The 72,089-nt window shown below is 37.9% G+C and overlaps 4 protein-coding genes and 1 non-coding gene across 10 annotated transcripts; 2 read left to right on the forward strand and 3 right to left on the reverse strand.

Moving 5' to 3' along the window:
- The first annotated feature begins 54 nt into the window (after nucleotides 1–54).
- Nucleotides 55–127, forward strand: TRNAR-UCU (transfer RNA arginine (anticodon UCU)). Its single transcript has one exon. It is a non-coding gene; the product is annotated as a tRNA-Arg (tRNA).
- Nucleotides 128–2,481: 2,354 nt separating this feature from the next.
- Nucleotides 2,482–5,890, reverse strand: LOC149838102 (putative methyltransferase PMT20). 3 transcript variants are annotated; one of them, XM_090006374.1, is made up of 8 exons: nucleotides 5,592–5,890; nucleotides 4,910–5,205; nucleotides 4,641–4,789; nucleotides 4,364–4,559; nucleotides 4,061–4,271; nucleotides 3,653–3,950; nucleotides 3,149–3,520; nucleotides 2,482–3,041 (listed from the first exon to the last, which is right to left on the reverse strand). In XM_090006374.1, exons 2-8 carry the CDS (start codon nucleotides 5,171–5,173, stop codon nucleotides 2,741–2,743), a joined length of 1,791 nt encoding a protein of 596 aa, XP_089862500.1. In that variant the 5' UTR covers nucleotides 5,174–5,205; nucleotides 5,592–5,890; the 3' UTR covers nucleotides 2,482–2,740. The 3 variants fall into 3 exon arrangements, with proteins under 3 accessions (XP_089862500.1, XP_089862501.1, XP_089862499.1); XM_090006375.1 differs by having other exon boundaries at nucleotides 4,910–5,298; nucleotides 5,592–5,725; XM_090006373.1 differs by lacking the exon at nucleotides 5,592–5,890 and having other exon boundaries at nucleotides 4,910–5,319.
- Nucleotides 5,891–14,233: 8,343 nt separating this feature from the next.
- LOC149838103 (3-oxoacyl-acyl-carrier synthase-like protein (Protein of unknown function DUF455)) lies at nucleotides 14,234–19,193 on the forward strand. The gene is made up of 4 exons (XM_090006370.1): nucleotides 14,234–15,245; nucleotides 15,319–15,438; nucleotides 15,526–15,756; nucleotides 18,578–19,193. The coding sequence occupies exons 1-4, from the start codon at nucleotides 14,892–14,894 to the stop codon at nucleotides 19,079–19,081; spliced, it is 1,209 nt and encodes a 402-aa protein (XP_089862496.1). The 5' UTR covers nucleotides 14,234–14,891; the 3' UTR covers nucleotides 19,082–19,193.
- Nucleotides 19,194–19,228: 35 nt separating this feature from the next.
- Nucleotides 19,229–56,450, reverse strand: LOC149838104 (dihydrolipoyllysine-residue acetyltransferase component 1 of pyruvate dehydrogenase complex, mitochondrial-like). Of its 4 annotated transcripts, none has more exons than XM_090006367.1 (18): nucleotides 55,816–56,450; nucleotides 55,515–55,569; nucleotides 55,398–55,431; nucleotides 53,704–53,753; nucleotides 53,486–53,530; nucleotides 53,259–53,332; nucleotides 51,742–51,811; nucleotides 51,112–51,525; nucleotides 46,835–46,895; nucleotides 46,712–46,756; nucleotides 46,513–46,596; nucleotides 24,047–24,123; nucleotides 23,904–23,966; nucleotides 21,082–21,152; nucleotides 20,950–21,010; nucleotides 19,880–19,940; nucleotides 19,716–19,796; nucleotides 19,229–19,643 (listed from the first exon to the last, which is right to left on the reverse strand). In XM_090006367.1, exons 1-18 carry the CDS (start codon nucleotides 55,920–55,922, stop codon nucleotides 19,585–19,587), a joined length of 1,512 nt encoding a protein of 503 aa, XP_089862493.1. In that variant the 5' UTR covers nucleotides 55,923–56,450; the 3' UTR covers nucleotides 19,229–19,584. The 4 variants fall into 4 exon arrangements, 3 of the variants coding, with proteins under 3 accessions (XP_089862493.1, XP_089862495.1, XP_089862494.1); XM_090006369.1 differs by having other exon boundaries at nucleotides 19,230–19,643; nucleotides 53,704–53,800; nucleotides 55,816–55,833; XM_090006368.1 differs by lacking the exon at nucleotides 46,712–46,756 and having other exon boundaries at nucleotides 19,270–19,643.
- Nucleotides 56,451–62,406: 5,956 nt separating this feature from the next.
- Nucleotides 62,407–68,085, reverse strand: LOC149838105 (UDP-D-apiose/UDP-D-xylose synthase 2-like). Its single transcript, XM_090006376.1, has 9 exons — nucleotides 67,659–68,085; nucleotides 67,373–67,465; nucleotides 67,076–67,183; nucleotides 63,724–63,838; nucleotides 63,497–63,630; nucleotides 63,311–63,412; nucleotides 63,140–63,232; nucleotides 62,887–63,022; nucleotides 62,407–62,800 (listed from the first exon to the last, which is right to left on the reverse strand). Exons 1-9 carry the CDS (start codon nucleotides 67,932–67,934, stop codon nucleotides 62,685–62,687), a joined length of 1,173 nt encoding a protein of 390 aa, XP_089862502.1. The 5' UTR covers nucleotides 67,935–68,085; the 3' UTR covers nucleotides 62,407–62,684.
- Between the last annotated feature and the right edge of the window lie 4,004 nt (nucleotides 68,086–72,089).

Raw genomic sequence — 72,089 nt, forward strand, 5'->3', positions numbered from 1 at the left:
TCCAAATGAATCATATCTACAAAAAAAATAATTGAACCCCAAATGCTAACCAAAGCGCCCGTGGCCTAATGGACAAGGCGTCTGACTTCTAATCAGGCGATTGTGGGTTCGAATCCCACCGGGCGTGTATTTTTTCTTCTTCGTCTTTTTTGTGGTTTTGAACGTGCTGATGTGACTTGGCAAGCACATAAATGGCAGTCGTGGAACCATTACAGGCAGGTTTGCTTGAAACTGCAAAAAAATGAGCACATAATTAAAAATGTTCTGCAGCTAATAAAATATTATAAACTCAATATGTGCCTAAGAAAATTAAGATATAAAAAATTCATTAAATAATGTATAGTGTTTGGTTGTCAAACATTGCCAATCACATACATCCCGTTTTCGCCTCATTCTTGAGAAAGGAAGCCGCCTTATGCCACTGTCAACGGGTCTGTTGTCAGATCCGAATCCACCGACTAGCCGGTTAGACAAATTCAGATAATCAGATCTGGATCCGTTACTGAGTTTTTCATCCTAATCCGATTATGTATAAATATAGGATCTTAAGCTAGTCGGATCCAGATTTGGTTTTGTCTGATCCCATCTGACTCTGACTCTGACTTTGAATCCAAATCCGATTAAGAATGACTCAGTAAGGGCTAAATCCCTAACTGTCCACCAAATCAAGTCATATTTTGTTTCTCTCATTGTTTTGGTCATTCCTTTTATCTGAGTCTCTGGATGGTTTATTAGCGACTAAAACGGTTCCTGCATGCCCACTTCTCTTCCTCAAATTGAGGGTTGGTATCTCCATTCGTTTCATGCTACAGTACAACACCAACAAATCATCAAAATCTGATAACTGAGAAGAAATTGCATACAAGATGCCTGTTGGGGAGGGAGTATGACGAAGTTCCATAGCCTCTTTACATCAAAAGGCTTGTGGTATTTGTTGAATGAAATACCAACTGAAATATACAAGTAAATTGCATGATCTCTCAAAACAAATCTCCTGTCTTGACCCAAACCCACTTCTCTACTAAAATAAAGGTCCTACATTCAGTCTCAAGGAGAAAGTATATTGGGCATCAACTTCAAAACCTTCTCCTGAGGAAGAGTAGACTTTATTTAAAGTATATTCCATGCCAATCATGGTTGAATTAATTACATGACACAGTATTAGGTAATTCAAAATCCATATCCACTAATAGCAAGTCCTATAGCTCTATTTCAGCCGCCCAGGTCAGTAGAAGGGCTATCACACCTGCCCCGGACACCCAAGTGGTAGTGGTTCTGGGAAGGAAGTGCTGATCCCTTGGTTCCAGGTTGGGGAGGAAGTGCTGATCCCTTTGTCCCAGGTTCTAGTCCCACTGGGTGCGCGGATGCCTTTGACTGGTGGGCTGCGTAAGAGCTTAAGTGTCGGTGATCCACCCATGTTTTACCTCGCAGGAGAGCAGGCTCATTAAGTGACCCGGTTCTCGATCATAAACAAATGGAGAAGGGCTCTCAGCCGTCCATCACAGGAACTCCAGTAAGACTTAATCAAAGGATAATTCGTAAGCACATGGCCTACACCAAAAGATAATGTACTGGCAAAGTAATAGACCAAACTCAGCTATGACAAGGAGATATCGGACTCGATCTTTTTCTTTTTTGATAGGCAAGCTGGGGTTAGGCAGACCCTACCAGTTATACAACTATACCATTGGGTTTTGAACCTGCAACGCCCCAATACAAGGTGACGTGCACTAGCTGCTCCTACCAGACAAGCCAAGAATCTTGGTGAGAGACTAAGAGCATGTCTTATTTCCTTCTACCAACACAATGAAATTGTAAGACCATTCCACAATGGAAGGGAGAAGAAAATGAATCGGAGGCACTGCCACACAGTTTTCTTTTATTAATGCTCTTTGAATTGTTGATACATCATAATAATAGTCCATCTCTCTCCAGATGAGAAAACACGCAACCCTGGCAATTATTCAATTATTTGTTTTTTCGAAGGACAACAAAAGCAACCTCCGGTTCCATCATTCGACTGTTTTCCTGCATTTCCTCCAATAACAGGAAAACGCACCTCGCTGAGATAGCTCGTGCCCTGTCGTGCAATATTAGACCACTATGCAAATCATGGCAATGCATGTACCACCACATCACTATCACTACCAAAATATTCCCTCAAAAAAAAAAAAAAACTATCACCACCAAAGTAGAAATGAAGAAGAGAATCATTTAAAGGGAAGTTTGAAACAAGAGAGAGAGAGAGAGAGCCGAATCAAAGATATCAACATTACGACAGGTTCAACAGCCGTTGAAACCGACAAACAAGACAAAGAACACATAAGCCAAAAATAGACACAAAATACAGATAAAATCCGAGGCGATCAGTCCGGATCCGGGGGAGGCCTTAGCGGCAAGTGGCGTTGAAGATCCGGAAGGCATATGCGTAACGATGCGTATACATCCGCCAAAATATAATTTACTAACTTGTTCCATATAGCGAAGTCCAAACTTATCCGTTGCCCAATCTTGGTCTGGTTGAACTCACGAATTAGGACAAGGAAAACAACCCGTAAGCCAGCACCAACACCCAGATCTGTATCGTTAACAAATCATAAGGTCAATTTCCTCATGTTCCACTTCCCTGTATTTCCGAAACATTCTGCTTTTGATTTAGAATAAAAAAACAAATGGATCATAGCATGACTTTGGAGATTAACGGAGAGAGAACCCCTATCTTCTTCATTGTTCTATAAATTCACTCTGCGGTAGGTGGAAGCACCCAAAAAGACTTCTGGCATATTAGGATCCTCTCATCTGCAGCCTTGCCTTTCTCTGTCATATGCATCTTACAGTTCCATCTCATCCCCACTGCAATCCTCATGGCTTTCTCAAGGAAGAATTGTGTGTCACGAATGACAGCGTAGCCTAATGACCTCAATATTCGATCCATTTCCAACAGCACAAACTTCATCTCGCACCTGTGACCCTCTGCTGTAAAGAGCCCATCAAGATGGAGAAGGTCATAAGTTCTCGGATATGTTGAGAATGCTTCGCACCTGCAGTGATAATGATAGCAGCAATATAAGCAAATCCTTGGATCACCAAAACTTTACATTTTAGATTGGGAACACACCAAGTATGAAGAGGTAGTTTGATAAGTTACCAGTCGGAGATGGTACCAATGAGGCCCCTGTCGAAGACTATAGGTAGCGAATTCGGCGCATAAGATGATACAACATTCATAACCCAGACAGGGTCTCCGATCATAGCAGCAGCAAGACCACCATAAGCCGTATTCATATCCATAACATTGTGGATTTTTGGAGTTCCAAGAGCAGGCAGCAAAGACTTGTAATGGAGCAGCCGCTTGTCCCACATCCGAGTGTCCTGTGAGAAAGAAATCCCATCTTTTCTTGCAGAAGCTCTGAATCGGTGAGGAGTCGTAGTCAACCGTTTTGGCCATTTCGGAATATGGCCCACAGCTATTTCTTTCACAGTGCTTTCTGCTACAAAACATGGGCGCATTGGAACATACCTACATAATTCAGAAAAAAAATGCACTTATAATAATTAAGAGCCGTGGATGCCATGAGAAACTGGGATGCGAGAAGTCAGACCATCTTCTCCTGCTTTAACATCTAAAACAGAAATGGAAAGAGTATTTTACCAGGCTGCATCTGGTTCTAGACTGTCGTCGCATTTGGGAGGATAAACAGAGCCATTGCGTGAATTGTAGCAGGTATTGTCGATCGGCTTCTGCCAGACAGCCAAGTCACCTTCCATGTTGTAGAGTTTGTAGCACATTCCTGAGAGAAGCCTTTGTATGGCATCTAAGTTGGCCTTCTCTGCTTCCAATGTCGTATTCCACCCACGCCAATGGGTTTGGTAGTTTACAGGAGGACCAGACAGCACCCAGAACCCTCCTGGTCTCAAAATCCTGTCTATCTCCATGAGAAGCACCCCCCCTGAAATGCTAACAAGAGATCATTGGTGAAATTGATCTTACATGAAGGAGATCACAAGAAAAGATGATCAATGTCTATGTGGTTTAACGCTCTCAAGGATGGGCAATTACCAAACTCAGCCCAAGGAATCAAGCATCTGGAGCAGTGAGCCATGTCAAATGCTGCAGAGGGATAAGGAAGCCTCTGAGTTGCAATAATTCCCAGCATGGCTGGAATGCCTCTTTCAAGAGCGAATTGCACTTGAGCTTCATGGTTATCTCTGGGTGCCAGAGAAACTGTCAAGATCCCCCTATCCAATAGGTAACCCCCCCAGCTTGCAACCTGAAAGATGAACCAGATGTATACATGAAGCACCAAGTTCAAGTAAGATGATACCACCACAGAATAAATGATTAGTAATGTTGAACACTTACACCACACCCTGTGTCGATCGCCGTCCTGATACTTCCATCCTTCATTCCAGGGATCAGTTCCTCCATGGCATCGAGGTACTCGCCTACTCCATTTGGAAACATTGTGCCACCACCAGGGAATATAAACTTGTCTCCTTCCTTCTGCAACCAATGCTGATTTGCCTTTATTTTGTTGATCCATTCATAGGGGACGTTCCTGAACATGGACTCCAATATTCATTCACCAAACACTTTCAACAAACCCATCAAAACAGACTAAAGGGAAACATCATCTTACCTGTACCAACATTGATCCCTGCTCTGGGGCCATTCTAGTGGAATCTTGTAACCCTCTGGTGGAGGGATCAAGCACTCTTGTCTCTCCGCGGCTGGAGGGCAATGGCGCTCTCTGAAAGCAAGACGCTTCCGATCGTAACGTCTCCATCTCTACAGCCACCATGAAATAAGTAAACCAGAAAATTAACATGTCATCGATAAAGGAAGAAGAAATGGTTGTTTTCGTTTTTCGTTCTCGGAATTGTGCATAACAATTTTCCTTTTTTGTACCTTAGGGTCGGTACATGGGGTATAGTCTTGAAAGGAGGGATTGCAGGGTCTGAAGGTAAAATTCTCACTGGGAGCGCCTGCTCCGGAGCCAGAGGACTGGGTGCAGCCGATCCCCATTGATAAGTTGGGGCTGTCGAAGAGTCTGAGCAGGCTCTCTCTCTCGGTGGAATAGATGATCCCCATGTAGAAAGACAGGATGCAGAAGACAATAACCAAGAAGGGGATGCAGATCGACCTCCATGGACTGTCAGAGGACGATGGCATCCTTGTATTATCTCTTTCCTTCGTTCTTTCACCTGAGCAACAACACGGGCACGGACAGCCACAGCCACAGCTCGAATCACAAACAGATACAGCTCAAATCCATCCGAGCCCACCAAGAGAGAGGACTGTCCGAATAAAAAGACCAACTAGAATGGGCATGGAAAGTAAAAGAACTGCAATTCGTTCATATGAGATCGAATCGACGTATAAATCTAGCTAACACCATGTTCACAAACTGATACAGCTTACCTCAAAACCTCTCCAATCCGTCCAACATTCAAAGGAAAAAGGAATTGGATAAAGAACGAGAATACGCAAAAACTCCACGAGGAAAAACGGAAAGAAGGAAATTCCCATTCATTTTCCTAACAGAAACTTGTGCATCTAATCGGGAACAAAGAAACAAGAGAGAACGTACCTCTGATCCAATCCACAACGTGCGCCTTGGGATGTTTTCAGAGAGAAAGAGTGGTGAAGAGATTGGCGAATGAAAGAAGTCCTTCCTCCAAATTTCGACGCACAAACCTTCCCTTACTACTACAACAAAATTACATAACAGGAACACGTCAAAACACTCCTGCTGCTTCTCCCATTCTCTTTCTCTCTCTATCTTCCTCTTTTTAAGAATAAAAAAAATCTTGAAATCCTTCCCTGTAGACCACCGGGGAGAGGAAGCAGATCAGGTCATGCTGAACATGAGCGTTTTTGCTCGTGCCGACATCGTGGCCGTCCGATTTGGCCATTTCAATCGGTTGCTAACATTAATATAAAAAGTTTAAAGTTAAATTCACACACACACATATATATATATATATATATATATATATATATATATATATATATATATATTCTATGTCAAATTGTGATACTGAAGTATCACATTTTATAATTATACACCTTAATTTACACAGATCTAATCCCCAAAAGAAGAATACTGACCTTTGGATGATGCTTAACATTATTTAGGCTCTTTGTGGGAGACTTGAATTCCTGGTGTATGGTGGTTTCTACTTTCTACAGTGTTCTACAGTGGCCTCATAAACTCTGACTATTTGGGAGGAGCGGCGCTGCTAAAACATTGCATTGGCCATTCACAAATGGATGTTTTTCGAAACTCCATCCTCGACACCATATTTTGGCAAAACCATATTTTGACAATACATGAAAATTGTGTTTCTATCTCAATTCAGGGTTCCCAAAGAAAGCCTTATTTTCTATTTTTATGTTTTACAGTTGACTTCAAAAGATGCTTTGGGCCATTTTTAATGCATTCTTACCTACATGAATTGCCAACAATTGGTTCTTCCCCACTTTGAAAATTGAATCTAATGATGTATTAAAACATACTAACGTGATAGACACATCATGCTAAAGATATTTGTATAGATCAAACATTTTAAGAAAAAAAATTGTACCACCATTAAGAATTATAACAATTTTTTTTTCTCTTTGTCTCTCTCTCTCTATATATATAATCTCTCTCTCTCTCTCTCTCTCTCTATATATATATATATATATATATATATATATATATATATATATTTGCTACCCTAAAGGGTAAAATTGAAATTGAAATGCATAGGGAGAGGTTGTTTTGATCAACTTTGACATCATAGATGTGTTCAGCATGATTTGTTTGCTAAAGGATTAAACATTGGATCCTATTATTTGAATCATAAAAACATGACATTTGAAGTCATGAAAATTTAGGGCATTGTAGGCCATTGAATTTGAAAGACTTAAAAAACCTAAATGACATGATTCAAAACTCATTTTCTATTAAACAAACATTGTAGATCACATCCGGTCCAATCATCCTATATATATATATATATATATATATATATATAGAGAGAGAGAGAGAGAGAGAAAATCAATATCCAGAGTGTATGTCCTTTGACACAAAGCCAAATGAGAAACTATCCCCGGTGGGCAAGGGGAGAGTAATTGTCTAGTTTTTTTTTTTTGTTTTTTTTGAAAGGCAAAGTGGGGTTAGGCAGACCCTACTAGATATCTCTTAAGCCCCATGTGACAGAGGGATTCGAACCTGGTCCTTCAGCTTGGCACAGGACCCGGCTTACCACATGAGATACCACCTCGATGGTAGTACTTGTCTTGTTTTAAGACTATAGATATCGACTTTCTTTTTTACGGAGAAAGCTCGGGTTAGGCAGACCCCTACCAATTATACAACCATACCATTGGGATTCGAGCTTGCAATGCCTCATAAGGTGACGTGCACTAACTGCTCCTGCCAGACCAGCGGAGCCCCTCTTGGTACTACTAGCGATATCAACTTAGGACTTTAGAAATGTCAACAGGACATCCATACTATAGCGATGGTTTCTTCATGTTTAATTAAAAGGAAAGAAAATTGTGACATGTTAACTGAGTATTTCTGATACTTTTTTGCACAAATCTCACACAGCAGACTGCATTAAGTGACTTTGAATCAACTGTTTGGATCATCTTTTTTCAACCCAAAAAGTGACTTTGAATGCTTAAATATTTATGAAAATTATAAGCCACTGATTTTAAGCCCTAAAAAATCATACTCGCGTCATAATCGGATGATTTCAAGAGCCAGCTCCTATAAAAACAAGCATGCAGATTACAATCGGATTAGGAAAAAAAAATAAAAAAGCTCATGAAAACACTTAGTTGATTATGATTAGGTATTGATTAACTTTAACTTAAAAGCTGTACTCCATATAACTTACATAGTAAATACCTCTTTTACTTGAGGTTTGCTACAAATATCGCGAAAGGTTTAGAACAGAAATTTAGTAGATCTCAGAACTTCTCCACGGTAGAAGAGATTAAATGGTTGTTTGCATCTAAATTTAGTAACGAATGGCTCTCATTTTCTTGGAAGATTTGGTTGATGTTGTGGTCTGGAAATTATGGGTTATAATTAGGAACATTAGTTCATGATGTTGTGGTTGGTAGGAGCTGCCAGTGCACGTCTCCTTGTGCTGGGATGTTGCAGGTTCAAACCCCAATGGTAAGTTGAATAATAACTGGTGGGGTCTGCCTAACTCCAGCGTGCCCAAAAAAAAAAACTGTATTGGTATCAGAGAACTTCAAAATGTATAGGCTAAGTGTCATGTATGCGAATGTTTTGAAACTTCAGTGGCCTACTGGACAGGCGATCTCCTGTTACCTTCCAGCTCAAGAGTGGTCTGGTAACTCTCGTTATTGAAACAATAGGTTCCTCATGATTCTCACAATTAGGGATGTCAACGAGTCAGATGTAACCCGATATCTGACCCGAATCCGTCTCGGATTTGGTAGCCAAATTAGGATGATTAAAAATCGGATCTGGATTCGGTATTAATTTTTCAATAAAATCTGAATCTGATTAAAACCAGAATCCAACTAAGATCCGAACCGATCAAGCATAAATATCGGGTTTTGGACTAGTCAGATCTGGATTTGGTTCTATATTTTTTCATCCGACTCCGGATCCAAATCTAAATCCGAATAGGTCAGATCTGGTTAAGTCGGATCAAGTAATGCCTAGATCCGATCCGACATCCCTACTCATGATATTATAATTAATTCTGCTTTATTGTACAAGGAGAGCACAATTAGGGTTGTCTGCTCGATCTAGGGGCAGACACCTTGCTATTGATATGACTTCCTCAACTTCCTTGTCTTGAAACCGTGTTTCATGCATTGGTTGAGCTTTTCACTAATAATAGATGATTGGCTGTTGTCGCCAAAGCAACTTTTTATTTTATTTTATTTTATTTTTAACTTGAAGAAACCACACCCAACATGAGGACTTAGTCGTGATGGCTCAGCCTGCCATACCTACATTCGTCGCTCCAACGACATAAAACTCTGAGGCTAAGACCCTCACCCACAAGTAGGGGTGTCAATGGGCCTGGTTTACCCAGATCCAACCCGAACCAAACTCTATAGGGTCAACACCGCCTTGGGGATTTTCAACCATTTTCAATTTGATTAGGGTCAAGATTTATATATATATATATATATATATATATATATATATATATATATATATATATATATATATATATATATATTATTTTTTTTCTTTTCTCAATTCACCCTTCCTTCTTTTTACATTTTTCAGTCTTCCCATCCTATAAAGGTCTGGGATGGGATGCCCCCCTCTTGGGAGGCTCTCCATAGCAATAAGGCAAGTTTTGACTTTGGTATAAAATTTTGGTTTTTGGTAACTTTTAAAATCTTTGAATTTAAAGCTTTAACTTCACTTTTTTTTTTGTTTAAGTTAATAAGTAGGTGTTACATAGTATGGGATGGCCCACGTATGGACCTCTACCATCTTATTCAATTTAGTTGAATTATATTTTTCATTCAATTTAATTATTTTCTTAGTTAACTTAATTTAGTATTTTGGATTTCAATTCTTTCAAAACTATAATTTAAGTTTTAAATTGAATGACTCTAAAGGCAACCCAAATTATTTTCAAATGTGTGTAAATTTCTTCTAAACCAAATTTCGTCTAGCTTAATTATATATTTTTTTCTAAAAATTTCATCTTCTTAGAAATGTATCTCAAAATTAATTTTCACTAGGGTCGACATGACCCATTGGCGCTCTGAATGTATTTTATTATATTCTTTTTCTAAGTCTTATTTCAAGACCTAATTTATGTATATTATCTAATACATATTATCACTATCAAATTATTATATACAAAGTTTATGAAAATTTCTCAAAAAATCATGGGCATTACACTACCCGCAAGCATTGTAAAGCAAGATTAGTAGGAAGACGTAGCAAGAGTTTCATCGTTGATAATCTACCACTAGTTTTTCATTTCTTGTGGAGGGACTTATTTTGAAATATGTTAAATTATGTGGCCCTTGCATAATATGAGGGATGAACTGAACTGCTGCACGGAGAACATAAGCTACTTGAATGGATCTCATACAGCACGTTTGGAAGAGAGAAAAACACTCGCTTACTAGAGTTTTTTTTATATGAGAAGTTTTTCAAAAAAAGGTTTTTCGCTTGTTTGTGTAGCAGGAGAAAAATAGAATGAAAAAATGTGAAAAAATAAGAGGGGAGGAGGGTGGTGATGGTGATGGTGAGTGGTGGGGGAGTGTAAAAATAAAATTTTTTTGGTAGAAAATATTCCACTCCCCCCCTCTCCCCCTATTGGATGAATGTTTCCTATCAAAAAATGTACTTTTTACAAAAAAAAACTGTCAGCTGATTTAAAATTCGTATGGATTTTTCATCACTTTTCCTACATCTTTCTCGCTTCCAAACGTGCCCGTAGTGTCTCCAAATTTTTTTTATTACATAGTAAAACCCTCACCAATTATAGGGTCACTTAATGGGTTCGCCTTCTTGCGAGGTAAAACGCTAGGTTGAAGACACGACCACTCAGCCTTACGTGATAAAGCAAGCAACTATGATTTCCATGTGCCAACAGAATCTGATCTTGGGCCTTCAACTTGACAAAACCCCGCTCTTGCACCGAGGGTGTAAATTGGTCAATGAAATGAAGTGGTCCATACCTCAACATACTTTTTGTGGAAAAAACACATGCTTGAACTTTACCTGATAATGGATATCTCACACGCCCCATAACGTGGATCTAACCTGACCCACTCGCCGGCCCTAATCCACTACACATGATAGCAGTGAAACGGGAAAATGGGTCCCCCGCCTTGCCCCGTTTGTACCGGGGATGGAGGACATGAAACAGGGATGGAGGCGAGGATGAAGGTTAAAATCAAAACCTGGTCAGGAATAGAGGCTGAGATGAAGGTTAAAATCAAAACCCGTGCGGGAATGGAGGCGCGATGGACTTACGTTTTCTCCCATCCCGCCCCCTCTCGCCTCGTTCTCGATCCCCATTAGTAAAATAACTAAAATACCTTTAGAGATCCTTTAAGGATGCCATTGGACTGGGAAAAAATGGAGCTCTGCCCCGCCTCACCTTGTTTGGACAGGAGATGGACATGAAACGGGGATGGAGGAATGAATGAAGGTTAAAATAAAAAACCCTTAAAGTAACAAAGATGAGGATGGAGGGCAAAATTTTGAGTCAGAGCGGGGGTGGAGACCTTGTCAGCCGCAACCCGGTCAAAACCTGTACAGTAACAAAGACGATGGAGGGCAAAATTTTGAGACAGAACGAGCATGAAGACCTTGTCGGCCGCAACCGGGTCCACTCCCATCCCTACCACTGCAGCACTGATTACTGCTTCTTAAGAACGCGTCGTGGATATTGCATGACAAAAATTAAGCACAGTTATAATATTCTTAAAATGGCGTTTAGTTTGTTTATGGTGTATTTGTTCTTTATTAATTTGTTGAGTTTTTGTGAACATTTGCACGTCACACACAATATGCGGCTGGTGGTGCTTTGGAGGGTAGCAAGGCTTTTGAAAAATTACTTGGACTTTTTAATGGGGTGGATTTTTTTTGTAAATATAAATAATGTTGCAGTGAAATTGAGAAATTACTTGGCCATATGACTGAATCTTTTGAATTTGATGAGTATTTAAGTAAATATAATTAAGGTAATGATAATGTTTTGTTATTTTATATATTGTTTTTGAGTGAAATAATTGCAGTTGTGCCTGCTACAGCTGGGTAACGTGTCATACCTTTTATTCAAAGTCATATCTTACCTATCATTCTCTCTCTCTTGACATGATGATATGCCCTCCCCTGTTTTCATCTCTCTAACACCTTCACAGGGCTGGGCTTAAGAGATCACTCTCTTCTTGGCCGCATCTTTGTGCTTCTCAACTCTTGATGATTCATGCATGTTGCATGTTATTTTGTTATTAATGTTTATTGGTGTTAAGTAGACATCATAAGTATTGTTTTACAAGTTGAACCAATCATTGAATGCAAAAGAAAAAAATGAAAGTAGGATACTTAAAACACGAGGTTTTACTTTGATGGATGATCAATAAGATACAAAATTCATAGCTACTTTGATATATATATATATATATATATATATATATATATATATATATATATATATATATATATATATATATATATATATATATATATATATATATATATATATATATATATATATATATATATATATATATATATATATATGTTCTTCTCACATACAGATGCAAAGTTTTTAGAGTTGTATTGTGGAATGAACTATGTTTTATGCACCCTTTTCAGAGCACAGACTTTTGCATGAGACCTTGTTTTATTAACAACAATAAGGTCACAAATTATTTAGGTGAATATTAGCTTTATTTAGCTTTACTATTTGTACTTCCTATATCGCAGGATCATGACAATATTTTTTTATTTTATAGGCTTATCAACATCTTCAGATCTTACAATCCCTTTTATTGACCCACAAATAGATGAAATTAAAAGTCTCTATAACTGGTAATCACACCTTCTACATTGAACTCTTACCATATTTATTAATATTCTTAGCATTTGTACAGTCTAATAGCATTTTCTCATGTTTTTCTCACTTTATATGATTTTGTTACTTATCTTCATTTCAAGGCTCAAACTTCAAAATGTCATATATGAAATTAGTGAGATTGAATCATCTTCTCTTTAAAAGTTGGGACAAAATTATGTGTTAGCACCACCTGAAAAGGTTCTTGGTTGTAGATTGACGGCTCGTTAGGGATGGCAGTGGGGCGGGGCGGGGGACAAGGTTTCCACCCCCGCCCGCCTCAAAATTTTATCCTCCACCCCCGCCCCGCCTCCGCGGCGGGGATGGATTTTATCCTCCACCCCCGCCTTCATCCCCGTTTCATGTCCTCCACCCCCGTCCCGTCCCCGTCCCCGTCCCCGCCCCGTCCCTGTCCCCGTTTTTGCCTTCATCCCCGTTTCATGTCCTCCACCACGATCGACGCAGTCTGCGCCCGGTATGCCTCCTCGAAGGCGGAGTTGAACCGCCTGAAAGCCCGCCTCGCGCTTTCGGCATCGATCACCACCGGCATCTCCGCCATGGCCGCCACGACCTCGCTCCACGTCATGCGCTCGTAGTTAGCGACGTACTGCCGAAGCTTCTTGGTGTGCATTCGCACCCAAGCGTCGTCGAGGACGAGTCGGAGATCGGCGACGGCCCTGCGACGGCCAACGGTAGAGGCCTCCCCCTGCGACGGCCAACGGTGGTCGGCGACGGCCCGACTACAATGATAATGCGGATGGGGAAGGGGAAGAGGCGACGGCCCGGCTCGGCGGCTCCGGGGTTAGGAAATTAGGGAAGGGAGTTAGGGTTAGTAAACAGTAAAAATATAAAGGGTTGGGGGCGGGGATGGGGCGGGGCCGGGACGGGGATGGGCCGGGGCCGGGGCCGGGGCCGGGATGGGAAGAGGCGGGGATGGGGAACGTGCCAGTCCATCCCCGCCTCCACCCCCGAACGGGGATGGATTTTAACCTTCGTCCCCGCCTCCATACCCTTCATCCCCGGTCCAAACGGGGCAAGGCGGGGCGGGGCCCCGCTCTCCCCCGGTGCACTGCCATCCCTACGGCTCGTGCTGAAGCCATATCTATCCGTGCCTTGTTAGAACGATAGTATCTAAATGCTTAAGATCTATTTGGTTAATTACCATTTTTTTACAGGTTTTGATTGTGATATTTAAAGTAACGTCTTTTCAAGATAAAATCTACAAAATACAAGGAGAGATTTTATATATAGACTTCAGTAGCACGTCATGGTATAGTGCATGTACAACTTGCAGTAAGAAAGTTCAGGTGGACTACAACACAATGAAAGAAACTTGCAATTATTGTTGAGTTGTTTCAATAGAGATATAGTAAATTTAAATTCTCTATTTGAAATTTGAGCTAATTTAATATTATAATTTATGCATTTTCACAGTCTTTATTTGTTTGTTTTTTGCTAAACCACAATTACAGATTGAGGATGATTATTGTAGATAACCACAAAAGTGAATTGGTCATTAGAGTTTTCAATGACCAAGTAAAATTATTGGTTGCTCAATTGATAATTTGTTTAAGAAAACAATGACAGTGATACTGTATTTCAAGAGAAAACATTTTGATTACCGTAATAATCTTCTTATTCTATAGCTATTATACGTTTAAATTAGAAAGGGAACTAAGCTTGAAAATTGAAGGCCTTTTTGAGTTTTTGTTTGCTTGGAACACCCGAAGAAGGAATTTCGACAATACAAGATGTTGAAATTCAACCTTCTTACAGTCAATAGTTGGAGAAACAAAGAAATGTTTGTTGCAAGTTATCTTTGGAGTATTCTGACCGTCTTTTGCCATAAACCAGTGATGCCAAGACATCTTACCTTCCTGCAGAAGAGAATGGCACTTGATCTTACTATTGAAAAACTACTACTATGAACTTTTATAATATGAATATTCTTGATGTAGTTGTGATTTATTTAAATCACAACTTATGTTTGTTCTTTTTGTGACGATCTAGTTTATATTTAACTTTTACTACCTTCGTATGGTTGTGGTCTATTTAGATAACACAAATAACACTTCATCTTATTATTAAAAAACTATTTTTATGAATTTTTATAATCTTAACATTCTTGATGCAGTTGTGGTTTATTTAAATCACAATAACTGGTGTTTGTTTTTTTGTGATGATTTACTTTTACTTTTCTTCATATTTAACTTTTACTATCACCAAAATTGTTATTGATTTTTTTTATTGAATTGCTTAGCAAACTTTGCTAATTTAGTTTTTACTCTAAATTTGTTTGGCCGTTGTTCAATATGAATGATCAGCAATTTCTTCTTTTTATTAATTTGTGCTCCGGTATATACGTTAAACCTATTTTGCTGACTCATTTGCGTAAGAAAATCTATAGCGGTTTTACTAATCGTTCTGATACAGGTAACGCGAAGGGGTTAGAGGGAGGAGGAGGGATGGAGAGCGCTGAGATTGGCGAGGGTGGGAGTGGGACTCTGGTCGAAGCTGCGCTCAAGGTACTGAATGCGGAGGATCCGTGGTCCAAAGCTCATTTGGGAGAGGCCGTCGCAAAGCAATGGTTCGAGGGAGCCATCTCCCGACCCTACGACGTTTCCGCCGACCTTCCCGTTCCCGATCGACCGGCGAGGCTCCAAAACGTACGTCTCTCTCTCTCTCTCTGCTGTTTCTTCTTCTGATGAAATGACGATGATGGTGGTGGTGGTGGAACAGGTGAAGTTGGTAGCTCCCGGTATGATGCCAAAGCTGGGCAAAGCTGGAAATCTGCAGAGCAGGCAAGCAATCCTTCACAGTTTGGTCCACACGGAAAGCTGGGCTATTGATTTGTCTTGGGTATGTAGTTCTTACGCTTTTCGTGTCTTCGTTTCGAGCTTTGGTGGGGTTTCTTGAGACACGGGGCTTGTGGGGTTTGGGTTGCAGGACATAATTGCTCGCTTTGGTAAAAAAGAAGCGATGCCCAAATCCTTCTTTGACGATTTCGTGAGGGTGGCCCAAGACGAAGGCCGGCATTTTATGCTTCTCGCCAATCGCCTGCAGGAGTTGGGTTCTTTATATGGGGCGCTCCCTGCACACGATGGTCTCTGGGATTCGGCCATCCAGACTTCAAACAGTCTCTTGGCTCGCCTTGCTGTTGAGCACTGCGTGCATGAGGTTACCATCATAAACCCCCCCTCTCTCTCTCTCTCCATACATTTTTCTTTTTTGTTATTTCTTTTGGTTTTTGTCCATTCTTGGATTTTGATTTTGAAATCTTTGCTATCGATATGACTTGTTGTGGTTGCTGCCTTCTTCAATTCTTCTATTGGGAGGGGATCTCTAACAATGAAGATTGTGCCTCAGGTCTAACAAATGTTAAACCATCATAGAGCAAGGAGGCTTTGCGCTAGGTCCCAATTTTTCTTTTAAAATATCCAGGAACTTGATCTGTGACGACATCCCTTTCTTCTTTGCCAGTCTTCATATTAACAGAATGAGTCTTGCTGGTTCTCCATTGCTTAGACGTCATTTGTAAAATGGTGTTTTGATTTCCATTCTTTATGCAGAAACTATTTTAACTATTGCTTCCATTTGGTTTTCTGCCATCCATTCTCTGATATCGTCTGACTGTTACCTTCCTCAGCAACAATAGTTGTAGGGGCATGAAGTCTATGTTCCAGTTTTTGGATTTCTACTGATCTATCCTTGTCTGTTCCAGTAACCCGCTCCTTTAACCTTTTCTTATAATAGCTACATGATCCGTTGGACTCCTCTCTCCCACGAGTTGCGCAGCCATTCAAGAAAAGAAATGGTGTCATAGTCATAAATTATAGGGTGAATTCTGATAGATGGATTGGACTGATAGGCTCGAAGAGGGTTGCTGCTGCCAAGCCATCTCCGACTCCTTGAACTAGGAGATGAAAGAGAATGAACTAATTTCTAAACTGATGAAGTTATGAACTTACCTGAGAAATGAAATTTGTTAGCTGCTCCCTCCCAATATCAGTTCATTGACCTCCATAGAAGGCCTACAAATGTTGGAACCATCGCCTTACGGCCATTTGTTCCTAAAAAGTATTGATTTCTCAATATGCTCATCATCCGAAGCTACTCACTTACCCTCCTGCCTTTTTCCGCCATCTCTTTATTAAATCCTTCAGGCCCTAAACTCACATTCACAATTTTCAAACTAACTGTACTATTCCTGACTACTGGTCTGCACTCCAGACAAATATTTCCACAACGATATAGTGTTCTTTGCCCTCTCCAGCCTGACAGTTCTTGACAAGTTTGCACAAAACTCTGATGAGAGGAAGTTTGAAACGACGGTGTTTCCTACTGCAAGGCTACAACAAACAATCTCTATCTGTGTCTATGAGATATCCAAAGATCTTCATACATGAGATTTTTCTAATCATTTTGTTCACATCCTCCACATATGGCATGGAATTGAAATCCCTCCAACGTACTGGGAGTTTCTGCAGCCCATCTAATTGAAATTCCTCCGAGAATTTCCTTGTGCATACTCATGACTGTCAGTAAACGGCTGCCATGATGCCATCGAAACCAGTAATAAATTTAGTAGTCTAAGAAAATTCAGCTATGATGATACAAGTGCCTCGACCTTCCTCCACATCATGGAGTGCCCCTGAGTCTACCTTTTGAAGGCTTATAAGCCAGATCGAATCCTCCCACATGCTATTGATCTTGCATCAGTCAACTAACTCAAGTTTTAGTTTCAGATATACAGAAAATGTTATATTCTAGGATTCCATAATATTGACTAGTTGTAGTTGCCTGTCCCTCACATTCAAATCTCTGATATTCTATGCCTTGTATTCATGGGATCTGAGACATCAAGTGTCTGTTTGCTCTTCCTTTTGACATCTTAGAGCCCTCTTCTGAGATTGTTGCACAATGCTGCAGAACCCTCATGCCTGTGATCGATGCCCACTCCCAGAAATATTTAGCACCATCATCCTTATCGACTCATCCATATTACAGGATAGGTACTGCCGAATGGGAGCTACTCTGTCAGTGTCATGACTGCTAGTCTCCTTTCTCAGCATCCTCTGCTTGTCAAAACAACTAGAGTGGTACTTTCTGGGACACCAACCTTCCCATCTCATCATCACAAGGTAGAAACTGCGTTGCTGTCACCATTCGCACTGGCAGCACCTCCCTCCACCCCGCCCGCCTTCCCAGGAAGCGATTAGGGCCACAAAATAATCTGTCTTATCCTAATCTCGTGATATAAGACTAGGGCTATTACCCTGAGCTTCCCATCTGTTTCTAGGTCGACAGTTAAATTTTTCTTTTTTAGTTGGTTGTCTACAAACACTGTTGTCAGTAGAATTTCATGAGGTATGACAAACATGAATTTGCAAGGTGTGAGCTGAATAATTCTTCAGTAGATACTGGGCTGGTCCCTCATCGATTATCAGGTGGGGCTGCATTAGGTAATATATGGAGAAATAGCATCACCAGGATATAGCAAGACTGATATATGTGATTATAGGTGATGTAGGCAGTCCAAGCACTTTTTGTAGATTTCTCAGGAATTGGGAGGCTAATATGTTCACTCATGTAGCATTAGAAGACTGAATCGCATCTTCTCTATGGGGGTGTGATCTTTTCAAATGTCTTTCATTAGTGCGGACAGACTCATCATGGCATTTACAAAGATGTGTAAACTTGGAACACAAACGTATTTGCAGCTTTGACACTATAACAGCACTGGCTGCAGCCAAACATTTGTCATCATTGTCCTCCACAATAATATCATTTTGTTTGAAAACGTGTGCATATTTTGAGTAAAACAGAGAGGCATGCGTCCAAGTTAAGCATAGTATCACCTGCTTGTTTCTCAAGATGCCCACTGTATGACGTGGGTGGTGCTTTCATGCTGACTTTTTGCATATTACCGCTATTCTGTTTCTAGATCTGATACTCATCAATTTTCAAAATATATCTTGTTTGTCCATCATACAAACAGGCACGAGGACTTGATGTGCTGCCAACCACTATATCCCGCTTCCGCAACGGAGGTGATGATGCAACAGCAGATTTGTTAGAAACAGTTGTTTATCCAGAAGAAATTACACATTGCGCTGCAGGTGTAAGATGGTTCAAGTACCTTTGCCAAAGAGCACGATCGGGTGCAAGGAATGGAGCATTAACAATTGTTTCCTGCTTGAGATCACAAAATACGCATGCAGAAGACGTTATGAAGCTGCAGGCTGATTGTCATCCACAACTTTTGACCGCCACTGATAGAAACAGTGAAGGCATTCTCAAGGTCTCGTGCGAACAGGATGATAAAGGTGCAACAGAGGATGATGAGCAACTTGATTTTGCAATTGACACCTTCCACACCATCGTTAGAACACACTTTAGGGGGGCACTGAAGCCTCCTTTCAACAAACAAGCACGACAAGCTGCTGGCTTTGGGTCCGAGTGGTATGAGCCTCTTGCCGTTAAGGAGTTTGGACTGGAGTGATAATGTTTTGTTCCACACCAGTCAGTGGCAAGAGGCAAGGCCAATCACCCACTATTTATTTTCTCCAAAACAAAAGCTTGCAATGGGCCAACGATTATGGCACTTTCTCTTTTCACCTCGTATGTGCAAATTGGCTTGCATTTTAAGGTTCCAAGTTAAATATAATTTTTTTTTATTGCTATAATTATTCATTTTATCATAAGCTTCAAAAGCAACATAAATCAGCCCATTGAGTCGATCCTTTTTTCCTCTCACAGAAGAGCACAACGAAGCAATTATTTGCACTCTTCAAAATAAAGCTGCATAGAAAATTTCATTTTGGCTTTCTGCCAAAATAACATGAAAAAAATTGGAAAAGCCAACACTCATAGTGCTTGCGCAAGAAACAACATGCTGGATGCTGCAAACTTCGCCACTTAGTTGCCATGGGCCTGCCAGAATGCGGTCAATTGACAAAGGTTCTACATGAACGATGCAGCACAAGAGAGGTGATTGCCATCCTGTCATAGGATAAGCCTATTTATCTCACTCAAGTTGGATGACAGTGTGGTAAGGAATGTTCCTGCAAAACAAAATCCATGTCTTAAAAATCGTGTCCAGAAATTATTGAAAATCAAATGCTGTATTGATGTACCTCCAATGCGACCATCGATGACACAATGATCTGCAGATAATGTAAACTTTATTTTGGTGACAGCTGCAAGCTTATATGACCCTGGGGAAGGATAGTTGCATAACATGTCACTGATAATTATCGTGAGATGCACACCACAGGCTCAAGTATAAAAATCAACTTACCATCATCGCCAGTCACGCAGTCCACAACTTTGCTAGCCCGTCCTACAGCCAAAATGCAGCCCTACATAGCAGAAAATCATACTCGTTCTGATCTCTCAGAATAGGAGAAATTTTTGCATGGCGCTCTAGAGGTGTAGGGTTTTAGTCTGAATGGAAGATATATTATGACCTCTCAACAAGTGGTACAACCCTCATGATGCATCATTAACTGAAACTAATTGCCGGTTTTAGAGTGGCTGTCACTTCTACCATCTCATCAACAAAGTAGAAACCTTAGAAACAACCATAAGTAAAAAGGATTCATAAAATTTTGTGGCAAAAATTAGTTGATGAAACCAAGTATATTGTTGGTAGAAGCAACAGATGAGCAGGCCTTGAATTTGCATTTATGAAGTGTTTTCTGGCAAAGTATGAAACCTTCACACATATCAATCACACACACACACACACACACACACAGCATGGAGGACCCAAAAGGTCAATGACTGAAGCCCTATGGCAGACCCTTTTCCTCGGCAGATGCAGCCTATAATTGACACCTACAGACCATTTGAAGCTGGCCAAAAGACTTTAAGAACAAATGGATTCAATAGAAGTATTGAATATTTCAATTGAAGGCACTGCTAAATCAGAAGACCGAGAAATGAATTGCCTAATCTCAATATAGAGGAAACATATTTTCATGTATGAGCACATTGCCCATGTAAAATCATGTTAAATAAAATTAACAATAGAATTTACGTGGTTTGGTTAATATTCTTGAGGCTATCACAAGTTATCTATGTTGACAACTCGTTTAATCTTTGGAGAAGTTAGAATGGTGTTAATATTGATTTTTTTTCATTTTAACCCAGAGTGAAAAAATCCAAATGGATGAATGCCAAATCAATCCATTTTGTTAAAGCAAAACAGAGTTGAAAGTCTGCTTCTCTTTCCTTTTGAATCATACAAGATAGTTCCACTTCCATTAAATCAGCGATTAAACAAAAGTGTCCCCCAGTGGTAAAGCTCCCATTTATTGGTAGTGAATTTTAATTTATGCTAATACTTGAAGTAGAGTTATTAGATACCTGTGGGGGGTTAATAATAGCACAGAAATGATCCACAGGAAACATTCCCAGGTTTGAAATGCTGCATCAAATAGAGAAGATTGATAAGGAAAAAACAAAATTTTGAAATTCTTCTGATCATTCAAGGCCTACCTGAATGTTCCACCTTGAAACTGGGCAGGTGCAAGCTTCCCAGTCCGTGCTTTTTCAGCAAGTTCCTTTATCTTTCACAACCAAAACAAAAACAAAAGTTCAGAAGCATAAGAACTCATCATATACTCAATAACAAATGGCAACAACGGTTTTGACTTTAATTTTATATATTCTGATTAGAAAAAAGCCACTTAATCAGTAACATGGACACAGAGTTTCAGGGTCATGTAGGTGAAAAAGATCATTCAAGATCGTAGAGTTAGCACCAGATCAGGACAATTGACAACCTAGAAAAGTTTCCATCTGAATCCTAAATCAAGTTTTTTCCTTCTATTCTTTTAATAGGATCAATTATTTGTACGTCCTGATTAATCTGGTCTTATCAGGTCAAAGAGGACTGCCACATATTTTAAAACCTAAGCTAAATATGACCCAGGTACTAAAAGAACACGTTGTTGGCAGTTTTGCAATACCATATAACCTTTTTCTTTTTAATGTGCTCAACGGGGAAAAAAATTGTCATACGATTTGTTTGATATTATAGCTAATACTTACACAAGGCTATATTAGTAAATCAACATATGCAATAGATCAGGTAGAAGTGACATTCCATATTTTTGGATGATTTCACAGGATGCCCATTCTCTTTAATGTATTTTTGACATGGTACTAGAGCACAATAGAAGTCCATTGAAGTTCCTCATCCAGTTTTTTTCTTTTTTCCCTCTTTTTATTTTTTGGTTCTTTCTTTCTTTTCTTCTGCTGCTAGTTCCTTTCCCATCAACTCCCCAACCCCAACCATATTATTCATGTATTTGAATTTTAATCACAAAATCTCTTTTGACTAACTTCGTTATGAGAAGGATGAGAAGATGCTGAAAAATCCAATCTTTTAACCACCAAAGATATCAATCATTGAAAATGGATTCATTCATTTTCTTTTATTATCTTGTTATTCCTTCACACCTCCAAAACAAGGAAGATCTATCATAATCTAAAAGAAGAAAACAAGAGGTCTTCTTGTTCAAAATGACAGCCTCTATGCATCTGATTGACATGCCATGATGTCAATGAAAGGGTAATTTCCAAATTTATTAACATTAAAAGGTAACATAGTATGGCTTTCAAGTCGACAACCATAGGACACAAAATTGTACAAAGGACATTAGAATGTGGAATAGTCACTTCTTTACATAAAATCTTTCATAGTATCCCTACTGTAATGACCTAGTCTATGATGCCATAAACTTGCATCGGCGCTATCAAGAGGGGTAACATAAACTTGGAGCTTGTTTGAGCTTCCATCAACTACATAAAATTGTCCATGCCACAAGCTTCTAGCGTACATAGCTCCCATTGAAAGGTCCTTCAAGAAAACAAAGTCCAGTATATCTCTAGGCATTTGAGAAACTGAAATGAACTTTCTACGAAAATTAAGAACGAGAAATACATTTTTTATGGTTATTGACCCTTTCAAGAAATTCAGATTTCATATCTCCAACATGCATAGTTCCATCCTCAGTTATGATAATACCACTACCTCGATGAGAAGAAAGTATACCTGAGTTTCTAGTGACATGGTTGGCAGCAACACTAATATTTGTTGTTTTCCTAATGCTTTGCCCCTGGACTGAACATTATAAGTGTCAAAGGGAACATGTGGTTAATATTCTTGCCCTTCACATGCCAATCCACAACAATTGTATACACAAACTCTTCCTCTTTAGTTGTAAATTTGTAATCGACAACCGATATTAGGTAGAACCCTATGCTCAGCATTGTTCTCATAATTATTCCCTCCATAGTTCCTTCCATAGTCATGGGCTGAATTATTGTCAAAGCGGACAGCTTAATTGCGATTATTGTAGGCATGCCTTTGATTTACTTCTTATGTAGTTTTTGTTACTAGGCACTGGCTTGGACCTGGTTTTCCCAAAAGGGGTAAGCACAAAGATGTTCAACTTGATCAGCAACCGTAGGTAGCAGCATCACTAATATAAATAAAAATAAAGCTTCCGCTATATCATTTACTGGAGGCCAGATTCAGTAGTAAGGTTGATAAAAAAACTTTTAATCATAGGAGTTTACAGGGTCTCCTATTTGAAACTTGCAATTAGAAATAAAAGAAAACTAAAAAATCTTTCTTTTCTGAAGAACAAAGTTATCATGTTTAGCTCATTTAAGTTTTTAGTTATTTTAAATAAATGTGATCCTCAGTTACTAACTTACTATTATGGATTATATTGCAGGCTATCCTGAAGGATGATCAAAGTATTTCTATAGAATGAACTCTACAACACCTAAAAAGTGTTGCATTTTCAACTTCATCAAATGCCAATGATATCAACTTCAAGCAGTTAAAGCGTAAACAGAACATCTTAATCATTTCGAAAAGAGATTGAGGTCCATATTTTTCCAAGTCTCTGTTTACCAGCATATATGGATTCAACTTGGATATAAAAGTGAGCATGTGTGTAAAGAGGGTATATGTTCATGCTATGTAATAACATGATGCATAAGCAATGAGAAAGAAAGAAGGGCTTATTGTGTCCTAGTGTAGCCCACGTCTTCTCTTCTTATCCACCTTGCCCAGTCTCTTTTCTTCGCGCCTACTTTCTGCCTACTACCTTTTTCTATTAAAACTCAAGTTATCATTATTATGTACTTTGAAGCTGCATGTTCTAGAGCACTTCCTACAGTTTGCTATTAAACATCCCAGCTAACCATTTTCTATGTTAATGATTTCAATCCTCAATAAGCAAGGTGTCATAATATTATCAAAACCAAAACATATGAATATTTCCCACATATTCGAAAGATACCTCTAGGGAGATTGCTGACAATGTCTTTTGATCTGCATTCCTAATGATTGGAGTCATCAAACCCTACACCAGAGATATTTAGGATAAAACAAGTTTTACAGATATGACCAGTTATCTCATATAGGAAAGCAGCCAGAGAGTACCTTTTCAGTAGCCACTGCAATTGATATGTCAATGGAATCACATATAGAAACCTCTCCTTTCTCATGGTTCCAATATGCTGTCAAGGAAATGGCAAAGTCAATGCACATACATCTTCAAAAAGAATTCACATCAAAGACCAAAATTTTATCAACTTCCTTCTCCCAGAAAAGTAGATATGTCATGTTCAAACATTTCAAATTACTGTTCGCATAAAAACAAGAAACAGATCAATGTCAATGGCTAATTCAAGATATGTTTGAAGTCATCAATATGAAAAGCTAAAAGTAACAAAATTCAGCAGTCTCCTTTCAATGCAACTATCCTGATTGTTAAAGGAACAACTAAATATTGACTGAATGCACCTTACCATGTCCTGGAGCCAAAGAAACTTTGCATTCAGGAAAATAGAAACATCATTCATATAACAAGTTTGTTCTTGTCACACTCAAGGAACAACAATTCTTTTTTTTCTTTTTCTTTTCCTTTTCCAACCATGCAAATCTGAATTTTTACTGATAATAGAGATGTTACAAACCAATAGGAGAAGAATCCACTCACAGATGCCTATTGTTCTAAATAAATTACCTACCCAAACGATTAAATTATTTACATTTAAATAAAAAAGAACTTTCAGAAACCTCCACCGTCAAGCATTAATATCAAAATTCCATCTAACTAATTGCCAAAACCATTGGACCTAAACCTTTGCCTATACAGGTTTCGACGTCCAAGTGGTTTTTCTAGGACCATACACAGTGAAGATCATTTGGCCTGTGACAGGCAAGAAGAATTACAGGATAAGACAAATTGCTGATGCTGGTTGGACCATACCATGCATAAAACTTGCAGCCACCACCACTCTCCTTAATCTTGGCTAGTGTGTTTTTTCATACTTGTAAAACATGCACCATATTGTTAGAAAGTATGCGGAAAAGTATAACAAGAATGCTTAATGTCCAATGAATAGACAAACACAAACCCACAATGGGGAATATAAAAATAGTCCACTAAGGGACAACACAAGAAGCCTTCAAAGAGGCAACACATAAAAAATATGAACTTTATTGAATGAGGGCTTGAAAAGCCATGTGTTACAAGAGGGAGAGCCCTCTATTTATTGAGGATGAAAAACAAAAAGGAGAGGGACCACATGGGGCTCCCTTCTAGTCGTTGGGAGCCCCAACGGTCATATTAATGACCGTTGGGGCCCCAACGACTAGATGGGTGGGGCCCCATGCAGTCCTTTTACATGATGTAATAAAAGGAAAAAATAAAAAAGTAAAAAGAATAAAAAAGAAATAAAAGAAAATCCTAAAAATAAAAAAAAGGTACAGAAAAATTACCAAAATACCCCTATACGATTTTTGGATGTACAATAAAGAAAAGAGAGTTCTTGATAAAGTATATAAGTATATATATACATATATGTATATATATACTTTATATATATATATATATAAGTATATGTATATATATATACATATTTTAACCTAAGTCACACGAACTCGGCTAAGGAGGCGCCGCACCCGAGTCGACACGGGTGCGGCTTCGGACTCGGCCCGAACTTGGTCAACGCAGAGTCGGACTCGGTCAACGAGTTGAGGCCGAGTCCGTCCACATTTTGGACTCGGTCAACTTTGACCGAGTCCAAAAATGTCCGTTTTGGTTTTTAAAATACATTTTGGATCCAGGTCGGATCGGGTCCAGACCCGACCTAGATCCAAATTTCATCTACAGCCGAACCCTAAAAGGGGTTTATCGACAGGGGGAAGGGCTTACCCTCTCGATTTTTCCTCTACCTCTCAGCCCCTGCAGCTTTCTCCTACACCCACGCCAGCGATCCAGACTTCGACGACGGTACACATAGGTGCCAACCACCGTCTCCCCCTCCGTCAGCACTCAACAGGTATGTCGACCCGCCTGCACCCTCTGCTCGCAGAAGAGGGGCTTGGCCCCTCCTCGTTTCCCTTATGCCAGGCAGGCCCCTCCTCCCCCCCCCCCCCCTGCACCCTCTGCTCGCAGAAGAGGGGCTCGGTCCCTCCCTGTGCCTCTGATTCACAGAGGAGGGGCTCAGCCCCTCCTCGTTTCCCTTTTATCGCAGGGGTAAGAAGTAGGAGTGGGGGGAAGGAGGGGGCTCGGTTGACAGGTCGAGCCCCCTCCTTCCCCTACTCCTTCTTACCCTTGCCGAACAAAAGGGAAGCAAGGAGGGGCTCGGCCCCTCCTCGTTTCCCCTGCTGCCTTTGGCTTTTTGGCAAGGGCGAAGCCCCTGCCACTCCTTTTTGCGTCAGATAGGGGGTAGGCCCCCTATCTCGAACTTGGTTTGCAGAGGAGGGCCTGGTTTGAACAGGGGGAACGAACCTGGAGCTCCTATTACTATTATTTTGAAGTGTTTATTAACTTTATTTTATTTACTTATTTTCTTTTCAGTTTTCACTTTTCAGATATAATGGCGAGTTCTAGTGGTAGTGTCAATACATTTGGTTCAAGTTCTAACGCTGAATTAGAAGTTTCTCAACCACTTTGGAGGCTTGTGACAAAATGGGTAAAAGCTAGTAGAGATGGTGGTGGGAATGTACAGTTTCATTGTAATCTATGTAAGACTGTTTTCACAGGTTCTTATACGCGTGTGAAAGCACATCTTTTGCATATTCGTGGTCAAGGAATTAAGGCATGTTCTGAGGTTGACAAAGACATGTTAAAACAATTAAAAAAAGAACAAGAGGAAGCTGAAAAGAAGAAAATTGCAGAGATGAGAAGCGATTCGATTAATTTGTCTTTTCCTATTGCTAGTGATATACAAGAAAAGCTTTTAAAGAAAAGAAAGATGAAAAGCAATAAAACAATACAAGCGTCATTCAAAAACATGGCAAGAGCAGAAATTGATAAAAAGATTGGTCGATTCTTTTACTCAAGCTCAATTCCTTTTAATGTAGCTAGAAGTCCATACTGAAAAGATATGCTTAAATCTTTGGCTAATTGTAATTTGAGTGGTTATGTGCCTCCTAGTTCAGAAAAACTAAGAACAGTCATTCTTGCAGAGGAAAAAAATAAAATTGAAGACTTGTTAGAGACCAAAAAATTTGCATGGAAACGACATGGAGTGTCGATTGTTTCTGATGAGTGGACTGATATACAAAGGCGACCACTGATAAACTCCATTGCTTGTGTTGAAGAATCAATGAGATGAACCAAACCTTAGGTATAGAGAGAGAGAGAGAGAGACGACTGCACAATAAGAGAACTCTTCTTTGATTAGGGCTAATCTCTATGTTAAATAGAGAGAGGCCAAAAAGAGAAATTACACATAAGTCCCTCATTAAAATAAAAATTCAAATAGCCTCTAGTTTAGGAAAACTTAACCATAACACCTCTTAATCTCAACACTCCCCCTCAAGCTGGAGCATAGATATCGATCATGCTCAGCTTGTCACAACAATGGGAGAAACTAGGCCTCGCAAGGGCCTTGGTAAAGACATCAACAACTTGATCTTCGGAAGATACATGATCTGTGCAAATATAACCAACCTGAATCAAGTCACGTACATAGTGACAGTCAACTTCAATATGTTTAGTCCTTTCATGAAACACTGGGTTGTTGGCAATATATGTAGCAGCCCTATTGTCACACACCATCACCATAGGTAGGGATACCTTCACCTGAAGTTCGGTCAAAACTGATTTTACCCACATGATCTCAGCTGCGGTCTGAGCCATAGCTCGGTATTCTGATTCGACACTCGACCTGGCTACAACAGTTTGTTTCTTACTTCTCCAGGTAACAAGATTTCCTCCCACAAAAACACAGAATCCAGTTGTTGACTTTCTATCTTCGATAGACCCCGCATAATCTGCGTCAGTGTAAGCAACAACGTCCAAGGAAGGATTTTGTTTAAACAACAGTCCTTTTCCAGGAGATGACTTATAGCTGCATCCCAGTGAGCTTTGGTAGGTTTATCCATGAATTAACTAATTTTACTCACGGCTAATGAAATGTCAGGTCTAGTAACGGTCACACATAACAACTTACCCACCAAGGATCTAAAACTGGTACTATCCACATATTCAGATTTCTCATCGAACATGAGTTTTGGGATCCATAGGAATGTTAGCTGGCTTTGCTCCTAGCATTCCAGTCTCTTTTAATAAGTCCATCACATACTTTCTTTGTGACAAAACTAAGCCCTCTTTGTTTCTTGCAACCTCAATACTCAAAAAATATCGAAGGGAACCAAGATCTTTAGTAACAAAATGTTTCTGAAGATGATCCTTTGTTGCGGAAATATCTTGGGCACTGCTTCCTGTTAATATGATGTCATCGACATATACCACCATAATCACAATTCCAGAACTAGTTTTCTTGATAAACAAGGAGTGGTTTGAGGCTGACCTGACAAATCCAAAATCCGACATTACCTCAAATAATTTTTGAAACCATGTCCGAGGACTCTGCTTCAGGCCATAAATACCCTTCTTCAACTTGCACACTTTATGACACTCCCCCTAAACCTCAAAGCCTGGGGGTTGTTGCATATAGACTGTTTCATGTAGATCTCCATACAAAAAGGCATTCTTGACATCCAACTGAGACAAGGGCCATCCATAGTGCACTGCAACAGAGAGAACAAGACGAATAGTGCCAAGACGAGCGACTGGGGAAAAAGTTTCAAAAAAGTCAACACCATAAGTCTGAGTATAGCCTTTTGCAACCAATCGGGCTTTGTACCGTTCAATTGACCCATCTGAGTTATATTTAATGGTATATACCCATTTACAGCCAACAATATCTGCATCAGTTGGAGGATCAACCAAGTCCCAAGTGCCCCTAGAGCATAGGGCATTCATCTCATCTTGCATAGCCTACATCCATTTGGGGTCAAATAGAGCCTGACTGTGATGAAGCGGAACAAAGGAGGCAAACAAAGCCGAGATAAAATTCTTCATAGATGCCCCAAGATTAACTTTAGAAACAAACTGAGAAATGGGATGAAGGGTGCACTGTCTTTTCCCTTTTCGCAGAGCAATAGGAAGATCCTCATCAAGAACAGAAACTTCAGTATGCTCAGATATACTTACCTCAGGAGAAGGAGATAATGGGGCCATGGAGGTAGGTGGTAACCTGTGAGTATATACTATAGGAGGGTTTCTGTATCGAGACTCCCCAGAGGATGGAGCCTCAGGCTGTGGAGTGAACGACTCTAAAGGAAAAGGAGAAATTGGCAGAGGAAAGACATCACCCTGACTCTCATGTAACCTTGGAGTAGTACTTGAGAAATATGGAGTAGACTCAAAGAAGGTAACATCTGCACTGACATACTCTTTATGAGATATAGGGTCATAGCAACGATATCCTTTTTTATTCTTAGAATACCCAAGGAAAACACATTTAATAGACTGTGAAGCAAGTTTATCTCGTTTAGGACCCAGCTTATGCACAAAGCACACACATCCAAAAACTTTAGGGGGGATAGGAAAAAGAGGAACCTCAGGATGAAGAATTTGGATTGGGATTTGTTCTTCTACAGAACTTGAAGGCATGCGGTTTATAAGAAAACCAACAGTCAAAATTGCATCTCCCCAGTATGACGCAGGCATATTGGATTGAATCATTAGGCACCGAGCAACATTGAGAATTTGTCTATGTTTCCTCTCAGCCACACCATTTTGTTGGGATGTATGAGGACATGTAAATTGAAGTTGAATCCCTTTATCAGAATAAAATTGAAGCAAGTCTTTGGATTTGAACTCAAGAGCATTATCAGTGCGAACAATTCTAACACACACGTCAAATTGAGTTTTTATTTCAATAATCAAAGATTTAAGAATGACAGGACCTTGAGACCGATCTTTTAACAAGAACACCCACGATAACCTTGAGAAGTCATCAACAATGACCAAATAATAACGGCACTGAGACCTACTAGGAATCCTACTTGGACTCCATACATCGACATGAAGGAGGTCAAACAATCTTTGACTCGATGGACTTTGACTAGAGAGAAAAGAGCTTCGGCAATGTTTTCCCAATTGACATGTTTCGCATTGAAAAGAAACTGCGGGAGGTATATGAGGAATGACTTGACAAAGTTTAGGCACTGGAAGATGACCCAGGCGATGATGCCACAATAAAGGACTCAAAGAAGACGTAACAGCAGAGTAGACAGAACCCACTGGTTGATGTAAATAATACACACCACTTTCCTCATAGCCACCACCGATACTCTTCCCCGTAAGCAAGTCCTGAAAAGTGCAACCCATAGGATAAAAAATTACCCTACAATTCAGCTCTTTTGTCATTCGACTTACAGATAATAGATTCTGTGGAACTACCATCAACAAGGACTACCCTTTTTTATCTGAGACAGGTTTTAAATTTAAAAAGCTACACAAATTCCCACACAAGTGACTGGATGCTCCTGAATCAATGATCCACCTACCACCTTGGCCAAGAAGACCATCTCTTGCCGAACCTGCAACCTCTGCACCAGGAGGCTTTGAAGTGGATGAACATAAGGCAAGGAGCTCATCATATTCGGCCCTGCTAAGAGTTACAGAGTCATTGAAATAATTTTCACCTGGTTTAGCCCCTTGAGCCATAAGATAAAATGATGGGCTTAAAAAAAACAGGTACAACCACCGACTGTAATACGACGACTATTCAGACCCAATATATCACATCCACCTTAACAAGGAACTGCTATAGGCAGCATATCACAACCACGACAGACAACATACCCCGACACCACCAGAGATGGCACTAAAGATCTGCTCCACACTCCGCAGATCAACGACAGCTAATGGCCTTCACCGAAATACCTTGAAACTACTGCACAACTTTCTTCCAGACTTGACATCAAACCTAATTCCAGATCAACGTCAAAAAGAAACTTTCAGCAATCCAGATCTCCACCTGATCTGGTTTCACTATCATTGGATTTTTCTCTCCACCTTCACGCGACTTCAACCTTCACGCTATCTCCTTGTTGGGTCTTCAAACAGTTTCCAGATCTGGCAGCAGACAACTTCAACTACAACAGAAGGAGAATCAGATCTGAATACGATCTGATTTTGAGAAATCTGACTTCGATAGAGATAGAGAATATCATATCTGAAGGAATATGCAGGTCCACGACTTATATAAGAATCCCTATAAATTTTTTTTTCTCGACAACCAGATCATTAAAGGAATAGCGATATAAGCAGATCTAAATCAGTCAAGACCTAAAATAAAGACCTTAAGCAGACCAACAAAAAAATTATGATATAATCTTCATAGCAACCCACGACAAATCTGGTTGTTACCCACTTCATGACAGCATTACTGCAGCAACCTGAACTTCATATTTGATCAACTGAAAACCCATATTTCACCTCGACTTTTAGATCTGATTACAGATCTGAGTCATGACTTTTGTCAGACTCCAAATCTGTTATCATATCTACGCCACTTGGATCTAAAACAAATACTAAACACACCTTAGGTTGAGTCCCTTTCACGCGATCTGGTACCCTTCACACACGCTTTGACACAAACCCAAAGTCACGCTCCCAAGGCCGATGGCTCTGATACAATGTTGAAGAATCAATGAGATGCACCGAACCTTAGGTAGAGAGAGAGAGAGAGAGAGAGACGGCTGCACAATAAGAGAACTCTTCTTTGATTAGGGCTAATCTCTATGTTAAATAGAGAGAGGCCAAAAAGAGAAATTACACATAAGTCCCTCATTAAAATAAAAATTCAAATAGCCTCTAGTTTAGGAAAACTTAACCATAACACTTCTTAATCTCAACAACTTACTCACTTAATGGGCCAATTTTTTTTAAGACTGTTGATGCATCTGGAGAGTATAAAGATGCTGAATATTTAAAGAGATTATTTGTCGAAGTGATAAAATAAGTGGGTGAAGAAAGTATGGTGCAAATCATTACTAACAATGCTCCAGTTTGCAGTGGTGCATGAATGAATTTGGCAAGTGAAAATACATATTCACATATTTTTTGGACTCCTTGTACAACACACAATTTAAATTTGACACTTAAGAGTATATGCAATCCATCAAAAGATGATGCACATGCACATGAAATGTGCTTATGGATTGAGGAAATAGAACATGATGTTCGAAATATTAGAAATTTTGTTGTAAACCATCATCATGCCCTTTCTATATTTAATAGACATTCTGATCTTAAGTTACTGAAAGTTGTTGAAACTCGTTTTGCTTCTCTCATTGTTATGATAAAAAGAATTAAGCAACTCAAAAATGCATTGATGATGATGGTGACTGATCAAGATTGAGATTTTTATCGTATTGAAGATGATGTCAAGGCTCAAGCTATCAAAAAATGCATCTGTGATGATTTTTTGTGGGATAAAATTACATATTTTGTTGAATTTACAGAGCTTATTTGGGAAATGTTGAGAGAAGTTGACAGAGATGTACCCATGCTTCATAGAATTTATGAAATGTGGGACGATATAATTGAAAAAGTTCAAAGTATCATTTTTAAACATGAGAAGAAAGATATTGCACTTGATGATTCAGAATTTTACAATCATGTACATTCAGTTTTAGTGAGAATATGGGATAAAAGCAATACATATTTGCATTGCATGACACACTCTCTCAATCCAAAATACTATGCAAAAAAATGATTGACAGCAGGTGTTGGTCGTGTTTCTCCAAATGAAGATCCTGAGATATCAAGAAATAGAATGATATGTTTGGGAAGACTTTTTAATAATCCTCACATGTTTAAGATTATAAATAGTGAGTTTGACAAGTTTTCTACTGGGAGATTTGATTCTCTAGCAGCACTTGTGGCAAGGGACGAGAAAGATCCCCTTAATTGGTGGGCAACATATGGATCAGAGACACCAAATCTGCAACATCTTGCAATGAAGTTGTTATCCCAACCTGCTACATCATCTTGTTGTGAAAGAAATTGGAATACATATGCTCAAATTCACAACATTAAAAGAAACAAACTCACTAGTAAAAGAGCAGAGAATTTGGTTTATGTTCACTCAAATCTACGATTAATTTCTCGCCACACCAAAGAAGAGTATATGTATTTTTTTTTCTTTGTATTCAAAGTTTTAAATTAGATACTAATATAGTCATTTTTTGATGCAGTTGTGGACCATCCAAGAATTGGGATGTAAATCCAGAAGATTTTGACTTGGAGGGAGAACATAATTTGCATACTCTCAACATGGACTACCTCGATCCTGTTCTTCCCTCTAATTCAGACGATGAGGCAGATTTATGATAAGTTTTGTTGTTTATCACACTCACAAGCTTCTTTATGTGTTATATTTTGGTAAGTTTGTGTTGTTAAGAATTGTTTTTTTATTTTTGCTTTAAAATTTACAATCTTTATGTGTTAATTTATTGTTATATATATAAATATATATATATATATTTAAAATATATATATAGCCGAGTCCCCGTGTCCAAATTTTTTGGAATTGCGCCGCACCCGCACCCATGTGACATAGATTTTAACACATATTACTACACACACGGGGGGATACCATGTCACATGGATATGGCTGTGGATACAGGGGTGCAGTCATTTTTATGAAATCTCCAATATGACTACTTTATAAGGGGACATGGTACGTGCACCAAAATGAAGTGTCCATGTGATATAGGAGAAAGAGATGTGGTAGGTCAGGTTCCCTTGAAATACAAGTTGGTTGTACTCAATGGGTGGGTTGAGTTTTGGGGGGTCGAACAAGTTAGCTGGATGGTTTGGTCACTCTATCATAACCAAGGGGCCCTAGGTTCAAATCTTACAAGGGCTGTCCCCCAGCTTTCCTATAAGAAAAAAAAAGGTGCATTGAATTTAATTCATACACAGGCTATCTAATAGGTTGAGTCTAATTTCTAGGCTTCACATAAGTGTAAGTAGACCCAATCATACACAAGGGTTTAATAAACATTACAAACAGAAACCAAAATAAAACCTTTTCCCGGCAGGTTTCAATAAGATTGATATATCTACAACTTATTGTAATAATAGAAGTGCATTGACATTAAAGTCTTTCATGAGTAGTCCAAGCACTTTCAGATATATTATCATTTGGTAAGGGAAAGAATTGAAGAGTTTGAAGTGAAGTTTATTGAGTCACAGTCGCAGATAGATTTTTATAAAAAGATTATCAAAGATCAGACATCACTATATTAAAAGGACAAGTTGTAAATGTTTAAACACGATGTACAACTCAAGAGGGAATGTTAGGAAAGAGATACACAAGACTGCAGGGTCATTTCAAATTTTCAAGTTACAAGAATGGTAGTTCTGTAATATACAATCTTTGGTATTAGTAAAATTGACACCCCTCATAGGGCATCATTTGTATTTTCAGGGAAAACGATGCACTAATATCTAAAATCCTTATTAGGATTACAAGGAATTGATTATAAATAAGAGCATACAGCTGCCACCCCCTCATTGTGGCCACTCTTACCAACTCTTAGTTATTTCTTCTTTTTATGCTCCTTTGTTGCTTCTCTATGTTACGAGTTGCTGAAGGTAATACCTACAGATATCCACCTTGTCCTACAAATTCCATTTTACAAGTTCATTACCAGTTACTGCACAAGGAACAATCCTAACTTGCATCATTGCACCCAAAAATTCCAGCCACTCTTACTTTTAGTGATTCTTCTATGTTGAACATCATGAATCTCTCTTTGCATCACTGATGTGCAGTTCTGAAGCAAAAGAGAGAGATTTTACTAACAGCCAGATCCTCCAAATTTGTCATTGATTTGCTTCTCCAAATACCAAGAAGTCATTGGGAAAGAGTATGAGAGTTAGGGGTGGTAGACCTATAATCTGCACAAACAAGGACTCCAACTCCACTTTGGGATGGGAATTGCGCTTTTTGTTGGAGTTGTCATTTCACAGTAAAGTTGTCACTCCTAGAGCCATTAATGGATACCGAGATGGTGGCAGCTATAAGATATTGTTAATCTAACGTATCCACTTTTACCTAAGCTCTATGATTCTATATAGAAGTTGAGGAACTTTCAATTGACTGGCTCGAATGCCTTTTAGAGATCAACTTTTAGCATGAAGACTTTGATGCTCTTGCTGCTGATGAGGTGGATGGACTCATTTGTGAGGATCCCACATTCATGAATGAGTCTTCTTGATTATTACATTTAGCTGCCTAACCTTTTGATTATTAAGTTTAACTGCTTTGGTTAATAATAACTCTCAGATGGCCACTCCATTGATGGTCAACAACGGAAATCGTTAAAAGGTGATGCAGTTACTTTTTCAACCTTGAGTACTAAAAATCGATTCATGTTTACCAAATTCATTTGAACCACGAGTCTGTCGCTCTCTCTCGCTAGGGCTCACAAACAGCTGGACTCTCTCTCTCTCTCTCTCTCTCTCTCTCTCTCTCTCTCTCTCTCTCTCTCTGCACAGAAGAGGAAGTAGCTGGCTTCATGGCTTAGCTCAAATTTAAAGCTACTGGTTCATACTTGCTTTCATTCCAAAGTATCTCTAACTACAGTTAACCAAGCCTAATTATTTATCGTGACATAATCCAGGAAATGTTTTATAGAAATTAAAAAATTCTAATTTATGTTTAAGCTCTAAAAGAAATGCGTGCAATAACTGTCTAAAAAGTATATTGGTATGTTCATAATAGTTTTATACCAGGAGCTCCTAAAGATCCAAACAGCAACAAATATTTCCTAAATATATTTGAGATGGACAAGTTAGCCATAATGTGCTCATTGTGAAAATGAAATATAAGTTATAACTTATAACACAAGATAATTTTGCTATGGGGAAGAAAATTATTAATTTCACAGGAAGAGTGGCCAAATCAAGCCAAGAACCATGGATTAGTATTTTAAGGAAGTATAATTACATGTACTTCTAAGGGTCTTAAGACTATTTTTGCCAATGTTGGCATTCCCATGATTCATCCCCCTAAAGAGCACAACGAAAACCTAGAGGACCATCCATATAAAATGATAATTGGGTAATGGACAAGAAGAGGCTGATAGGGATGTTAGTTGTAGATATTAGAACATCAAATTTCAATTAAAGTTGTTATATCATCATACAAGGTTCCGCTTATCAAAGAATAGTACATACTATCCTGTTAATGGATGAAATATTGCACTATCTACCACCCCTTGTAAGTTACCATACACATATGAACAAGTTTACATGAATCATATAACCACACATGAACGGCCATGTAATAACCATAATTTTAAGCATTTATTTTAAATATATTATGATATATGGGTGATTTGGGCCTGGGATCCAGTTTTGGATCCAAGACCCATAAAGGGGTATTTATGCTTAAATAATTGCGTTATATTAAAATAATTTTAATATTAGTATTAAAATAGAAATATACATATATATATGTATATATATATTAAGCGAATTCGAGGATCCACAGTTGGATCCACTTGGATCCAACTTGCGGATCCATATTGATGGGGGTTAAACTATATGGATAATGTTAATTTTAACTTTAAAAGATAATTAATAGTAATTATAAAAAAAAAGAGGAGAAAATTTTGGAACAAGGGGGGGTCGGATCCACAGTTGGATCCACCCGGATCCACTAAGGATCCGTTATATTTGGCAAACCGGGTCCATTGTAATAATGGACCCAGCGTCGCGGGTCACGGGATCGGACCCGGAACCGATTTCACTTTTTAAGGGGGGGGGGGGGGGGGGGCGTGAATCAGAATCGTGCTTAGGGCACGATTCTTGGTTTCAAGATTGGAAACAGAAGGGGGAGGGGGGGTTATGCAGGGCGTAACCAACCCCCGTATCTCGCAAAGAGGGGATCTTGGCCGATAAAAGGGAGTGGAGAGGGGCCCCTCTTCACTCGTTTCTCTCTTCCCCCATCTATCTCGTCTCTCCCTCTCGTTTTCGTGCGCTCCGGAAAAGAGGTGGTCGTCGGCGAACTTCGGCCACCAACAGCCACCACAGGCCACGACAAGCGCCCTCTGTCACGGCAGCAGCGTGGAGCGACACCAGCAGCTTGGCCTTCGTGTCTCCAGCCTTCGATCGTCGGGAAATCATCAAACAGGTACGGTGCTCCTCTCGATTCTAGGTGAGGGATCGAACATGGGTTCGATCCCGTGTAGTCTTTTGAGGTGAGGGTCCCTGGGGACCTTTTGCATGGTTGTTTGTTGTTTCTTTTGTTGTTTCGTGGATTAAATTTTGTTTTGGGGGTTCTCATCGACCCTAATCCGAAAAACCCTAACCTATGATTTGGAGGTTTGGGGTTTCCATTGTGAAAGGGGGGTCGGCTGAGGTAGGGGATGGCCCCAACCGTGTAGATCCCGAGCATTCCTTTTTGGGATTACCTCAGATTTGGGGATTTCCCTGCCTAACCCTACTTTGCAAAATCTCTAGCCCAAACGATTTGGGGTTCGACTGTGGTATCGGATTAGCCCCAGTCGTGGGGTTTCCGATTTCTTGAATAGATAACTCGAAGTTTGAGGGATTTCTATTTTGGAAACGATAACTCGAATCTAGGTTGTTTTTTAATTCTGTTTAGGTATACAACTTAGGGCATGAGGTTTCTTTATCATGATTATGCATTGTTCGATTATGGCATGGGGTTTCTTTTTCAATTCGTATGAGGAGTATTATGGATAAACTAATTTAAGCATGAATATAGGTGGGAAGAAATAGAAATCTGAGTTCAAAAGCTATATATATACTTACACTTATTATTCATGAGTATTAATTTCCCTATCCTGGTAAATCTGAATAGATACTTAGATACATGCCAGGGTTGTCAGTTTATATAAAACCTGATTTTCTGCATGTTACATTTATGTGCATTGCACAATATAAATTGTTAGGAGGATTACAGATAGATTCTGATTCTGTGGGATTATAGATGGCATATGTTTTCCTTAGTGTAAAAGTTGGTTGTGTGATTATTGTTTGACAGTTATTTTGTGGATTATCATCCAATCCGATTACCTAATACTTTGTTCTTTGAACTGTAAACAAATTTGATTTCTATGAGATGTGTTCTGTCATCAAACCAGGGCTTTTATTATTATAATGACTATATGTCTGTGTGCTGACTATATCAAATCTGTTCCTATGCTGGTTTATTAAATGACATCAAGTCTGATTTCGTGTGATCATGTATTGTCTTACACAGTTGTATATCATTAAAGCATGAATACTTTAAGAATAAATTCTTGGTAATCACATGAATGATCAAGGTCTGAAACTTTAGGGTGTTAAGTAGACTCTTGATTTGGGTATTTCCTGAATAGTTTGGTTTGGAGGAATCTGTATAGTGGTTAGTCTATTGCTGACTGAAAGAAAACAAATATTTGTTAGGTACCCACCTTCTGTGGGCTATTCCAGTGCTAACCAGAAAATAAAACTCCTGTGTATGTGGGCTATTTGGACGTGGAATATGTGAAGGTAAACAACTTGAATGTGTGCTGCGCATTAAGCTAAATATGGTGGTCATGACACTAAATCTATTCATGGGTAATAGCTGGAATTATTGCTTATGCTGGAGATTTCCTCTTTGTTCTGTTCTTGCAGCACATGAATATAGCTGGTTTGGTTAAACATATTATTATTTGAATCGCGAAATTTGCTTTAAAGTATCTCATGTTGGTTCGTGAGTGGGGCTTAAGCACCTATTTGTAAGATGCAGCGTGGAATCATTGAAACATAACCTGAAAATTTTTTAGTTGTGTATAATAGTGCTCATGTTACACTGTTTAGGGAGGATGGATACATAAAACTGAAATTATATATATGGAATGTATCTTGCTTGTATGTCTCTAGCTGAACATTATATTTTTATCTGGAGTCCATGTGTTATTTAAAGGCTTGTGTATTGGATTGTATGGAAACACTTGCCGTGGAGGTTTATGTTTTCACTTGACTGTTATGATTATGGTACGCATGAGAGTGAGCATGATTCAATTATTAGTAAGTCTTCTTGAACATGTACGCTTGATTTATAGGTGAAATGGTACATGTACACTTATACACTTAAAAAAACCATGGATTGGTTAATACCCATATGTGATGTAGGTAACACACATGTTGAAAATGCATATGAATGAATTATGACATGCATAGGTTTGGGTGTATGATTGCATAAGTGCACATGCGTTTGGCACTTGGGCTTAGTTTTATAAATAAAACACTACTTTTGTTTTGAGATGTGGTGCCTTGTTGGCTTAAATGGACCATTATCGGCCTGGAGAGCCGTGGGTTTGGTTTTCTTTTACTTATGTTTTTAAAGGCATCACTTGAACCGCATAAGATGGTTTGACACTTTACTACACTGTTCTAGTGGTTTATACGGGCTGGAGTCCCGAATGGGTCCCCGCAAGGGAGGATGCGGGTTTTCACTTTACTTTTGCATACTGTGTTGCAAACTTAAAGAATGGAATTAAATAAAAATATAATGAATAAGAACAGTGTAATATATTTTCTGGGATATCTCATCTGTAGTATGAGAATCTTAGATATCCGGTCTTGGGGAGACTGTGAGGATACAAAAACTCTGTGTGCGTGAATTTGTCCCTAGAACCCGATATTGAGGTTCTTTCTTCTGGCCACGGTTTTAGGGAGAGTCCGCCACTTTACCCGGGAGTGGTGTGTTAGTCACAGCTGTGAGTTTATGGTACCAAGGAAGTGACACTTGTGGGCGTGGGGTGTCTCTTGTGTCCCCGACATTAGATGTGGAGGTCTAATGTTCCAATGGATGGTGTTGTTTTCTGATATCGGTCGAGGGCTAAGTTGGAACCCAGTAATAAAATACAAATTGTGTGTTAAGCTACCCTGAGAACCTACTTGACATCGGGGTTTGTACCCGTTTGGTGTATCCGCAGGCAACTGTAATTAAAAAGAGGAACTTAAGGATGTGTGCATCTAATAGGGTATGCATATGGAAAGATGAAACTTAAATGAAAGATAACAGAAGAAATCATGCATTGCACATAATCATGCATTTTTCTGTTATGCATTAGATCATGCATGTTTGAATCATTCTTGATATCATGACATCATTTGGTGGTAGCATATGATTTACTTTGTGAAATCATGCTGAAAGGTTTGATTATTTAGTTATTGATATATGACACTGCTTTACTGTTCTTGACTGGTGAGTATATGCAATTATTGGTAGTTATGGATATTTGAATGTTGCAAATTTTATATCTGCACTCACCCAAATCATTGCATGAAACCTTATCCATGTTTTTTCTCTCACCTGGTTTCTTTAGAAGTAGATGTGCTCAGAATTTCGGTTCTGACACCCTACTTTGTTGGTTTTTCACAGGAAATGGTGAACAGTGAAGTTGGACATGCATCTGGGGATGGATGAGTTATACTTGGGCTTGTCAGCTTCAGTAGAGGACATAGTGGCTCTTTCATTTGTCTTTTAGTTCTTTTAATTTCTGCAATTATTACTTTACTTTCAGTTGAAGAAAACCTTGTCTTTGAAATTTTCTTACTCATTAATAAAAGAGTTTTAGTTGGTTGATATGGATGATAATTGCAACTTCGTTTGTGGTGGTTGGGTTATCCAATGGAAAGTGGAACTGTGAGGACCCCAGATCTCTGGGAAGGTTTCCGCAACTCTTAGAAAAAAAAAATATTCCGCATTTTTAAAGGGTCTGGATTGGGATCGTTACAGGCCATGTACTTCAGCCTACATTTTCTTTCACACTTTGGCTCACTACTGAACAAATCCATCAAAGAATATGGCTCATTTTTCCACGACTCATGTTACAAGGCATAAATGGCTTAACCTGATTAATTCTAGGTAGATGAAGTGGAGGCAAACCAATATGTGTTGGCTACATTCGAGTTGTAAGAAAACAAGGTCCTCCAAAATATATTCACCAAAACAACAAGAGTGGACACTCAAAGAGTTACACGAAAGCACCAAAAGAATACACAAGCCACAAAATGGGCTCACACAAACACACACTAAAGGGGCAAAGACAAGGAATAAAATAATATTTTATTGATCAAATCTATGCAAGAAGACATACAAATAAGAGGGGGTTTCACCCCTATTTATATACAAATGTGAGTCTCCAAAAGAGACGTTGGGAGAGATCCCAACTGCTCCAAATAGAGCCGTTGGACTCTCTCCAACGTCTCTTTAACTTAGTCAACCTAGTTGACTTCTAACGAAAAAGAAAATAAAAAAAGCTAACCTAGTTAAGTTCTAATTTAGTTACTATTTATACACACACATATATATATTGTGTATATATATATAACACTCCTCAAACTTACGGTTGGATAATCGAAAATTTGTCCAAGAGAAAGAGAAATCTAGGAGCAACGAGAGGTTTGGTGAAAAAATCCGTTAATTGATATTCTGAAGTAACATAGGGAAGATTGATAGTGTCATGTAGGTATTTCTCTCGTACACAGTGATAATCCATCTCAATGTATTTGGTTCGTTCGTGGAAGGTTCAATTGTTGGCAATGTAGATAGAACATTTATTGTCATAGCACAATCGTGATGCTCCTTTACTCTGAACGCCCATGTCAACCAGCAATCTCCTTAGCCAGACCACCATCATAGTGGTTGTAGCCATGACTCGGTATTCTGCTTCAGTTGAAGATAGAGAAACTTTATGCTGCTTCTTACTGTAATGAAACAATAGTGCACTAATACAATGCCAACAAAGGGCTACACAAGTGCACACCAAAATAGTGGTCTCTAATGGACCGATCACAAACTCATAAAAGTGATAAAAGAACATCACATAAAAATACAAAGGCATAAGGCCTAAAAGAGAACTTTATAACCTCACACAAAATGCTAAAAGCATGCTTACAAAGTTAGAGTGAACAAGAATATTTAATGTAGTTTTACATTTTGTAGTGGAAATTATATAGTTAATCTTGACTCCAATTTTGGCCAAGTGAAACTCGGTGTGGCAGCCAGACAATAATATTGTACAGCATTGTGAATATTAATTTTGACCAAATGCATAAAATGTTTATATCCCCTATAGTTACATGAAATAAAAAGGACAAGAGAGAGAGGGGGGAATCTTCTGAGAATGTCAGCAATAAAAATTAACTAAAATGGCATGATTTTCTTGTCCAATATGAGGAGCAATATAAATCATGTCTGTGTGTCTTGTTATTCCAACAAAAAAATGACCATTAAAAGGTCATGAGCAAAAAATATGAAGCACGACATGGACCCAGGAAGTATAATAAAAAAACTTTGCTAATGGAATATTTAATTCTGTGGAATTCTGTGGTGAAAATAGGAATAGGAGAAGAGAACTTTTTGTCTTAGCAGGGTCATAAGATCTCCACCAACACAATACTCTAATACCAGCCATAAATGTGTTGAAGTTTCATTACTGTTGGCAGGCCAGCAGAGCCATTAGCAAGGTGGGAACTCAATCCCACCTAACCGATTACTGTTGGCAGGCCAGCAGAGCAAGGTGGGAACTCAATCCCACCTGACCGATTAGCTGTTGGCATACCAGCATGGCCATTAGCAAGGTGGGAATAAGCTTCCCAAAAAGCCAGCCTGGTGTTAGCATGAATGAAGGGGAACACATCGGCAAGTCTGATAGAAAACCCATGCCGACCCCTTTTCACCGAGGACCCAGCAGAGAGAGTGAGAGAGCGTGAGAGAGAGGAGAAAGAAGAAATAGAGTAAGAGAAGAGAAGTGAGCGTACCTGAATGGATTCATCGCCGGAAGTAGGGAGGAGGTCGCTGGAACTCGAAACTCGCCGAAAACTCGAGAGAGAGAGAGAGAGGGGGGGACTCGGATGCGTGAAAAAATAAACCCTAAGCCCTCAGGGTTTTGTTTTTTCACGGGTTTTGTAAAATGTCGATTTTACCCTTAGTTAAAGGGCATATTCACGTGTTGATTTTTAAAGCACACGTGTAAAAAAAAAATATTTAAGGGCAAACTAGTCATAACCTTGAAAGCGTCCCCTTTTAAAGGGGTACGCGTCCCCCATTAAAGGGACACGCGTACCCCTTTAAAGGGAAGCGCGTCTCCCTTTAAAGGGGGATGTGTACCCCTTTAAAGGGGGACACGCTTCCCTTTAAAGGGTTACACGCTTCCCCACGCGTTTCGGAAGCGCGACGTTTCGCGCTTCCGAAGCGCGTATCGGGGAAGCACGCTTCCTCTTCTATAGGGGCGCTTCCGGTAACTTTGGTTGGGCCCCAAACATCCAAATACACTAACTCAAGCGGTTGTTTAGAGACAAAGCTTCTTTCTTGGAATGGCAATCTTTTCATCTTGTAAATAATACAATCTTCACATGTAAAATTTTCAAGATTACAAATTTTTTTCATATTTCGAAAGTGTTGGATTTTGGATACATCAGGATGGCCAAGTCTTTTATGTCATAAATCCAAGTCCAGTTTCTGAACATTATAACAAAAGGTATTTTTGGGTATTTCCAAAAAATCTATGTAGTCTAAACCTCCTTCCCTATGGCATTCCCCAATCAGCTTCCCTAAATGGTGATCCTGCACTTGACAACCAATAGAAAAGAAGAAACATTATAACCATGGTCAGATAATTGAGAGACAGACAAAAGATTTAGGCTTAACTTTGAAATATATCTAATTTTTGGAATAGAATAACCTTTTAAAATATTTTAGAAATTTCTTATTCCTTTTATCTCAAGAAATGTCCTATCAACAGTAAAAACATTTGACCCGCTTTAGTTACGACATTCGGATAAGATATCACCATTTGGTGTCATATGAAATAAGACACTTGAGTCAAGAAGTCAAATAGTCTTACCGGGGTCAGAGATGCCAACAGAAGAGACCATGACTCCGGTTGATGAAACTCCTTTGAGTAGAGGTTGGAAAGCTTTTATAAGTTGAGTCAAAGACATGCTTCCAATGTTTGATTCTTGTGTAGCTTTGAGCTCGCTTGACTCTTGTGCAACCGATGCTACCTTCTTCTCATAGGGCCTCTTTAATTTAGGACAATATGTCTTGACATGTCCCCGTTCACGACAATAATAACAAATAATTTTTTTCTTCTCAAACTCATTGCCTTGTTTTTCATAGTTATCATTGTTTGGTTTTTCATAATATAGTGGTTTGTAAGCATGGACATGGTTTCCTGGCCTAGACACAGCTAGGACCGAATCATCTTCTTTAGATGTCTTCTTTTTTATTCTATTTTTCTCCATACTTAGTTCTTCAATAGAGAAAACTTTTCCTCTATGAAAAAGAGCTAATTTGGTAGACTCAAACTCTGGTCTTAGACTATTAATGAATTGATGGAAATGCTCTGCATCAATTTGTCTTTGACGGAGTTCTATGTCTTCGGGACAATGTCATTGTGGCTCAAGAAAAGCCAACTCATTTCAAAGGTGAGACAACTCACTAAAGTATTCTCTAATACTTTTTCCTCCTTGAGTCATAGTGCGTACTTTGTCTTGTAAGTTGCAAATGTGGGCAATATCTTTAAGAGAATATATTCACTTGAGATAATCTCATGCTTTATTTGCATGTTCAAACTTAGCTAGACTCGAGCACTTCTTAATATCAACACTATTAATGAGCCAAGACATAATCTTAGCATATCTCATTCTCCATTCTTTTCATTTTTTCTCGTACATGGTTATAGCCTTGGTCTTTTCCGCCTCCTTAAGAGGTACCGCTTTTTTTCCTTCTATTTTAGTAAAGATTAGTTTGGGTTCTAAATCTGACCCATCCACTAATCCCCACAACCCTTTCCCCCATATGAAATGCTTCATGATTGAAGCCCATGTTACAAAGTTTGTGTCATTAAGTTTGATTGGTATTAGGGTGACATTATCAGAGGAGGAAGAAAAAAAGGAGATAATCAAAAGTATCACGAGCACTCCACCACCATGAGAGCACCTCCAATGAGAAACAAGAACACATGAACACAAGAGCACTCCACCACCAAGAGAGCACAACAATCTCACAAGCACTTGAATAAATTCTGCAAAATAAACTTTATCTCCTCAAAATCTTGAGTGGCACACTTCCCAAAGCACTGAAAAATCAGCTTGATCTCCAAGCTCTGATACCATGTAAGGAAACAAAGTTCTCCAAAATATATTCACCAAAACAACAAGAGTGGACACTCAAAGAGTTCCACCAAAGTACCAAAAGAATACACAAGCCACAAAATGGGCTCACACAATAACACCCACTAAAGGGGCAAAGCACAAAGAATAAAATTATATTTTATTGAGCAAATCTATGCAAGAAGGCATACAAATAAGAGGGGGTTTCACCCCTATTTATATACAAATGTGAGTCTCCAAAAGAGTCGTTGGGACTTAGTCAACCTAGTTGACTTCTAACTAAAAAAGAAAATAAAAAAGCTAACCTAGTTAAGTTCTAACTTAGTTACTATTTACACACACACACACACACACACACACACACACACACACATATATATATATATATATATATATATATATATATATATATATATATATAACACGAGTATGGTATTATCTGTCAGTGAAACAACAAGAGAGCAAGTGAATGTAGTTGAGACGCATATGTTTTGATGGGCATCGAGAATGACAATTGAGAAACAGGATAAAGAGTGAGCACATTAGAGAAAGCTTAGGTATAAACAAAGGAGAAATCTAAGGAGTGTTTTTTAAGATGGTATGAACATGTTATGAAGAGATATGAAACAAAATCAGTATGAAAAGATGATAGCGTACACTTTCAAAGAACTACGAAAAGGTCTAGTCAAATAAAGACTGATGGAAATAGGAACTGGATATATGAAAAATTAAAGCATCAAATATTTGAGCTATAAAAAGGAAGGAATGGAGAAAAATAACTGAAAGGCATAACCCATGTAGATGGGACAAGATGTGATGATGATGAAATGATGAATGACCTAGCTTATCAAAAGGAGTTGCATCTGAAACCACATAGGCAGCTACCATACAATGGGCATATCCCATGGACAAAATATTTAATCCTATAAAAAATTAAGTGAGCAATTTTGCTGATGGGCTGATTCTGTTGAAATTTGTTTTGCATGATGTTTCTTGTTTTTTTACATCCCCATGTGTCAATCCATTTGTCAATGTTTTGGATGTGCATTTGTGTTACTAATGATATCAGCTAGGACTTTCTGTATATCATCTGCATCCTCAACAGTGATGGCAATAGGTTGTCCCGGTACTCGAGCTTCCTTTTTCTTTTGTATTGTATATTGATCTCAAGTGACAGCTCGTCACTGTGGTTTTCTTTCACTATTAGTAAACTTGTCTTATTTTAAGCATATGCCATTGGGACTTCAGAAGAAGAAGCTCAACTAGAAAAATATTGACCAAGGAAACTTAAGCAATTATTGTCAGTTGTTCACATCACCTAGCGAGGCCCTTCCAACCCAATAGAATAATCAGGAACAAAACATATTTTGCATAAGAAATTAGCTTTAAGAATTACCATTTGCTTCAGGGACAGATCTCAGGGTTAGGGCAACAGCTTTGACCATGATATCATTCACAGAAACTTTTATACCATGCTGCTCTGAATTCAAAGCCAACAAAAGATGCTGAGTTTCCAACTATGGGAAAAATCGGCATCTACTCCTTATCCATGTTATTGAAGAAAAAATTAGTCGACCTCAACTTGAGACCAATACCTTTAAGTTGCTGCCTGAAAGCAAGTAGTGGATCCAGAACAGCATCTGACAGTGGTCACTAAAAATCTTTAAAATCGCAGGAAAGTATTGATGTCAACAAATACTTGAGAGAAGTTATAATACCTGAAGATAAGTATATATGTGGCATATTCTTCTTAGAGTCCAACAGTCGTTTTGCAATAATCTGCAGAACCATTTTGTGAGAACCCAATGTACTTCATTTCATGACTAACATACTTCATTTAATGATATTAAATTGACTGATGACCAAAACATTACATGCAGGCAAGATGGGATTTAGTTTCCATGTACAGAAAAATAACATGCATAATGCACCAAAAGATAAGTTACTAACAGAAGCTTGAATATCTCAAATCAAAAGAACACTTCATTAGGCTGTTAATTATAAGTTAAATAACAAAACAAATAATAATTCCACCAATACGTTGCAAATAAAATTTCAATCAGTAGGTTAACATCCCCCCTTACCTAGAAGTCACATAAGCCACAACAAAAATCACATGATAAAAATGCTTGGTGAAAATAACACATTTATGATAGATAAAAGATAATAATCATAACTCAATCTCCATCCCCTTGATTGTTGTGAATCTATACATTGTTGGGCTAGAAAATAAAGGATTTTTATATGCTATGCAGAAGAGGAGAGAAGGTAGTTGGGAAGAGGAGAATCCTTGTTACAGCAGTAAGAGACCTCAGAAAACTGATGCCCTGGCGTCCCATAATCCTTTTACAACTGATAATTGTCCTCGTTATGACAAATTACATCAATGCGCTTTTAGGCATCATATTAATACACATGATGTCATACAATATTTTACAATGAATAAAACAATGCAAGATGACAAATATAATGCAAATATGTTACAGCAACAGACAGTCATACCTTAGCCAATGCACAATGCCTGAAATACCCCTTTCATGTCAAATGACCAAAATGCCCTTGATGTGCATCTCATCTCTAATAGCCCCCATCAAATCAAGCATGGTCTAAGACCATCAAGAGTTTGTCCTTCAATGCACAATGTCATGCATAAGTGAGAGGCTTTAACATAATATTGATTACTTGGAAATTGTGTGCTCACAAATTTTATTTACAATTCTTGATCCTTGATCTTCTCACATAGGGAGTGTTTATCTATTTCAATATGCTTTGTTTATTGTGCTATACTGAATCTTAAGGATATGGATATCACACTTCAATTATCACAATACAGTATAGGTTTCTAAATACTCTGATTTAGTAAAGTGAGGTGACTTCTAATCGGTGTCATCTCTATAGTCACGAAGGCCACAGCCCAATATGCAGCCGTTGTACTGGATCTCGCAACAGTTGTTTGTTTCTTACTATAAGATACCAAATTTGTTCCCAAGAAAACATAGTATCCAGATACTGAATATATTGTCTTGGAGTTGTGTTTGCTCAGTCCACATCAGAATATGTGACAAGCCACTTATGAAGAAATAATGCCAAATGATGACACCTTTTGTACGTGAGTTCTTCTTTAGATGCATCCTTTATGTACCTCAAAATCCTCGACTCTGTTCTAGGCACATGCATGAATTATGGTATCTGGCTAACTGCATAAACTATGTATGGCTGAGTAAATTTTAGATATTGTAACCCTCTAGCTATACTCCTATACTCCTATACTCTTCTGGCTTGGACAGTAATTCTCCATCATCATCTCTTAGCTGTGTATCTAAAGCCATGGGAGTATTCATAGGTTTGCAGTCATACCTGCACCTCATCAAGTGAAGAGCATATTTATGTTGTGTCAAGAATAAGATCAATCAGTCACTTCTGACAACTTCAATTCCAAGAAAATTGTGCAATAGCTCTAACTGAGGCAAGGAATCATCAAGAATGAGAGGCTGCTGCTGCACTGTAATAGGCTGAACACTAATTGGCCGATCACTCTCACTTGGTGAGCAACCAAAATCTGAAACCGTCAATCTAAAATCTTCTTTACTTTCTGCATACTCAATTTGTAGATCAATTCATTGAAAGCCACAGCTCCTGAAATGAGAACATAGCGAAGTGCCTCTAGCATCTATAGCCTGTATGGTTGTCATCATAGCCAAGAAAAATACAAATTTCAGCCTTTGGTGATAACTCATCTTTCAAAGATTTATCTATGGAACATAGCAGACATCCGAATGCACACAGATATGAAGAGCCAATTTGCTTTTCAATAAGTGTGGCATAGGGAGTGTCTCCACGGCACCACCAAAGCACCTTTCAAGGCAGTTGATTGTCATATACACAATTATAAGTATGGTCGCATTTCATAAAATTGTAATCCACAAGGTAGTCTCAATTATGTGCCTATGATTTCTCAAAGCTATCCCACTTTGTGCTAGAGTATGTCAACATGAGATTTGATGATTAATTCCATTTACAAGAAGAAATTTGAAAAAGTCATGAATCCATACTCATCACCACCAACAGTTTGGAGGTTCACAATTGCACGAGAAGAATGGGTTTCGACAAGGCTTCCAAATGACAAAAGATAGTAAATACATGAAAGTAGTCCCTAACCCTAACAACTAATAGCTCGATGCTGCCTCAACTTAGTTACTTGTGAAAGATTGGGTGGAGGAAGAACCCAGCAGGAGAAAACTGTGCAGGGGACTTGATTTGTGTCTTTACAGGTAGTCACCACTAACCATAGTCACAAATATCGGTATCGGCTATATCTTGGTGAGGCTATTTCTCGCGATATTATAGGTTTGGTAATAAATCTCTGAAGATTTTTGGGGCTTAAAAAAATAAAAAATAAATATAAAAATAACAAAAATAAGTAACAAAATATATGTTTAGATAATAAAACATATATATAATAAAAGAAATAAGTAAAAAATGAAAAATAAAGAAGAAAAAAACATTTACAATATAGAAAATAAATAAAAATAGTAACAATAATTGATAATATCGTGATATTTTACCTATAATATTGTTTGCTGAAAATACAGCAATAATATTACGATATTTTGAAAATATCGGCAAAATCTGTGACTATGCCACTAACTAACAAAAAAACTACACCTCTTTGCATATTTATTTTTCAGGAAGTAAATCCACATGTATGCACTATAACCAACTATAAATGAGATGTAATATTTAGAATTTGAAATTGTAGGTTTCCGAGTTAGCCCCCACACATCAGAATGTACAAGTTCAAAAAGGAAAAATGCAGTTTTATTATGAACTGGAAAAGGTAAAACATGACTTCATATTCTATAATTTTTTATTATTAATTTTATGTATGTTAATACCACCACATATGGAATACATCATACATGTAATTGTTGCAAATGTATGTAGTATGTTATTAATCCTAGTCAAGGTTGAATGAATACTTGTGTGCCTCCCATAGACCAGGTAATTAAGGGCCAACAGCTATTCACAGTGACAAGCTACTTAGGTTTCATGTCTATGGGGACACAGATTGGACACACCAACATGACCCAGACATGCATAGACATTATTTTAATATTTTTTAGTTTTAAAATAATTTATAGTTATATTTAATAAAAAGGTAGTTACATATTAAAATATCAAAAAATATTTTTTATTGATTTCGAAATTTAAAAGAAAATTCCCTATTCGTCAAAGGGTTCAGGAACTCCTGTCATGCATTGGATCGTACAGTATCTTTGTGACATAGGATAAGGGAGGTTGTCTCATCACTTTTCCATCTTATTTAGCATAAGAAAATTATTACCATCTCTTCCACCATATGGAGCATCACAAAAATCATGGCTATTCTATGATAATGAAAAGGATAGGCGTGTTCTCTGAAATTGTTCACAAGCAAAGAATTACTAAGATTTCATTACAAACAGGATCTTGTGAATCAACGGAACCAACAGCCATTTTTGACGTGCCTACAAAGTGGTTCCTGAAAATTAATCTTCCTGTATTGCAACTAGTACATGAGGGAGAGGCAGAGAGATTAAAATATAATTTATCCATTATTGATAATTTCCTTTGCAAATGGCAAATAAGGAATAGCTGATCAGACAAACTTATTACTTTAACTTGCTTTTTGTACTCCTCATCGATAAAAAAAAAAGGGGTTGCCTTTTGTATTTGGATACCAAACAAACGTAATCAACCCTTGCAACATCCAAAAACCACCCAAAGCAACTACAGTAACAAGTACAGAAAATTAAATAAGTATATAAAATGAAGTTTTAACTTACAGTTGTTAATATCCCTTATTAGCATGTGATATGCAGGGCTTAGGGCTTATAAATGAACTTCACAGAATAAAATGCACGTTTGGGAAATATTACAATCACAATAATTTTTGAACTTCCATATTAAATAAACCAAAACCATGAAGCACATTGCATAATCCACTAGAACCTACCTTGCGTATTTGAGTGTTTGGCAAATCGTCATGAGCACTATCCAGATGTAAAGGACCCTTTGATTGGGGTGATAGCCCAACTGGCAATTGCAAAGTTGGACTTGACGAAGATATCTCATGCTGAGACAATGTTGGAGCCCTTGAGGAAACATTTACAAATTTTATAGCTGCCAAGACATCACCTTTCAAAAGAGTATGGCGAGGACCTGATGCTTTCAAGGACGATGCATCTAAGCCATATCTTGCAATAAGCAATTTTGCCGATGGGCTGATTCTGGTGAAATTAGTCATGTGTCCTGTTTCTTTGTTTTTTACATCCCCATGTGTCAAGCCATCTGTCAATGTTTTTGAAGGTGGATCTGGATTACTGATGACATCAGTTGGGACCTTTTGTATATCATCTGCATCCTCGACCTTTGAACACAGAAAGATGCCATGATAAGGAGATGGTTTTTCGGTTCAGAACACAAGTATCTGAGTGTGGATCGAGACAAACTGAAATGGAAAAACTATTGGCAGGAAGTCCAAACAACGTTATGATCACTCCAGAGAATAATAATTACTTTAATTAGCAAGAGAAATATAAGGAAAGAAATTTGTTCAGAAAAAAAACAAGGTGCAATCACTCACAGTGATGGCAATAGGCTGTCCCACATTCACATCCTTGGAACCTTCAGGTACCAATATCTTAGCCAAATACCTGAGAGAGAGAGAGAGAGTCTACAATATATTAACAATTCAAAGTAGCAGTCGCTAGAAATTATCTTCAAGAGCTTTAGTTTTATCCTCGCAGATGCATACAAGAAGATACTTTGAATTGTGCAACAAGAGCATGAAGCAGTGACGGCCCTTGAGGTTCAACAAGATTAGTGTTTAGATCTCTCTCTCTCTCTCTCTCTCTCTCTCTCTCTCTCTCTCTCTCTCTCTCTATATATATATATATATATATATATATATATATATATATATATATATATATATATATATATATATATATATATATATATATATATATATATATATATATATATATATATATATGGGTTAATCTAACATTAAACTAGTTGTGTTTAACATTAGATAGATTCAACCACATTAAAATGACTAAAATACCCTTAAAAGAATGGTACTTTTAGAAATGCATGGCTACTTTTTGGCATGTCTTTTGAACTTGGAGGAAAATGAAAAGTCAAACACCTTTTCCAAAAAAGTAACTTTATTAATTCATCAAATTTACCTTTTTGACCTTAAAAAGTAAGCACATTTTTAAAAAATGGCACTTTTAAAGGGTATTTTAGTCATTTTAATATAGTTGAATTCATCTAATGTTAAACACAACTAGTTTAATGTTACTGTTAAAGGGTATTTTAGTCATTTTAATATGTGTGTGTGTGTGTGTTTGTGTAAGTATATACGCACATGCATATGTATGTATATATACACGTGTGTGTATGTATCATCCTGTCTAAAATAAACCAGTTTTTTTCTCACATTTTCTTGTGAATCAATCCCCGCAGACATGGTCTACATGGTTTGTTTAGTCAAAAACATGTTTTGGATCTGATTGCACCTCGTAATCAGGATTTTAAGAGCTTAAAATTTTGACAGTCCACAATGTACCAAAATTTTAGGATTGAAAAGGAATAATATTTTTTGTCAAATAACAACCCTCTATGCAATTCCAAATAGATAAATCATGCCAAACACATATGGGTCAGATTGATCAAATAAAGCTTTCAATCATGACTGCATACTGAAGAGTATACAGCACAATCAAGTGGACCAAATACAATCCCTGTATACAGATACATAATAAATACATATATGTGTGTGTATGTATGCATGTATATTCAACTATATCAACAATAATTGTCATTTAATCTGGTTTTAGGTAAACCAAGCAGCATTTACATGAAATAACATGGTAAGGAAACCAAAACTGCATCGTTACATATTCAAAGTCTCATAATGCAGTAGCAGACAAGCTTCACATCCCTTTCCCTTGGGGTTCATATGTGCATGTTTATGTGGAGAGAGAGAGAGAGATGCACAAGGTAGTATGTATTGGGGAAGTTCCTAATTTAATTGCAAAAAGAATAATTGACCTGTCTAGGATGAGCTCTTAAGGAAAAGCTAATGCAGATTACCCTTCTTCAAGACTTTCAAATTCAAGGGTTGCTTTATCAGTCTCTATCTCACATATCACATCTCCAATTCCTATCTGTTAAATTAATAAATGTCAAAATAAGCAACCATAGGGAGAAACAACGCATCATGTTCCCACAGAAACATCAAGTTAAATGACTAACAACAAAAAACCAAGATTTCCTGACGTGCAGTAAATTCTTTAAAGTTAAAAACAAGAAAAAAAGACCTTGTCTCCTTCTTTCTTCCTCCATCTCACGATGTTGCCTTGGTTCTGTAGTAAACCATAATTAAGAACTTGAGCCCAAATATTATGAAAATATTTCAGTTAGAAATGAAAAAGACGTACAAGAAACAGAGAACCCCTTTTTTCAACTAGGTGGGCTTCCTACTCAAGTATGAACATTCTCATGAAAGCATTACTTTTTAAGTATTATATTTCCTTACCATTGTTGGGGATAAAGCTGGCATCTGAAGGACATTGTGCACATGCTCTTCTGCATTATCAGCAAAGAAGAATGATGATTGCTAGACAACAGCATTCCTTAACAATTACAATAAAAATAAAAAGATTTTTTTAATGAGAAAACATTCAACATCCAATTACCATATGTGCATCAACCAAAAAGTAGACTGGTAACTTGAAGGATCTCTATTTTCATAGATTGGATGTCTCATCTTTTGAAAGGTCAAAATTGGAAAATAACAAGTTATGCTACATGGCTGCTTAAAAATGCAATAAATACCCACATCAATTTGGTGCTTGACGCTTTTGGCACCTCCCCATACATACATACATACATATGTGTGTGTTCGTTGGTTTGACCGACAAACGGAGTGGGAAAATTCTTGGTTTTTCTACAACAAGCATTCGCAAAGTGAAGTGTTAGGGTGTTATTGAAATGCTCCTATAGAACCTAGTCCTAACAATGGAAGGCTGACATAATACTGCTCACTTGCAGTAAGCCTAACAACAAACAAGCTTGAGGTTTGGATGATAATCGAGCTAAGGCTAAGGGCAATCAACCTTACAGACCTTAGCTCAAAGCCAGATTGTGCAAGAGCGAGGGTGGAGCATGGTTCAAGTTTAAAGTCATAAAAGTCCCAATGGCAGGTTGTTTATGAGTTTGTGCCAGTGCTATGCAAATCCTGAAAGAAGTATGGGCACAAGTATGGGCACAAGGTGGAAGCATGTAGGTTTAGACCCAATCCAGTTCCTAAGCATAATGGCCCCTGGATAAGAGTAAAGATAAAGAAGTTGTATAGAACAAGGAAATGGCGCTGAATACCAGTCCGCTTGGTAACCGACTTAATCTGGATCTGCTTTCATGGGAAACTGTCCATACCTCATTTTTCGCTATTGCATTCATACCTGGGATGTGTGTGTGTGTGTGTGCCTCTTGCCTCTTGCAATGTGAGAATTCCCACTTCCAGAGATTTTAGATGGTTTCTTTATTTGAACTAATAATTTTCAATTTTTGGTTTCTTTGTCTTCTTAATTTTAGATATTGTTTTCTATTTCAAATGGATCTGAAGTATTGAATGCAGTCCGACATGGGTAGAGCTAGCACAAAAGCATGTGTTTTACAAAAGAGCACGCGACTGAACATTTTAAGACTAAATTTCTCTATATGTTGAAAGTTTTGAGAGACAATGTTGACAACATAAGCGACATGGCTTGCTGAAACCAAATGTCATCACCATTGGCAACAAACATATGCTTACAAACTCACACCATATCTGGAACTCCTACGAGGACCTGGACCTTCCTTCAGGTTGATTACATGCACTTCTAAAGGTTGCTAAGTATCAGTTTGCCTTTTTGACATTTTTAGCACAAATTTCCTGTTCCATTACTTTAAATTGAGCTGCAGATCCTACTCTGGGGACGGAAATACCCACATTAACATCTGAGCAGATTCCAGGATTGGAATAGAATCTGCAGATAAGAAGATTTTCCCATCCTTAACGAAAGCTACCATATGGTGCACACGTTGGTTGCTGCGACCATGCATTTTTTGATCCACGAAGTGTGCGATGCATTTTTGGAAAATAGACAATGATGTCCAACATACTTTTACAAAGAAGATAGTGGCTAGTTTGGTCAGTACATGGAGATGGGAGGAAAGGAGAACACATACCAGCGGACGAAAAGTACCGAATTGGAGTTTGTAACTGTAGAGAAATAGCCCAAAAATAAGACGAACATCTCGCATAGAATGAAAGGAACATGAAAAGCAGAATTAATCAACAAGCACCTCAACCAAATTCAACCGACTGCCACCACACCCTGTGGGACGGTACGTTGTGGTCCTGAAATCAAACACAGCTTGAGCATTAGAAGAAGATACAGCACGATTCTAGGTGCCAATTTTAGCTTGCATTCTTTTACTACACAATTCTGGCACCAGTTTTGGGCATCGTTGAAATTGACTCGCATAACGTAAATTGGTCATACAACAAGCGATTCAAACAGGAAGATAACATAGGATAGGAAAGTGGGTAATGATTATTATGATGATGGGTTATGCAGAGTGCGTGGGAAGGAGGAGTTGGTACCAAATGATCCCGGAGGGGGCTGATGCAGAGCTATGGAAGCGGGCAGCGACGATGGCGCGAAGAGAGGAGCTAATCGAACGGACCAGACGTAGGCGAGCTGCAGCCATCGTCTATCAATCAAACTCTTTGCTCCCCCTTCTTCCTCAAGGCCTTCAGGCGAAGCAAATCATTACTGTTCTTGTTACAATATCAAGCAGGGGTGGTCCTTCGTTGATCTTCTTCCCCGCTTACAATTTTCTAATCTGAAGCAAAGTTATGGGATGTTGTTCGCCTCTTCTTCCCCGCTCACAATTTTCTAATCTGATATGGGATGTTGTTCTCCTGGTAATGTGCAGGAGTATTAGGTGGGAAGGCGTAGACAGCAGCAGGAGAGAGAGAGTGGTCTTTGACCTTCCTTCGCTTGCAATGTTCGGGCGGCTTTGACTTGTCTGCGAAATTGTGCTCAACAAAACGGGTCGGAAATGAGACCGGTGGGGGTTGGTTGGCCCTCATTCAGAATCTCAGATTGACGAAAGTGACTTGTGATTTGCGAGACAGCGGCACAAAAATGACAGAAACGTATCAGGAAGCGAAATGGGGTACGAAAAGCAATGCGTGAGTGTTAAAAAGTTCCATGAAGCGCGAAGCGTGAAGCGCGAAGCCTAGCGAGATTCATTTAGAAAGCGATTATGAAAGCCGGTAAAAAGAAAAAAAAAGAAATGTGAACGAAGAGAAAGGAAAGCAAAAAAAACACAAAAGAGAAGCAAAGGGAAAAACGAGGAGGAAGCCAAGGATGGGGGCAAATAAAAAATAAATGAGAAGAAAGCAAGTGGGAAGCACACTGCTTTCTACAAATGGGAAGCCCCCCCCCCGGCACTTTCTTCTCTTTTGAAGGAATTTTGGCACTTCTCACTTGGGAAGCATGCTTTCTTCCTTGGAGAGGCGCTTTCAGCAATTATGCTTTGTTGCATCTACTTTTCACATGCAGAATACACATTCTCGATTCATATATAGACTCTCTCTCTCTCTCTCTCTCTCTCTCTCTCTCTCTCTCTCTATATATATATATATATATATATATATATATGTATGTGTGTGTTATAGATGTGTTCAGTGTATCATTTAAATTTAGTAAGCCAACTTTGAACAGATCAAAATATTTAACAGTAAAAATTCAAGCTAAAATTGCATACTTTTAGACTCGATGTTTGATGGCTAGATTTGAGCCAGATACCAATGAAGCAAAAGCTACTTAAAACTGATATGTTATACTGCTCTAAAGGAGTTTTTTAACATACCACAATGACACACTAATCTAATATCATAGGTGCCGAGACATGAGCTTTGCAATCTAAATATATTACATTCCAGCCAATTAAGAACCTTAACTCAATATGATCTCTAAGCATGGATTCAACCATAAGATTAATGTGGTTATTGCTGCATAAACTTGAAAAAACATCTCAGTGTGCATGAGCATTCGTGCATAAGATCAAGTGGTTATGGATGATGAGTCCACATCATCAAGTGAGGCTTTCACCTTGTGCAAAGTTTCATCTATGAGGTTGATCGGTGATTGTTGTCTTTCATACAGCATATGCTCCCAAATTGACGATTGAGAAGTGCAAGAGGTGCGGTGCAAACAGGCAGAATTCATGCCAGATCTAAATCCAAATTACTAATAGTAGATCCAATTTTGAATCCTGATCTGAATCAGATCCAATGACATGAGGTTGAATTCAGACCTGAAGTATATGTGGTAATAATGGATCCAGGCAAAAAAACAAACTATTTACATGTAAATAATGCAAATGGTTTGGATTTATCCAAATCTGAATTAGACCCAACTTACAATACTGATCCAAATAAGAGAAAACTGACTTAACAAATCCAAAATCCAAAATCCAATCCAAATGTACACTTGGATCTTATTTCGAAAATAGGATGTTGGGCTATGATTGAATGTCCGATCTATTTGCACCAGGGCGAATGGGAATGAATGTGTCAAGTTGCGAGCTAAAACCAAACATTGGTACATGCAACATTTGGGTTTATAGATGCATTAAAACTTTTACAAATAAAAAAGTAAACAAAAAAATGCAAAGAAATAGAGCATTTATAAGTAAACAAAACCCTTGAACTAGAACCTTTCTGTATCTCCCTGGTGGGTTTTGATCGTTGAAAAGATGTATGAATTACTTAGCTTGAAGACGACTTGCCTTTACAAACTTCACCAACTTCTTGGCAAAACATGATGTTATATTGCACTTTCTGATCAATAAATCTTCTAAAACTGACGCTGAGTTTGGGAGGAATTTAGGGCTTATGAACTCTAAAGAGCAAGATCGGAAATAATTTTTTTTACTTGGAAATGGAGGAAAAGGATGAAGTTTGAATGCATTCTCATTAAAAGCTAATGAATATATAAGGGCTACACTTTATAAATTGTAAGATATAACAGGTCCTAAATACCAAATTTATAGTTAAAAAAAAGAAACAACGGGTAAGGCTCACAAAAACCATGTAAACTCTCTTAATTCTCTTAGAAACATGAAATATTATCATTTTTGAAGGAAAATGAATATCTTGAAGTCATTTTCATCATTTTTAACTAACTCCAATGGTAGTACTTATTGTAAAGCTCAAGTTCATTTTAAGTTCTGACTAAAATATGCTTTTGTAAGGTGTAGATTAACTACCAACGGTCTCCACTTGTTTGGCAGGAGCAGTTAGTACACGTCACCTTGTGTTGGGACGTTGCAAGTTCCAATCCCAATGGTATGGTTGTAGAACTGGTAGGGGTCTGCCTAACCCCAGCTTGCTTTGTCGAAACAAAGGTGTAGACGAGCTTCGTGCACTCAAGCAACTTGCCTAACAAGTTAGCAAACTTTGGTTCTAATGTATTGTAATTATTGGAACCTACTATTCAACTATCCAATCACATAGGAAAAGTTTATATTTAAGCAAGTGATATTCACTTTGCATGTGCTCTCCAAGGGCGTTTGATTGCATAGACAAATTGGGGTCAGATATTGTTGTCTGCGTACCGTTGGCTGGGCACAGAGCTCTCTTGGACAAAGCAGTCAAAATAGTCCAAACCATTGTGTTGTCCAGCGTCGACATGATTGTCTACAATCCCATGTTTGATTCGTTCAGTGCAAATAATTTGTACACAAATATAAAGTGAAAAATGATATGTGTCGTAAAAATGATGTGTTTCCTTAAAAACCCATAATTTTGTCAAAATCCACCTAATGACCAAAATCACAAATATTGGAATGTAGGACCATTTTAACTCTTTTTATGTATGATTTTCTTTCAAATATGCGATTTTTCTTTCAAATATGTATTTACGTGTTGCATTCAAGATTCGCGATAAACTTTGTCACTGATGTTTGACCCACAAAATTAAGGACTTCAAAAAAAACACAAAAAAGAACAAAGACATTAGATAGACATATATTTTCAATGATACCTAATTTGTTGAAAATTGATGAATGAACGCTGAGATACAATTCTGACAATATTCCTAAAATAAAAGATGAACAAGCATGATTGTGCCTATTTTGATTATTCTAAGAAAAACGATTGTATTGCACAAGTAATTTGACACTTTTTTTAAAAAACGTTATAATTTTTTATATTCTCCCTCATGTAACTGAATTTAAAAAGACCTTTTTACTTTTCTCACATAAGAACCTCCCTTATATATTCGAACTTTCTCTTGAATATATGACTACTTTTTGTAGAATATTTTTTGTTCTCATATATATATATATATATATATATATATATATATATATATATATATATATATATATATATATATATATATATATCGCTCTGATCAAATATCAAAAACTTGTGCTTTTATAATTGTCGAAAGGCTAAGACATAGACTTATAACTTTTACGTTTTGAGTCAGAACCAAAAACCCTTCTATGATTTTCGTTTCTGAGTTTCAAAACTGAAATAGAAACATGATCTGCACCCTTTAAGGGTACACATTTTTTTATTGTTCCACCTCACCAGAAATACGAAAAAACAAAAAAAGGAAACAGATGAATTGAGGCGTTAGCTTTCCACTCCTACCAAGATCACCTTGATCTGATGAACGATTTGAAAAAACGTCATCTGAAAGATAGATTGTTCCTTCTAAACATATAAACAACGAACATAGACGAGGATAAGAAAGTCCACATAAAATATAGGTGAACATAAAAAGTATGCATAAAATATAGGCGAACTTTCTAAACTCCGCATAAAATATATGCAGACATCCTCAAGTCATCATATATTTTATGCAGACTTTAAAAAGTTTACATAAAATATATGCGGGTTGTTCATGTTTAAGAGGAAGTTCACATATAATTTTATTGGAACTTCTTTAAGTCCACAAAAAAAAAAGGTGTGAACCTCATTTTAAGTAGGCGCATGCGGCACCTGAGAAGCAGAGAGATATATTGCACGAACTTCATCGGTTTTGCACATGCGAAGGGTTAAAGGACATTCCAACACTGGCTATTTGAGATTTTGGACATGGAGAGAACATAGCAAATTGTGGGGGTTTTAGAGAAGCACAACATTTTTATGGTACAATACAATTATTTTCTAATTATTCTATACTGTTTTTTGGCTACCTAAGCAAAAAAAAATTGAAAAATTAATAAAAAATACAGACAAATGAGGTAATAGATTTCTAACGTGACTAAAATCACTTTGATCTGACGAGCGGTTGGGAAGAAACATCCTCTGAAAAATAAATTGTTCAGTGGTTACTGCCTGTCAAACAGATTTTTGTTCTGGTCTTAAAACTGAAAATGTAAACTCTAAAAAGATTTTCAATTCTAACTCAAAATAACAAAGTTATAGGCATGTGTCTTAGCTTTTCAACAACTATAAAAATGCAGGCTTTTGACATCAGATCAAAGAGATACAAATATGAGAACATAGATTATTTTGTAAAAAATATGCGAATTATATATATATATATACAAATTTTCTTATAAAAACATATGAATTTTCTCATATATACGTAGATTTTCACTTAAACATGCAAACTTTCTCCTAAATATATGTGAAATTCCTCTTATATATGTGAATTTTCTCCTAAACATTTGATATCTGCATAAATATGAAAAACTTCACATATATTTATAAAAAAATTCACAAGTTTAGAAGGAAATATGCATATATATGATAAAATTTGCATATTTGCATATTTTAAGAAAAAAATTTCATATTTGCATATTTTAAGAAAAAAATTGTATATTTAAGAGAAAATTTGCATATATAAAAGAAGTTTCACTTATATTTAAAAGGAAATTTGCATATACATATATATATATATATATTCACTTGTTTGAGAAAAAAACCATATATATACACACACAAAAATTTGCATATTTTAAAAGAAAATCTACATATATAAAAAGAACTTCAATATATTTAGAAAAAAATTTGCATATATAAGAAGAAATATGCATATACAAGAGGAACTTCATATATTTAAGAGAAAATCCAGCGATACAAAAAAATTCACATGTTTAAAAGAAATTTTGCATATATAAAAAAAGCTTCGCATGTATACGAACAAATCCGCATATATATGTTAAAATTCACATATTCGCATATTTTTTGCAAAACAATCTTTGTTCTTAAATTTGTATCTCTTAGTTCTAATATCAAAAACCTGCATTTTTACAGTAATTAAAAACTTGAAACACCATCTATAATTTTATTGTTTTGAGTCAGAACCTTTAGAGCATCCGCTTTTGAGTTCTAAGACTAAAACAAAAACAAACACTACCGACAGTAACAATTTATCTTTCAAAGAGAGTTTCTTTTCAATTGCTCGTCAAATTAAAGTGATCTTGGTAGCTTTGAAAAATTAACACAGCCATTTATCTATCATTTTTAATTTTTTCTAAATTTTTGACACCAAAAAATAGTATAAAATAATCATGCTAAGCATAACCATGCATGAAATTAAAAAGATATTTTTATCTAGTCTTTTTGTTTTTTTTTTATATTTTTTTAAAATCCTTTATTTTCTAAGTCAAATCAATGACAGTCTGTTACAAATCTTAAATACAATACTTGAGCATTAAAAATCGTACATTTGAAGAAATTTTGCACATGCAAAAGTTAAAATAATCCTTTTTACATCCGATTTTAAACATTAAGATTTAAAAATTTATAGAGAATTTCCAAAAACACTTCATTTTTGCCAGTACAATATTATCATTTTTCAATTATAAAAATGACATTTGGAAAAAAAAAAAGTAATGAGAGAGAGTCAACAATGCTGAACCCATCTGCAGGGTCAAATTTGAAAAAAAAACACCCTGAAAACCCCATTCGCTGGAGTAAGCTCTAACGAGAGAGAGTGTTATTCGTAAAATTGCACACAGATTGGATTTAACTTGGATGCAAATGTATATCTGATAGAAAACACCAACCGAATCAAATTCAAATAAATCAGAATAAAAAAATATTTTAAGATTCATATCTAGAATAACATGTCAAATTTGAAGCTCCGAACCACAATGCGGTGTCAACACTTCTAACTTCCAATAGCAGAAGAATCCAAGTAAACACAGAGACAAAAGATGAGAAAGGACAACCATGACAGTTCTATAACAGAAAGGGGACCGTCCACAAGACACAAGGCCCTGGAGGTTTACACAGCCACCATGATGAACATTGATCTGAGCCTACCAGTAACTAAGAACTCAAAAAATTAGAACAAAATAAAAATGGAGCTCCACTCCTACTGTCCAATCTTTTCCAAATAATAGAGATTATACAAATTCATGCAGATAGCAACCAAAGATTGTTCCAAAAAAATAAAAAACGGGATGCACCAAGAACTGCACAAACAGCCAATTTTAACTGGAAGCAACAGGTTTGGCCATTGCCTGCTTGACGGCTTGCGAGTAAGTCTTGTGCTGATACGTCAATGTTGACTCCAGAAGGTCCCATAAAGATGTCTTAGGGTTCCAACCTGCACAAGCAAATAACATAGATCCTTACACTTCATCTCAAATACAGCCGCATTACAGTGTAGATGAAGAAAGAAATGATGGATACCAAGCTGTTTGTTGATTATGGTCATGTCTGGTATGCGCTTATCGCTGTCATCGTATCCTTCACCGTAAAACTCCTCTGAGCTTACATCAATTGTTGGTACCTCTAATGAAGGTTCTCCAGACACCTTTGCATACACCTGAATTAGAAGCCACAGTTCACAGCTTCAGTATAATGGATGAGTCGATGACCTGGCCAGAAAGATGGAAGGGCAAATAAAAACATTTGGAGCAGACATGATCAGCATTCTGTGTACCTCTGTCATCAATTCAGCTAGTTGTTTCACAGTAACTTCATTGTTTGGATTGCCTACATTGAAAATCTGGCCATTTGCTCTGGCTGGATTCTCCTGAGTAATTCAGGAGTATTAGCTACCGATTTAAGAAAACAGATGCACCACCACATCAAAAAAACATTGGCAACTTACAATCATCAACAGAACTGCTTCAATCGCATCCTTGATATATACAAAGGTCCGTTGGGATTGCCCTCCATCTACAAGCTTCAGAGGCTCACCGCGTAGGAGATTCTGGCATGACAAGATTCTTGCATATGATTACAACATAATTCAAACTGTATCCTCCCTACAAGATGGTCAGAAAAAATAACTCACATTACTAAAACAAGCAAGAACCCTTGGAACACCCTCACTTGGACCATCAATGCCAGGAATGAAATCCATCCTTGGTCCAATCCAGTTGAAAGGCCTCACAATGGTGAACTCAAGGCCATTTTCTGCGCCCTCCGCTGAACGTTCAGAAGAAAATAAAAAAATGTCAAGTGGAATAACAAGATGTGAGAAATGTTGTAATATAGAAAAGACATAACGGATTTGCCAACCATATATAAGCCTTTCAATCAGTTGCTTGGCACAGGCATAAGACCATCGTTGTTTCTCAACAGGGCCAAATATGCACGGGGATGCATCTTCTTTGAGCACATAAAAGTCAGGGTCCTATTCAACAATAACCAAACCATGAAAAAGGCAGAAGAGATAAAGATGAACGGTAAACAAAATAATGTCCAGTTATAAAAAATGAGACATAAAGCAAATGTTTTCCACTAAAAGGCATAACCAATTCATAAGTTGACATTGTTTTCCACTAAAAGGCATAACCAATTCATAAGTTGACATGCTCAGTAATTCTTACAAACCACAAAACATGGATCCACATGCAACAAACATATCCAGATTCCTAAATCAAATGATTTTATCAATGCTTCTAGTTTTGAGGCATCATAATTTTTTAAAAACACCTGCTCATTTCAGCAATAACTACTGCAAATATTCAAAGGCATTGCACAGATAAGAAGCTGAAAGAAATGTCACTAAACTCACAAAACATTGAAGCTACTACACCATCAACCCCTGAAAATTCGGAGTATCAGGTTTAATCAGTTCAGATCGGTTTCACATTCTGTCATTCAAAAGTTATCTCAAATGCTTCTTGTTCCACCATGACATTTTTATTCTTGTTTTAATTTCCGAATAGGATCCAATTATAAGGCTTATGTAATGTGCCACCTGCTCTCTCTCTCTCTCTCTCTCTCTCTCTCTCTCTCTCTCTCTCTCTCTCTCTCTCTCCAAGAATGTGAATTGCTAACATGCCCTCATCTCATAAAACAACTATCCCCCCATTTAAATGCCAAAACAGCATAACTTCCTCCATTTAAATCCCAAAAGCAGCATGAATTCCAGAAAAAAGGAATGAAAAAATAATAAATAAAAAGAACCAAACCAAGAAGAGGTCTTTGATTTCAGATCAATCAAACTTGGAAGGAAAAGGATGGAAAAAATGGGTACCGGCCAGGCACATGTAGGAGCATCCAGAAGAAGACATTCCTTAAGAGAAGGCAAAGAATGAGAGATGGAGAAGACTTGAATAAATTGATGGATTGATTTGCGCAGCAGCAAAAGAAGACAAACCAAGCTGGAAAATGGGTAAGCCGATTTCCTTCTTTTCTTCAACGTTGGCAAAACAAGACAAGGGAAAGAGGGGGAGAAAATGGGTAAAAACCGTAGAACATTCTTAAGGGCATTTTAGTCAATTTGCATTCAAGGTAAGGGAAAAAAGGACATGCGGCCCATGAAATAAGCCTTATAACACTTATGGTCATATGGCGTATGACCACATCCCTGTTCTTAATTTCCTGGGAGTGCATTTGGTTCCTTTGAGAGTGTGTGTGTGGGGGGGCATGCTGGTAAACATGCAAGTTCTATTGTGGCACATACACATGCACATGCCTGTCTATAGGTGCTTATAGTTCCATGTGTTTCAACGTTCATTAGCCGGGCGGGGATGGAAGAAAAGAATTGTTAGTCGAAGTCCAGTTAATGAAGTAGTTCGGGAAGAAAACTGGATTGGGCGGTACGATGAGGCTTTTGAGGACCAGGATTCGCTCTACTGGGCCCTAGCAGGTGTCATCCATCATTCCTTCTTTCTCTGCTTCCGCTGGACAATGCCACTCAGCATGTAATCCGTCTTCCTCTAACTGTTTCAGATTTCTTTATGTAAAAAACACTTTATGCTTTGTCAAATATCAAAGTTAGTAAAATTTGATTCAAGGCAATTGGGGGTTAGATCATGTCCATGTTAACAATCACAGAGTGGCCAATGCTTTTGAGGCCATCAAACATATTTACAATTATGACAAAAGTCCAAGAAATAAACTGAGATATATCTTCAGAATAAGAAGAGAGTAAAACAAAGTGAATCAACAAAGAAGGGAACACAACAATCGCTAAGATGGGAAATTAACAGCCAATAGCTCACCAAGTGATTCCATTAGTTGCATTTTATACCAAAGAGGGTTGATATGATATTGAGAACAACAAGCTACTTCCTTTTGAAGCAAAAGACTCCTTTGTAACCCATCAAGCATATTTGCAAGAAGAACGTCGCATAAGACATCAACAAGGGATTGATGCATAAGAACTATTAATCATGACACGATAAATATGCACATTGTGGCAGCTCGAACCCCCCTCTGGACTAAGACAAATAGGTCACTCAAAAGTAGTCTTATCTTCAAGGTGAGTCATTAGCGACTACTACTGTCTTTTTTACCACATAATAATTTCTGCTAGCACCTCCAGCATCAAACTGAGATAAAGCATAATTCCTTCTCAAACAATTGTCCAATGTGCACATACGGTAACCAGTCAGCCCACCTTCCTGTTCACCAAATAATGAATCCAGTGCTGCCCGGATGTGTTATTTAACGCCCACCAAAGTCCAAAGCCAGATTCGGCCTACTCTCGACACTAACTAGATCAGACACACTAATGCAAAGAATAAAGAACAGAACACAAAGATAGCCACTTTAGATAGTGACCAACTAGAAGATTAATTCATAGCGTTCATTTAGATGTCCTGCCAAGAGACATCATATGCAAAAAATGAGTGTAGCTGAGATGCGTATGCTTCAATGGATGTGTGGAAATACAATAAAAGATAAGATTAGAAATGAGGAGATTAGTAAGAAGGTAGGCGTTGCATCCATTGAAAATAAGATGAGAGAGAATAGTTTACGGTGGTTTGGACATATTCGGCGAAGGCCTAATGATGCTTCAGTTAGAAGGATAGAGAAATGGGAAAATATATTAGTTAAAAGATGTCCGGGTAGGCCTAAGAAGACTTGGATGGAAATGATAGGAAAGGATATGAATGCTTTGAACCTCACCTACGACATGACTTTGGATAGAATTGATTGGAGGAGAAGGATTCATGTGGAAGACCCAGAATGATTTTATTATTTGGTTCATATGGCCGACCCCAATTATTTGGGGATGAAGGCGTAGTTGTTGTTGTTGTTCATTTAGATGTCCTGTGATACTTTGGCATGAGGGAAGCTGGAACAAATTGAGGATCCTTGAAGAGAGCCATGTTTCACACAGGCCCCTTGCTCATTTGTTAAATAAAAGAAAAAGAAGTAAACGAAAATAAAATAAAGAAAGAAAACCAATATCACGGCATGGTTGTACAAACAAAAATGAACTCTAGCAGCTTTTTGCTTAGAAAAAAAAATTGTAAAAAGACAAGTCAACAAGAACCTGATCGATTAGCAAGCACTAGATCTACCAGATTAGGAAGAAGGAAGAGTAAGGAAAATCACATCATTGCCGATCGGAGGTCCAGAGAAGCTTAAAAGGGCCAAAATAGAAAGAAAAAAAAAACTAACATCAGCTCACCTTTCGCAGAGGATGATCCTTCGGAAGAAAGCTGCCAATGGTTTTGCCGTAAACCTCACATGTGGAGAAATGAATCAGACGCTTGTTGTTTTCCGAGCAGATTTTCACCTGGATCGTTTAACCGCCCCATTAAAAAAAAAAAGAAACCCAACAATCTCATTGAGCCGTAAATAGAGGCAAACCCCGAGAAAAAAAAAGATTGAATGAGGACAACAAGATACGTTTTTTCTGAAAAAAAGCACCAAGATCAGGCGGAACAAAGCAAGATTCTACCGCTCAAGAATTGTAAACACTCACCACAGGAAGCGCGTCAATGAAATTGCTGTAGATCGTATCAAGAGGACGAGTGTTGTAGTCCGCGGGAGTGCAAATCGCAGCAAGATTGATCGTCTGCGGATCAAAACACGAAAAAAAAAGCCTAAATTTAACACCCAAGTACAGCAAATCCGACTCGAGATGAAACATATCTATGAAGAACAAGCCTGAAAGCGGATCAATCACATCCAGATCACCATCAGAATCAAAGACATTCTATTTACAAGACAATAAAAACACAGGAAATTCCCGGATCTCTCTTGCTCACCAGATCTGCCATCTTGATTAGCCCCTCGAGCCTGGAATCGTGCTTGATGTTGATCCTGTGGAACTGGATGCGGTCGGACCAGGGGAGATCGGGCTCCAGCAGGTGGTTGATCTTGTCATTGTAAACGTCGACGGCGAGGACCTTGTGAGCGGTCTCTCTCATCAATTTCTCGCAGAGGTGAGACCCGATGAAACCACCGGCACCCACCATGCAGATCGTCAATGGCTGGATGGGCTGCACATCCAGATCCAGTCTCACCGCACCAGCACCTGCCATTGCCGGCGATCAATCAAACAATACAACAAATGCGAAACGAAGTTCTTTCCCCGGTCGCTGCTCTCCCTTCTCCTCCTCCCCTTGACCTGATTAACTCTTGTTACCCACAAGGCAGAGATGCAAGAAGAGACGAGAAATGGGCAATGTCTTATTATCCCAAAACCAATCTCCCCTATTTATCGTGTGTGAGAGAGAGAGGGGAGCAACAGGGACGGTCCAGTGGGTGATGTCATGTGAATCGTTGATTTGAGGACAGCGGGCCCCACTCAACCTGTCCACTGTGGGTCGATTGTGAGTCCCTTTATGTCGGTGACCGATGGCAGCCATGGATCTGAGCTGTCGACCATCACATGGCTTTAGCTTTTCTATCAGCACCAAGCGTTTCATAGAAAATACGAGCGAATTTTCAGATAACGGCTCACCTTTTACCTGAATTTCGAAATTGGACCAAAACTTTTACAAAATGCTCAAAAAAGGACGTCGTGATTTTTTTTGGGTGTCCATTGAGGGGGCGTTTGAATCCCCGTCTGCGCCTATCCCAGGGACGCAGCGAGCGCAACTATGCGTCCACACAAACGCCAGATGCACGGACACTGATTTGGTGCATCCCGCAGATGCAGAAACGTCCACCGCTGTTCTGTTCCTTGCACCCCCACCCGGAATAGCAGCGGATGGACAAATAGACGATAAAACAAATAAAAAAACTTATGGTACGTGGATGTGACAGGACAGCACGTCTCAACAAGGTGACGTGCACTAGCTGCTCCTACCAGACAAGCGGAGCCCCAAGACAAGGTCAATTCGTCTACACAGTTAAGGGATGCACATTGCAAACAGCACATGATAATTATCCTTATGTTCATCTAGTTTGTTCACTGTGTTTGTATTTGACATGATGGTATCATGGAACAGAATGCCCTCAGAATGCCCTCTGTCTGTAAATTTTGTTGTATAGTTGAAATGGTATATGCTATTCTCATGGTCTTCAAAATCTTTTTTGTTTTTTAAATCATGGTCTTTTAATGGGAGGATCTGTCCCGGTTGGCAAGAGCAGTTTGTACAAGTCACCTTGTGATGGGACGTTGACCATGTGATGGAACGTTGCAAGTTCAAAGCCCAGTGGTATTAAGGTTGTAAATGGGTCAGATTCAAGAAGCCAAATTTGCGAAATATGACTGTCCTGAATCCGATCCACTTCTCAATGTAATTTGGGATTTGAGATCGATCCATTTACAATCCTAATTGGTATGTGTAGTTGAATAAACTGCCTGCATGTATAGCCACCAGTAAGGCATATCTACTTACTTCATCAGCTTGGTCATTAAAAAAAAAGACTATTTGACAATTGATGTGAAACATTGGAACCTTTTTTGGTAATTCTGAAAACTGCGGCTTGAATTTAGAATATGAAGTAAAAACATGAATCTTTACATGAAAATTTCGGAAACATATTCGTCTACCAACCACGTGGCATCGTGGCTCAGAACTACCATATAGTTTTTTATTGTTTTAAAAATATAGTTGGATGCTCATGTCACCTGAACTTTTTCTTATGTTGATAAATTGGAAAATTTTAGGTGCTAACCTTTGACCCCTAATTCTAAATATGCGCCTCACAAATTTGAAATTTCAATTACTAGCCAAACTTTTCTTAGAAACAGTAAAACATCTCAGGTCACTATCTATCATCTCACAAAATCTTGAGAATTGACAAATGTTCATTCGTCTTGATAAAAAAAAGAAAAAGTAACCGGTATGAACTTGAAAGTTTTAACTAAAAAGGTTACTATTGTAATTTGATTTGAAATTTAACCTTGGTGGACAATAATAAATGAAAATTATTGTATAAAGAATATGATAAGTTTTTTAAATGCCCCAAAGTCACAAATATTCAATTTTTTAAGACCTTTTTAACCTTCACACGAGCAAACATCAAGCGATATAAGTATAATGTCTTGATCTTGCAACATCTTATTAAAAAGTACATTCATTTTGTGGACCTCACGAAGTTCGCATAACCGAATTTGTGAACTGCATGTAACTGAAATCTATGTACTTTCACAAATACCATAAGAAATTCACATATATAAACGACATTCACAAGCTACCATGTGAGTCTCAGGTAATTGATCCTCAAAGAGGTCCAAAAATTTGTGGTGACATTCACATATTAATGTTTGTGAATGTCCTCTACCTTCGCACTTTGATCGATCTCTACAAATAAGGTACTAAATTCACAGTACGACATTTATGAGCTACCATATGAATCTCCTTTAATTAGATGATCCCTAATGAGGTCTGCAAATGTGTGCCGATATTCATCTATAATTTTTTGTGCATGTACTTCATTATTTACGAAAGTTATTTTTCAACTTAAGTTACTATATATTTAAGTGAGATTCACAAGCATCTTATACGTGAAAGTCATCAGGTTCGCAACCTTCACTTGCGAATATGTATCTCACTGTTATATGTAAATGACAGTACTTTTGCATAAAGTTTATGCAAATGTCAGTACTTTCGCATAAAGTTTATTTGAATGTACTTCATTATTTATAATTTGGGAACATTCTGACACTGTAATGCAAAAGATATGGAGGTATGCATGATGTTTATGCAAATATACTTCATTATTTGCAAACTTGATGATATTCACATGATGTTTATGCAAATGTATTCATTATTTGTAAACTTGATAACATTCGCATATTGTGTTGCAAGGATAGGGTGCTCTGCATAATATTTATGAGAATATACTCCATTGTTTGCAAACTTGAGGACATTCACATGACTTTTATGTGAATGTACTCCATTATTTGTGAACTTAAAGGATAGTTAGATAATGTTTATATGAATATACTTCATTGTTTGCGGAAGTCATTTTTCAACTTAAGTTATTGTATATTTGTTGATAAAAATTTTTAAGGTTGGGAAAGAAAGACTTACCTGAATTATGCAAAATCTTTTTTGAAAGTGTGGGGATGCCGTATGCAAGTCTTGACCGTCCTCTGCCCGAAGAAAAGGTAAAGCCCATACTGATTTCTCGATTTCTATAGCTCAAATCACATAATCATGGATTCAAGTATGCGAATAAAAAGAAAATGTTTATAAGCACCAATAAGAATATTAAATAAAATAAAATAAAACAAACTAAGTATTTGAAAAGTACTTTTTTCAAACTTGAGGGTTTGTTTTGTTCTTTTTGGCTCTTTTGAGTTTGTCAACACCTTCACGTAAGTACAAGAATTCCTTAATGGCATCAAGATAGAGTGCAAGCAGGGCTTGAGTATACTTGTTTCGTAGAGCCATCACTTGGATATGTGATTTCTAGATGACCATACTATAGGGGTGAGCCCTATTTATAGAGTTCGAAACGAGATTCAAGTCACTGAATTTTTTGGGTCTATATCTAACCCAAATAGATCTGACTCTATCCCAAATGAGGATAAGACTCATTCAGAAGAGTCACACTCTCTTGAAAAATGCAGAAGAGGGGGGAGAATGGTTAGGGATAAGCCAAATGACTTATTTGCACATTTGGCGTAGTGGACGGCAAAAGAATTTTGTCGTCCGAGACAGTAAAGCCTTTGGTCATCTCCAAAGTTAGATAGGTTAAACGGGGATGGGACAACACTATATTATGTTGTCTTATAAGCTGGAAGACATTACTGGAATGTCATCTCTAAGGACAGAAGAGGACAAGACAGTTAAACAAGATTAGACGGCAAAGACATATTGTCGTCCCCAATACTGGATGACAAACCCTAAAATTTGGGGATTGTATTATATTTTGGATATTTTTAATATTTTTGTGAGATTTTACTAGAATTCTAAGGGTTATACCTAACCTTTTGGATTTTTTCCTAAACTAAGGTAAGAAATGACTCGATTTTCAGATTTTTGCCTTACGACCTGAAAAAACAATTTCTAACAATGTTATTATTTGGGTATCTTGGAAAAATTGGGTATCTACAATACTCAAGTGAGATATGCAAGCATCTAACTCATGAATGTCGTCAGGTTCACAACCTTCACTATTGAATGTGCATCTCACCATCTTATGCAAATGTCGGTACTTTCACATAAAATTTATATGAATGCACTCCATTATTTATGAATTGTGAACAACACACTGTGATACGAGGATAGGGAGGT

This window comes from Nuphar pumila, chromosome 5 (assembly GCF_984573655.1).
Source record: "Nuphar pumila chromosome 5, dmNupPumi1.hap1.1, whole genome shotgun sequence".
NCBI classification, from domain to species: domain Eukaryota; kingdom Viridiplantae; phylum Streptophyta; class Magnoliopsida; order Nymphaeales; family Nymphaeaceae; genus Nuphar; species Nuphar pumila.

Bases quoted from the DNA above. Each gene is read 5' to 3' on its own strand.
- LOC149838102 (XM_090006374.1), bottom strand. From the start codon at position 5,173: ATGCCATCGTCCTCTGACAGTCCATGGAGGTCGATCTGCATCCCCTTC. The intron at 4,560-4,640 runs GTAAGATGATGT...GTCCATGTTCAG, and splicing joins AGGGATCAATGTTGGTACAG to GAACGTCCCCTATGAATGGA. The intron at 3,951-4,060 runs GTAATTGCCCAT...TTAGCATTTCAG, and splicing joins GATTCCTTGGGCTGAGTTTG to GGGGGGTGCTTCTCATGGAG.
- LOC149838103 (XM_090006370.1), top strand. From the start codon at position 14,892: ATGAATGATCAGCAATTTCTTCTTTTTATTAATTTGTGCTCCGGTATA. The intron at 15,439-15,525 runs GTATGTAGTTCT...TTTGGGTTGCAG, and splicing joins GGGCTATTGATTTGTCTTGG to GACATAATTGCTCGCTTTGG. The intron at 15,757-18,577 runs GTTACCATCATA...TCATACAAACAG, and splicing joins TTGAGCACTGCGTGCATGAG to GCACGAGGACTTGATGTGCT.
- LOC149838104 (XM_090006367.1), bottom strand. From the start codon at position 55,922: ATGGCTGCAGCTCGCCTACGTCTGGTCCGTTCGATTAGCTCCTCTCTT. The intron at 21,011-21,081 runs GTAGGCCTTGAA...TATTTGATGCAG, and splicing joins TTTCAAGGTGGAACATTCAG to CATTTCAAACCTGGGAATGT. The intron at 19,941-20,949 runs GTATCTAATAAC...TCTGCTATGTAG, and splicing joins CTATTATTAACCCCCCACAG to GGCTGCATTTTGGCTGTAGG.
- LOC149838105 (XM_090006376.1), bottom strand. From the start codon at position 67,934: ATGGCAGGTGCTGGTGCGGTGAGACTGGATCTGGATGTGCAGCCCATC. The intron at 63,631-63,723 runs GTTGGCAAATCC...CTGAACGTTCAG, and splicing joins GATTGAAAGGCTTATATATG to CGGAGGGCGCAGAAAATGGC. The intron at 63,413-63,496 runs GTGAGTTATTTT...TTGTCATGCCAG, and splicing joins TTCTTGCTTGTTTTAGTAAT to AATCTCCTACGCGGTGAGCC.